Source organism: Ruditapes philippinarum, unplaced genomic scaffold, assembly GCF_026571515.1.
Source record: "Ruditapes philippinarum isolate M1 unplaced genomic scaffold, ASM2657151v2 ctg428_1_1_1_1, whole genome shotgun sequence".
Lineage (NCBI taxonomy): Eukaryota > Metazoa > Mollusca > Bivalvia > Venerida > Veneridae > Ruditapes > Ruditapes philippinarum.
In genome coordinates this window covers 254643-306185 of record NW_026864380.1, presented here as the reverse complement: position 1 = coordinate 306185, position 51543 = coordinate 254643, and the positions used below count along the sequence as shown (strand labels likewise).

At 32.0% G+C, this 51543-nt stretch overlaps 1 protein-coding gene across 1 annotated transcript; it reads right to left on the bottom strand.

Moving 5' to 3' along the window:
• Nucleotides 1-10689: 10689 nt before the first annotated feature.
• Nucleotides 10690-38568, bottom strand: LOC132725390 (uncharacterized). Its single transcript, XM_060710491.1, has 7 exons — nucleotides 38498-38568; nucleotides 20881-21023; nucleotides 16144-16386; nucleotides 15014-15331; nucleotides 14146-14463; nucleotides 12924-13229; nucleotides 10690-10991 (listed from the first exon to the last, which is right to left on the bottom strand). Exons 1-7 carry the CDS (start codon nucleotides 38566-38568, stop codon nucleotides 10690-10692), a joined length of 1701 nt encoding a protein of 566 aa, XP_060566474.1.
• Between the last annotated feature and the right edge of the window lie 12975 nt (nucleotides 38569-51543).

The window sequence follows — 51543 nt, the reverse complement described above, 5'->3', positions numbered from 1 at the left end:
TATTTAGAATCGTCTTCATATAGAGTCATAATAACAGTATAGTATATCATGTCGATCTTTCTTTATATTATGTCAGTCTTTCAGACTTTAAACTGAATTTTGTCATTCATGAAATGTGCATACAACTTTGCAATAGATTGTACTTGGTCTTCAGAAATGAAGCACATTCAAGGTAAATATTCTTGTTGTTGTCATTTAAATTTTTGTTTATAATAGTACGTTTATAATAGTCCTTAAAACATAGACCTTGAAGTGTACTTTCAAATGGTTCATCATTTTACATTATGAGCTTTGTTGTTATATGAATTTTGGCCTACTTTTTTATTGGGCCCATTTAGTGAAAACAAACATGGCTGACAAAGCGGAATCACCTTAATCAATCTTTATCGGTTATAATGTTTATACTTAGCCTCGTCTAATGATGACATTTATCAAATACATTTGTATTTCATCGGTTGTTTTATAAATTAATTTGTCTTTAAATTAAGGTATGACAAAAATAATAGTGAATTATTTTATTTTACATTTCATCTTGATTAAGTGATAAGTTTTCTTAGTTGAGAAGCTTGAGTCAGTTTATACTTAATACTTTGGAAAAATTGGTGACACGAAAATATGAGGCGAACGTAAGTACCTGTGAGCACAGTTTCCTTTTCAAATGAAGGGTGTACTTTGTAATATGAAATGTAATTGTTCGATCATTCTCATATTAATTGTAGGTAAAATAATATTGACGAAACCCACGTAGACTCCAAATATGAAGCCTGAAATCGTAGGTTCGTATTCCATCAAAGGTGAGTTTCAGCGTTGATTATTATAAGAGATAAATTGTAATTAAAGACAGATATATAATCATTTTCTTAGTTTTTACGACAAAAGACATCCTAAAATGATTATATGTTTATTTCAAGAAAACATTGTCTTTTTGAAATAGAATCAATAAATAGTGGTCCCATGTTACATGACAGGAAAGTTACTTTAAGCAAAGGAAAAATAATATAACGATGTGTATTCAGTAAAGTGGCACGTTGGAGTGATTGCCTATTATTCAATACAATATTTCATGATAGTACAATTGCTTAAGAAATGTAAATACTCGCTTTGTAAAGGCCGCATGCCTGCAGATACCAAATATTTCAAGAAAATCAAACTTGAGAAAAGATTCAACATTTGATTCGTAATTTAAATAGAAAAATTTGTAATTTACTTGTTAATTGCGATTAATAAGTGATTTTGCAGTATTTATCACCATATTTCTACTAACTCATTTAAGGCTATGTTGCATATTGTGTACTCTTTTTGGTACACTTATGTACACGTACTTTACGTGGCCTGTAAGCGCCGATTGCAATAAGTAAATTACTTTCTTTGCTCACTTCACGATATTTTACTTTTGAATACTTTTTTTACAGTTTTCATAAACATAAGCATGAATCTGGGACAAACTGCTTTAAGGTATTAAAATGTTTATGCAGAATCCCCTTATTGAAGAGTATTCATATTCAGTAAGGACACTGAGTTTCGATAGGGCGTGGGTTCAAACCCACGTAAATGGTGGCCATTCTGTTAACAACAGTTTAAAAGAATAAGACTCTTATCTTTCAACACCGATCTAGAAATTTCCCTATATTTAAATTAGCAAATCGTTCATGTTATTGATAGATCGCGGAAATATGTTACAAATGATCCGTAACCTATAACAGAAAGTTAATTTAAAAACAATATTTATTCAAATGTAAACTATAAACCTTACTTAATTCATGTCAACTATGAATGAGCTCGTAACATTCAGAGAGTAGCTTATATTTCTGTATGATTTCATACTGTCACAATGTCTGCAAATGTTTGTGTACAAAAATAGTACCCAAACGCTAGTTATCATACGGAAAGATTTTTAAATAACAGACATATATTTTGACATATATTTTATTGCAAATACTGAATTAATGATTAGTTTACTTGCAAAAGTATTTAATAACTTTTAATTTGAGTTACGCAAGTTGGTTACGGAACTGTAGTTTTGAAGTGTATGAATTCAAGGCTAATAACGCATTTCGCAACCAATTCCAGAAAAGCTCGACCAATAAAATTCATAGACTGCTTTCTAGTTACGGTACGGAATTCATACGCGACAACAAGTCTATAAATAGAGGCAAAAAACTTTATTTGACAGTTCTGGTTCGAATAAGCGTAACCAATGTTAATATGGAAATGGTCCACTAGGAAAACTTTGTAAATGTTATTGTCCGTAACTAATTATCATCCCGTAACCAAGGTAAACAAAGTCATCATATATTTACTGTGTGTCTTTATATGCGTAACTGTTACATTCTAGTTACGGGGTAACTTTTTCACTTGATTTTACATTAAACATACGTTACCGCGCATCCGTAACAATTCTCTTTGTGCTATGATATCCTCTATATATTAAACGAAAAGGCACCATTTCCGCGAAAAGACAGTTAACATCTACCAGTTTATCACTTATATGTTAATACTTAGAACAATAAAGATAAAAAAAAAGTTTTGTTGTGTGCAAATATAATTTCTTATTACAGTTATTGTTTAATAAATATACAAATGTTTTAAATGCTGTTGTTATAAAATTATCATTAAAAGGTATTACACCACTAAATTGGACATACCCGGACTGAGCTCAATTAAACAGATAAATAACAACAAGGTGAAGTCTTTTTTTTAATTCCATTATTAGAATAAATCTTAGAACTACGTACGTGCCATTCAAGAATAAACATTTTTAATTATAATACCGAGGACAACACACCACCACGTCCTATACATGAGTTTGAGTGTTACAATATTTCTAATGATGTCATCTTGATTTTTCCCAACCACAGGTGCATAACTAAGCATGCTTACAAACAGTCGTGTAAACTATTATAACTCAAATTCAGATATCTTTGAGCTACGCTTCACGCAATTTGAAAGTTGCAAATTTATACTAAAACAAAGGCGAGAATTAAAACAGAAATGAATTTATTCACACATACATGCAACACAACATGAGAACAGACGCATGGACAATGGCAACCTAAATCCGCCTTCCCTGAATTGGAGGCACAACAACTCAAACAAAACTGAATTAATCCACGCGCAAAATTGCAGGTGCATTACGTTACATACATCCATGTACAATTTGTTGATTCTAGCAGTGCTTCATACTAGATCATGTCAAACTGATATGAAAAGAAACATTTTAAGCCATTATTTGCACACACCTTTGCTTATAAATTAGTTGTTTTTTTTTTGTTATTTCAAGTGGCATCTAAGGATAGGGCCCAAGTGTCTTGACACCAGTTATAACATCAACAAATATTTCCACAATGGAATAAATGCTTTATTTCGTAGATGGGGAGATTGGTTGCGACTGACTTATGCATTACTCTTAAACGATAGACAGTCTGGAGAAATAAAAAATGTAATAACATCTTTTTTGTCATTAATATATGACATTAAAGTATACATGAATCAATTAACATTGTAAATAATTTACAATTACATACTAATGAAACAAAAAAAACTATAAATAGAAAAAAATGTAAACACTTGTACAAATATAAATATATTTTCGTTTTGATAAATACATGTTTTGTCAAGTCCCATTTAATTGTTACAAGCACATGCAGACAGGACGATTAAAACTCTGTCATAAAATATGACTTATAGTTGCCACTACCGTACATGAACAGACTTAATCAAACGGAGCACGCAGCATTTTCAATTTTGCCGTTTTGGGCGTTCTCTAGGGATTCTGTTCTTCTCTATTTTATACATTCTGTTGTAGACTTGTGAAGAATTGTTTTGGCTTTGTTAACCTATACCAATTACAATACAAAATGAGTGCAAGAACTCAAAAATATATTTCTTCCTTGAAGTGCGACAAAAGAAGGTTATAACAAGAGCCGCTGCTATTTCTAAAATCAAACACATCGGAGGAATAATATATTGTAGTTAAGAATAGTTCTTAAATTTTTATGGACAAAATATATCTCAAATTTCAAATCAGACTTTGACGGTCAAGGCCGTTTAAAGTCAAAGGTCACAGTTGCAAAAATCATGTCTGTTTCGTCATACGTGCTCTTTTGTCTAAGATTGAATAAAATCCATGACAATTTTAGCAATTGTCAATGATTTGAACCTTGGATTATACAACATACGGATTGTGTCATATATGTTCCTTTGTCTAAGTATAAATCAAATCCGTAAAAATAAAACAGTTATGATAATATAAGCTATATATAATATTTGAATTTGATGGTCAATGTTATTTATAGATCATGGTCATATTTGAATTACTTATCACATTGGTTGTATGTTATCTTTTGTCAAGTACAAATCGAATTCTTAAATAGATAACAAAGTTGTGGCAAATTGTAGCAAATTTCACTAATTTGACCTTTAGGGTCAAGTTCACTTAGATTTTTATTAATGTTATGTCCCGACGATTGTTTGTGTTCAGATATGAAGACAAACAGTTCATTACTTACAAAGTTATAGCTGGATAAAGTAAATGACTGTATAGATACAATAATTTGACCTTCAAAGACAAGGTCATCCGCGTTTGTTCTCCTTCCAGACATTGTCCTTCAGGTTGTTTTGCCTAATTTTGAAGACATTCCATTCGTAAATTACACAGTAATAGCCAATTACAACAAACATCAAGCAGAATTCAATAATTTGGCCCTAAAGGACATCCATGGTCATTGGTAAGTTGGGGTCAAAATCAATTTTATCTTCTTAAAAGTTTTTTACATTTTAATATTTCTATATTTTACTGAGCATAATAACAAACATATGTTGTATCCAAGTATGAAGACAATTCATATATCAATAAAAATGTAATATTCAATTATAGCAAAACCAAGAAAAGGCCAATAGGCCTAGACAAGTTTTTTTTGCAGAAACATGCCAATATGTTGCCAAGCCAGAGTTATACCCCCGTAACTTGGAGTTTCATGTACCCAATTTCATCATTTTTGTAACCGAAATCAGCAAAGTAAATTACTATGTTCGGTGCGTGTACCTTTCTTGTATACTTTTCCAATTAAATCCCTGCAAAAATAAAGTCAATCAATACAAGGTAATGCTGTCATAGGCTACCTTAGAGCTATAAAAAGTCATAAAGGTGCGTGCGCAGTTGCTCAATTGACTTTACTGAAGGAAAGAAAAAAATATATCTGCATTACCTTGCTATTTAAGGTAATGAGAAACTTCCTAATTCTTTCAGTGCATGAGCCTTTTTCATTTGTCGGACTTGGAACATTGATGTCATTTTTCAGTAATAACAGTTATAACAAATACACATATTTCAACAATATATCGTAACAGAAGGATTTTGTTTTAATTTACTGATTTGCATAGATACTGTCAATTTCTGACGCGTCATTCTCTTCAGCAATGTAAGCCGCTGTCTTGGCAAAATCTATAGCAACGTATTCAGTAGGCGAGTCGCGTCGCTTCACGACAGGTTTTTTCGGCGTCTTTCCATCTGCATTGAATTCGAGGTCAACATACATAAGCTGTCCATCTTCAGAGCGCTGTATGATAATTTTGATGTTAATTAATTAAATAACCAATTTATTTATCATGATATTGTCAGTCACAATGAAGCTATATTTCAAGATTAAATGATATTATGAATTAATAAAAAGTGATACTATAATTCACATGATAGTTATGAAATATTCGTCAAATTCGTTCAAATTTAAAATGGGATAATGTTATTCACTTTTTGGAATAAATATCAAATGACTGTTACTGCTTGTTACTTTATTTTTGTGTTTACTTAGATTTTACTTCAAAGCATGATCGAATGCATTTTATGTTAAATTGATGCATTCAAAACTGGATTGATGCCAGTTCTATATTATTTTCAAAAATATGAATTGGTATGTTTACTTTATATCTATTTATATTATGTTCCAAAATATGAAATTGACGCCAGTATATTTAAAGTACTTTCTTATCTGAATATTATAACCGGAAATTACATATTGCAATACCTTTCCCTCGGTAGCTGAGCATTTTCCTAATTGAGTCCTGTTTGATGTCTTATCTACTTCAGCATATGTTTCATTACACACTGTGGTTACCTTTTTCTTCTTGACTGGTTGAGAACATTTAACATCCAACTGATCGTCTGCTAGGCCGACATCGTTTCCTGGCACAACATGTTCATTTTCTCTAAATTTTCAAATGCAATGATGATGTTAGTGTCTATTTAGTTGCGACATTGGTTCTATCCAATTGTTAAGTATTGAGGTACGAACAAAACATTAACCTGATAGTTACGTACTAAAAATAACATTAAATACTTGACAATTGTCTAAGAATTGAGATTCGGGCTGAAATACATGTGTAAATGCTAGTTATTGAGTTACAGACTAAAATAATTGGTTAACTTCTTAGTATTTATATATACAGACTGAAATACTTGCCTTATTGCTAATTGCTAAGTATTGAGTTACATACTTAAATGCTTGACTTATTACTTAATATTGACATATACAGACTGAAATATTTGTCATACTGCTTATTATTGAGTAACGGACTAAAATACTTGGCTAGTTGCTAAGTATTTGCTAAGTTTAAATGCTAATTATTGACATAATGCAGACAGAACAATTTAACTGTTAAATTGCTTATTAGAGATACAGACTGAAATCCTGGCCACACTGCTAAATTGACACAAAGACTGAAATACTTGTCAAAATTCTAATTTCACAGATACTTGCTTAAATATTTCTCTTATCGCTAATTATTGAGTGGTAAGCTTATTTGAATACTTATCTAATTGCTAATTATAGGCTGAAATACTTGCTTTAATGCTAATTATTGACATATAGGCTGGAATACTTGGCCTCGTTGCTTATTGTTGAGATTAGACTGAACTCCCTACCAATAGATATATGTCGAAATTAACATGTTGTTTCATGTTGTTTCATTAAATACTTTTAAATATTGTGTGAATTTTCTTTATTTATTTACTTGGAAGAAAACATTTAGAGTAATACTAATACTAGGTTTATGTAAAAAGATCAACAAACCGCAGAGGAAGACTGTTTCCTTCTTGACTAGGCTGATCTCTTTTATGCATTGCTGGAAAGAAATTCTATAATTATCTGTAGTTATACTTTTAAATGTTTTAATATCAGAAATGATAAAAATAGAAGAAGAAGATTATATATTTTCTTAATAAATGATAATTTATTTCCATTCATTATTGTTATTGCATTAAACATGACATATATATACATAGTATATCATTTGTATAGGGCTTACATTGTTATAAAAAGGACGCATACAAAATTTTAAAGGGATGATGAACTCATAAATGACTCAGTTTAAAAATCTATACTGTTCTTACAAAAGCTCGCGCGCTTATCATGCTTGTAAACCATAGTGCAAAATTGTCCATAAAATTATGTAATCAGCTGCATACCTAACAAAGTTCGTCAATATGGCACAAGACAACAACACAAAATTAAATAAAAAGCTGTATGTAATTTTATAGGCCAGACATAGACCATATTTTAAAATATAGAGTCAACAATGATCTCGGGGTAAAAGGTCCAACACCCTCGATTTCCATGTTAATGTTACAAAAATTTTACTGTTCTATAAAATAATCAAAATATATTTACTTTTTAAACACAACAATAGTATTACAAGGAAGAAAAACTAGCAACTGATGATTCTTTCAGACTCACATTATTCAAATTGTCTATTTCTACAGAGATCAGAGGTGGGGCTAGCTTAATGACGATGAATATATATGATTAATAGATCAGAAAAGAAACATTGTGCTGTAGATTTTTAAGAATTTACTAACATGTATGATATTTTCACATTGGAAACATTAATAAATGAATTATTATAAAGTAAATTCAATGGTGGATATACTTTGTAGTAGTAGGTCAGTATTTCAAAAAATAGCATAGGTAAAGTCAACCGTCATTTAAGGTTAATCAGACTATAAAAGTATACTATTGCTGCAACAACTAATACTAGATTACCTCGATCATTGTTCCGTTTGTTTCTGATGACAATAACCATGACAGAAACTATTACAATAAGTGCTGAACATATTCCGACGATGATTCCAAAAAGTTTGCCATTTCCGATGTTGAACATTTGTTTTTGTTTCCCTGGTACAAATAGATTAATTAACATTAAATGACAACAAATAAAGAGAACTACTGTATATCTTTTAAATGAAGGCTGGTTTATTTGTGGGATTTCACCTTAGTAAAGGAAAGGTCTTCATTTGACTCGTTTACTCATTTAAATATATATGACATTTTATAATAGTAGAATGAGAAATAGCAATTCTTTCCTATTGCTCCAATAGGTTTCATCGACAGTCACTGAAATATTTTAGTTAGATATTTGAGAAAAAATTAAATGACATACTGATATTTGTAAAAGTCAATAACATACTGATCGACTTATAATTCAATGACATACAGAACGTCGTATATTCCAATGACAAACTAAACGTAGTATAATTCAATGATACACTGAACGTCGTATAATTCAATGACATACTGATCGCCAAAAATAAAAATGGCATACTGATCGACATGCTGATCGATGTATACTTAATTTTATAAGAACGTAAGGGAAAAACATTGCAGGAAATTAAAATATTGGATGCCTAATGCAGAAGCTTCTTTCTGAAGAGTATTCATGTTTACATTTTCAGTAAGGAAACATATTTTGATGGTCTTGGTTAAAACCAAACTGGGTGCAAACTTTTATAAACACTTCTTCTTTTCTGTTTTTTTTTTTCTTTTTGTCTTTTCCGATTTGGCTTTCCGTTTTTCTTTTTCGATATATAATTTAAATATTGACAGATATCTGCAACATTTACATACTTTTTATGTAAAATAAGTAACATGTAGCAGTTTGATAACACGAAATGATTATAATTCGAAAGCGCTTAGTTATTTGCCATATGTTAGTTATTATTGAAGAAAAAGCAAGGACCAAGAAATATGACAAATCAAGCCGGTATTTATTTTGTCAAAATTTGGACACACAAAATAATGCCAAAATAGGCATACCTGTTTTAATTCACACAAACTTTTCTTTACTTTTTAATATTATTTCAAAACTATAGTACTTTCTTATCCTACCCTCTCTGTGGTAAGATAAAGATGAAATAAGTAAATTTACTCTTTATAATTATGTTTACTTAAATCGTTATAATTTCTCTAGCTCTATAAAATTATTATCTATTATTAGGAAGTATCCACCTTCTTCAAATTATTCTCAATTAAGAATGAAACCATAGCATAGGATAATGTTTTAACAAGAGCACCGCAAGGCGGAGCATTATATGCCCGAAAGTGTTGTTTTTTTTTAGTAAGGATGAAGCATTTGTAAGACATTACATAAATTAAATAAAGTATTACCTCCTTCAAATAGCAATCCTCTTTTAAAGTTTGAATATTGTTGGCCAATTGGAACTCAGTTATGCTCTGGAAACTGTTTCCAGTTTTGAGGTAATAGCGACCTTGAACTTTAACCGTGTGACCCCAAAATCAATAGGGGTGTTCTACCCAATATGGACAATTATCCTATGAAGTTTCAACACTATGGGCCATATAGAAATTAAGTTATGTTCTGGAAACTGTTTTCAGTTTTAAAGTAATAGTGACTTAGACCTTTGAATTTGTGACCCCAAAATCAATAGGGGTATTCTACCCAATATGGACAATCATCCTATGAAGTTTGAATATTGTAGGCCAAATAGACCTTAGTTTATGCTCTGGAAACTGTTTTCAGTTTTAAAGTAATAGTGACCTTGACCTTTGACCTTGTGACCCCAAAATCAATAGGGGTCTTCAACCCAATATGGACAATCATCCTTTGAAGTTTGAACACTATGGGCGAAATGGAACTATAGTTATGTTCTGGAAACTGTTCTCAGTTTTAAGGTAATAGTGACCTTGACCTTTGACCTTGTGACCTCAAAATCAATAGGGGTCTTCTACCTAATATGGACAATCATCCTATGAAGTTTGAATATTGTGGGTCACATGGAACTTAAGTTATGCTCCGGAAACTGTTTTCAGTTTTAAAGTAATAATGACCTTGACCTTTGACCTTGAAACCCCAAAATCAAAAGGGTTCCTTTACCCAATATGGACAATCATACTATGAAGTTTGAACACTGTGGGCCAAACGGAACTTAAGTTATGCTCCGGAAACTGTTCTCAGTTTTAAGTTGATAGTGACCTTGACCTTTGACCTTGTGACCCCAAAATCAATAGGGGTCTTCTACCCAATATGGACAATCATCCTATGAAGTTTGAATATTGTGGGCCAAATGGAATTTAAGTTATGCTCCGGAAACCAAATTGCTAACGGACGGACGTTCTTACCAGAGCTACATTGTGGGGTTTTCTTTTGTTATTTCTTTTGTTCTTTTTAACCCCACAATGCAGAAAATAACCCCACAAATGACATCAAAGACATCTATTGTTATGAGAACAATAGACCAAACCCCATAATGTAGCTCTGGTTTGTACGGACAGACGGACGGATATTCTTTCGGGAAATCCTTTTAAGTAGCATCTAAATATCTATATTTATTCTTTGTAATAAGTGTTGTACATGATTAGTGTATTTGTATCCTTATGTAAGCTAAAAAGAAAGGAAAGGTCATACAATATCTTGCTTACTAGATTTGTAGATGTTAACAATCAAAGTTTTATTGTTGCTCAGTTTCAAATAGCGTATCGCACACACAAAGTGTTGTTTAGAGATGGCATCTGCATTAACGTCTAAAACACATTCCTGTTGATAATCACATTGCTTCTTTATTTTGTCTTCTTTATCCGTCAACTCAATCCATGATATATTAGAGGCCGGAACGCTGTCAGCTACACATTTAACATGTGCTCTTTCTCCTTTAGTAATACTTAACATTGGTCGAGAAATATTGAACTTTATAACAGGGCGGTCTGAAATTTACATTCAGTAAAACATCTCGTAAGCAATTAGTATAAAATTAAGCATGCATCGACTCTCCTTCAGATATATTTAATATCAGTCAGGATATATTGAACTTTTTTATTTCGATGATCAGTAGACATGGAAAGGTTCTCAATGTGGCAAAACAGTTTCTAATTAAGGTGTGGTTTTTCGAATTGAAAATATGTTTAGTCCATCTATCAGGTTATCAGTACAATCGATAACAAAATATCACATGTATTCTGCATTGAATAAATTCTTCAATATTTGTTATGGATAAATATAAAACTTGCTGAAATATACGATATGTATATTTTCTATAAAAAAAACATACATGTACTAACCAAGAGAAATACTTGTAAAAAGATTTTCGATACGAAGTTCAGTTTCAGTTTTTATTAAACCAATGCATATAATATGCAAATGGTTATAACAAACAAACAAACAAAAAAATAACAGTCAGAAATCACTAATATCCCATTTAAATAATACAATTATGACTAGCTAAATAAACAAAAAAGGAGATCATATTGTTCATTTCAAGTACTGAATTCATTACATTGTAACAAATGGGAACGGAGAATGAGAAGTATTAATTGTCTAAATTTTAACATAATGTTTTTACAAAATTAAGATAATTTTAGTAGGATATTCTTATTAAACTATTCATTAATCTGTCAAGTTTAAAGATATTGGAATGAATATAAAAATGGAAAGAAGATATTAACGTCTTATGTCATTAAAGTACGAACATTCAAATAAGAAGTGAAATTCATCACCAATAGCTTGATACGGACATAAGGAACAGAGCCTATTATTATGACCAATTGCAAAATGTCTGCCTTTTTCAATTAGTAATAGGTGATTCATTGTTCTTAATTACCAAAAATATTTGCCTATGTCAAATGAAAGTACATCTACATATTTTCAAAACAATGAGTATTTTATATGTACGATACACTAATGTATCAATAGTACAATACCAATCTTGTAAAAATTGATCATGTAGTCTAAGCTCCACAATATTTTTAAAGCGATTAATATTATATACCTTCTGTAAATGAAAATATTCTGACATGCCAAGATTACTAAGTGTATCTTTCACAAAATGTATCGATTTAGAATTAACAATATTCCTAGAGGACAAAAACAACATTGTTTTATAAAGAAGTTTACATATCTTATTTTCCTTAGCATTAATAATTTTACTCCAGAAACACAAAACTTTTGCTTCACCTGTAAGACTAATGGAAATATGCCTAACTCACCATAAACCATACAATTAGATGTAGAAGGAAAATGAAAATACGTAAATGTAATGAAAGACAAGAATATCTGTATGTTGTGATAATAAAGGTTTGTATATTACACGTACACCGTTTGTCTTTTTTGTAATTATTTGATTGTCACTATATGTCTGTCTGTAATAAAATATCAATACGAAATAACAAGTGTAAATCATTTGCATATTGAATAAAAAGAAATGTGCAGATCCGAAATGGCACCATAAACTCAAAATCACATCTACAATTTGGTAATATTTTTTTCTTGCTAAATGGCTGGTACCTTGTTATATTTATTCATAAGTATTATTATATGTTGATATTTAACCTATGTAATTTGATAGTGGTTTTGTATATATATGGTCTAACACGACATCCAAAATCAAATTTATTAAACACACTTAAATCATAAACATAAGTAAGCCTCTGAAAAAGCACACGTAACTGTATAATATCAAGACAAAAAGATAGTTTTTATAGTACATGGAAAAACGCCACTGTCATGTGATAATATACATGTATACTAGCAATTACATGTGAAAAATATATTAAGAATTAAAATGATCTTTTTCGATATTAAAGTGTAAAAGTGGTCAATAAGTAAATAGAAGTTGTATTGATTAATGTGTATTAGCTTACATGGAAGTTGAATTGTTTTTGTGTCTCTAAGTACCAGGCCCTTGAAGTATGCGCAATCGGCAGCACATGTAACATATGTACCATTGTCTTCTTGACTGATATTCAAATTAATGACATACTCTGTTTTCCACGCACCATGCGGGAGACACATGCTACTTGAGTTTTTCTCTGAACCGATGATGTCGTTGCTTGCCGTAAAATTAGCCCTGCAGACCGAATTCGAATTTTTCAAGGTACATACAGCGTACATACGAAGTGGATCTACCGAGTAAAATTTGATTTCAAGTTTGATGTCAGATGGAGGAACTGAAATAAATAATGTTAGAAATATTCCCTAAATTGATTGTTTGTGCAGGTAAATTTAATTGTCAATTTTATGTTTTCAAACTTTTGACCCCAGTGGAGCTCATTTGATATGTTTTCAAAGTATCTGAAGTATCAAATAGCGGAAAATGAAAATAAACACCAGAAATATGTTTATTTTGTGAACAAGACAATGTAAATCGTAAAAAAATATATATAAAAATGTATATTCGGACGGGTTGAAATTTTCTTGATGTCATTGCTAACAATCCTTATTATAAAATGTCCTATGTCGCATGATAATGTTCTTTTAAAATACGTCTTTGTATCGTACACGTGTCTGTCACTGAATAGCGTTAATCATATAAGTGAATACATTGTTACTCTAGTGGATATTGCTATGATAGAACCTAACGTAGCAGGGAAGCACCGAGGTACCATTTAAATGACCTGAAATATATTTTTTACCTCCTCATGTATAAACTATGTATGTGACCGTAACGTAATATTATAATGTCTGCAATATCCAAAATATACTATGTGGTTTCTGCTGGTCGGATGTGTGCATTTAAGACTCATGCAAAGGGGAAGAAACTAAGTATCAAAGTGAAGTCCGTTCCTATCTATCGCTCTACCCCCTTTTCCCAGGCAAATGATATTGTTAAGTAAAAGTCAGTTTCCACATTAAGTTTTTATGCCGAAACATGTAAATTTCACACTCAGTTCTTATCGTTTTATGATGTTATGAAACGGGCACAGGTAGTTTTGGTAAGTTTAAAATTGTGTAAAAGATAAAAAAAATACTTGAAATAATTTGTAAACGTTGTGACCACATTTAAGCTTTATTCATCGTTGGTTTTTAATCGTCGTTACCTGATTTCAGTATTATCATGGCATTGATGCCGATTTTTATATTTACCTTGTACAGCCACTGAAACATTATTCGTAAATCCCGCTTCTTTGCCACAATAAACTCCGTAGTGTCCGTTCATACGGCTGTTGGCAACAGTCAATGTATATATTCCGTTTTCTTTTATGTTTTCAAAGTAAATATCGTCTCCAAGTTTTATATTTATATAAGAAGCAGATCTATTTTTTGATCGAACCCACTGGCGCTCAAAACCTTCAGGGTTTTCCATTACATCTTTAGACGGATAATATTCTAAATATACATTTTCGTACTTCAATACACATTTCGTTCTAAGGTAAACAAACCCACATGGATTATTGTGTCTATCTGGAAAAAGTACACGAGATTACCTTAGAAATATAATATTATAATATACAAGTGATGCTAGTTTGATTTTTTTCTCTTGACAGCAAAAATAGAAAATCAGCATCACATTCCTTCTCCATTATAATATGAATAATTCTTCAAACTAAAAAATATCTTTAAATTGATCTGTCTTAATATCAAGAAACAGAATAAAAAATTTCTATGTTTGATTATCAGCTATTCCTCTAAATACCCAGATATTGTTATAAGGGAGCAGCTAGCTTGACATGCATTTTTATGTAATGTTAATGTTACAAACAGTGTAAATTTGACTTCATATTCCGATTTAAGATATGAATACCCATTACTTATATTTCAGTCTGTGAGCCATTCGCAGATTTTGCGCATGTGTCTGCGCTCTTAGAAGCTAAAAAAATAAGGACGGCGTTTTAAATAGAGTTAATGTCCCATTAAGATAAAAATGCCAGACAAATAAGTTAAACTTTTTGTCAATGATTGGTTAAGTAAGAGGGGCGAGCAGTTTATTTCTTGAGAAGTAAAATTGACATACCATCAAGTTCAAGTTTCCCTGCCTCCATCCAACAGTGCATGCTTTCGTTGAAATAATGTATCCGGTAATATAGCTCATCACCTTTAGGTACACTGTTTGTTAAGACCATGTAGTATGTTCCATTTTCATTATACTGTATGAACTTGTATGTCAAAGGACGGGTATACCATGTATGTCGTTTAGTTTCAGTTGCACGTTGCCATTCCAGAACTGCATCTTGATCATGTGAATCCGGGGTAAAAGTAAACGTTACGTTTCTTCCTACTAAAGCTGGTTGCTCAATTTTCAGATTTCCACATTTGCTTATACCGTTGTTAACTGTTAGTAAATAAGTGACATAAATATATGTAGAACAATGTTTAAATCCTAGGATAGTACCATAAATATAGAAATATAAACACTATAAATACAATTCTATGTAACTAAAACATGAAGTTTTAGTAACACATAACATATTTAAAATGTTTGAAGGATAATTTTTGGAGGTGTCTTTGAAAGTTTTCTTGATAAAAAAAAACAGAAACATTTTTAATGATACAAAGTACATAGTCTTTACTAAACCATTATAATTTCAAATAAATTATTCATGTATATTTTACTCGTCACGACTATAAAATAAAGATGTTTCATACGTACAATTTAAAAAAAAAAACTTCCGCAATCCGGTGTATGGAGTATCCGAGAAATGGAGAGCATTTTGTATATAAATAAAGCAAGGCATGAATTGTAAGGCATGGATAGGAACTTTCAAAATCGTCAGAAGAGGGATCCAGATCAAAGAGAATCCGGATATGGCTGGTTTTACTTACAAGGATATGTTACTAAGTCAAGACTAATTATTTTAAGATAATATTTAGCTTTTTAAGAAAATTATATATATATATATTTGTATAGTAATGTATTTCTTAGCTGATGACTTGTTATCAAAGAATATTAAAAGTATGGATAATTTAGCTATTATTAAATTAACAATTTTAAGAATATATTTGTTTTTACTTACTCCAAATTAAATTACTTAAACTAATATTTTATCAAGGTAGCTACATGTATATCATGATTTATCAATTATAACACATACTAATGTATAAAAAGTTATGAAAATGCTGTATCGGAAATGCTTATTCATTTACCACATTTTTCGATTCCACACTTATCCCAACCGCCACTGTTTGACGTCCAACACCACAGAAAATCCTTTCCTACAGCACGACAAAAATTGGCTGCATCTGATACTGTAACGTCATTGAATTGTTTATTTAAGTAGTCATAATCATCGACCCAATCCCATCTTATGCACGATGTTCCGTTCTTTGTCCTCTGCTGGTGGCCGGTGTAGTCATCTACTGTTGTAGTATAGCAGTCTATCACCAAGCCTGAAAAGATAGTGTCTTTTATATGTAGATATCAATTAATAACAACACTGAGTTTACTGTTACTTCTTTTATGATTGTTTTCCGACTTAAAGGGAAAGACAAGGTTAGAATAAAAACTTGATTTCAGAAAAAGAATACTATAAATAATAAATCTGCAAATTTTCTGCCGCCAAATAATAATATTAAACGAATGATAACAAAATTTAAATCGCTAAATCACCGATTTCTACAAATCAGTAAGCGCGGCCATGTTTGTGTATTGGCAGGTGCGCGTGATGTCATTTCCCCACATCGATAAATCTAGTTGAATCGTAAGGAAATATTAATATAATAAGGTATTGACCAGACAATTTAATTTTCACAGGAGGTGTAGAGGAGATTTTTGTATGGTTCAAAATACGTAACAATATCAAAAAAAATAATAATAAATAATAAAGAAACGTACGGCTAGCCAAAAGTTCTAGCCGAAGGTGAGTCACGAACGACTAACCAGGACGCACTGTATTGTCTAGCCGTACAGCACTTTTCAAAATTATATGGAAGTCGAACGTTATAAAATTGTTGATCTTCATGCTTATCATTTGTTGTTTTATTTGTATAAATTATTAAATCATTTTTGTTAAATTTTAAGCACATGGATCGAATAAAAATGATTGTCGGAGTGGAATAAATAAATAAAAAAGAACATTGAATGAAAAAAAAAAAAAAAAAAAAAAAAAACACGGTGAAATGCAATTATAATAATTATAAAATTTTCAAAACAGTAGATAAATATCGAACTTAAAAGCACAGTCAATCAATTAATTAGCCTTAATAAAAAAACCTATCCAGGGACTGACAATAGAATTTTAGAATGCCTTTCACGGAACATGCAAACTTTCCTTGATGGACAAACTTCTATACAGTACCGTCGGTAATTGTCGCAATTATCAAGAGCCTAACAACAATCATGTTCAGTGTTTGTTTTTTTTTTTTTCATATTAAAGGTGTCGAAAATTAAACTTAATGAAACAAAAAGGATTATTATCAAAATTTTGTAAACTATTTCAATTGGTGTAAATGCAAGCAAAGGCTATTTTTTCTCGACATCTTGCGATGACAAAGATCGGTATATATAGCGATCAAGGCGATTAATCTCTAGAAAGTTAACATCCGAAGACAATTAATGCTGTTTCTTGGTTAAAATCCTCGCTTAAAGTAATAAAATAACATATGCATTTTCGACTTCCATAAAATTTTGAAAAGTGCCGTACGGCTAGCCAATACAGTGTGTCCTTGCTAGTCGTACGTGACTCACGTACGGCTAAAACTTTTGGCTAGCCGTACGGGCCCGTACGCTAGCCACTTCCATTATAAAAACCCTACTAAAACGTGTTCTTAATAGTACATATAATTAAATTTTTGCAGTTTGATTCTGACTTTCAAATTTAAAGGTGTGAACATATGTTATAATTGATGTACACATTTCAAAAATATAAGCAACTCTTTTGAAAAGTAAATTGTTAACATGTCTGTCAACGTATGATGCTGCGCATCGTAATCGTAGCCTAATAGTAACTGCAGGCAAATCATTTTTATTGGCTGCTCAAAAATTTAATTTGCATAATTTATTTACACAATTGCTGGTTCTTACTACTTATGTCTAATACTGCGCATTGTCCATTTTAATTGTTCCTAATTTGCACCAAATGTTCCTGTCACACTGTGTACTGACGATTTTTATTGCTCCTTGTATGCATCTGTGCCGACAGACCTTTTGATCATGCACAATGTTGCCCTGATTGGTTAATCAATATAATGACAATATTACAAGAGATTTTATTCAGCATTAAACATTGTACAAATGTTTATAGCAAGAAATGATGAACAAATCAAATACACATCCCATATATACAAATGGTGAGCATTAGTGCAAAGGCAATAATAAGTCCTCTTTCTTCCTTAACATTAATAAGTGAAATGCATTTTTTAAGTAAGCATTTAAATGTTTTCTGGTATAAAAAAGTGATGAATACATGATTGGTTAATCACCCTTGTCAAATATTTTAATGACGAAATAGACATCTATTTTTTTACGCTTCATCAGTGAACTGAATGACCTTAGGGGGAATTAGGTTCCACACCTGTCAAATTATACTGTAGTAAATTACAGCACGTCATAAAATAGCAACACATTTTTCTCAGTTACCAATAAGCATTTTAAATATTAAGTAGATTTATGATTTTTTGTTTTATTGGATTAAATTTACGGTAGTAGAAATGCGTATCTGTCGGGGAAAGGAATTTGGTAAGTAGATAACGTGGGAAAAAGCTTTAGGGAACTGGATAAACCCGAGAATATGCGTAATTATAGGGGAATGGGCAACCTGTTGCTGTTGGTACCAGTTTTGACTTGGTGCCTAAATAACCTAACGGACAGTTTTGTTTTCATACGATATTAGTCTGGCTGCCGAATTTCCTGCGCCATTCTCATTTTTTGCGTCAATGGCGGAAAATCGCGTCCTCAGCATATTGGATTTAGTTGATATTTTACCGGAAAAAAAGATACATGACCGGCGATGTACCCTAATTGGACAGCTTGTCTTGCGAAAATTAGTACAAAATAAAATAAAATCGTCAATTTGAAGAAGTTTCTCATAGTACCCAAATTAAATTTATGGTTTATCTTTGAAAATTAAGCAGTCATTGCTTAAATCATGTGGTGGGATCATCAGCAAGCTTGAATATCGGACAAATGATAATTAATGTCGCGGCGTCTTCAATTAATTAATTAAAGCAATTCAGTTCCATATGATGTTTTCATAAATAATATATAATGTACGCAATAAAATTAATAAGTTCTTCATCAAGTTGTACCAGCGTGTACACCTATACCGGAAGTGGGTGTAACACGTCACAATCTCGGTCTCGTCTGTCTCGCGAGAATGACAGAACGGCAAAATGGCGGCGCCCATGAACTTATTTCTCAAGTAAAAAATAGTGTCTTAAAACACGAATTTCTCTCTTATAGGGTTGGTGTCAATAGGAAAACTGTCATGGTTCCTCTTTTTAAATGATGAATATTTATATTAGACAGACATCAATCCATCCATTCCTATTCCTTTAAAATGAAAACCAGGTTAGATTAATAGCATGGCTCTAAAACAGCTTGAATTTAATAAACAAGAGGGCCATGATGGCCCTGAGGTCGCTCACGTGTATATAGGCCCCCGTAGCGAGGCAAGTTCAAACCCCAGGGCTTTTATTTGAACAAACTTGGAAGACACCCATTAGAAGATGTTTCATGATGTTAAGTTTTTACTACACACATATAATGAAAAACCCCGGCAGGGCCAATTTTAACCCAAGGGCTTTTATTTTTACAAACTTGGTAGACACCTATAAGAAAATGTTTCATGCTTAACATCTAAGCTCTAGCTCATTGGGTTTTTTAAAAGAAGATTTTTTAAGTTTTTACTATACACATATAGTTAAAAACAATGATACCCCTGGGGCGGGGCCAGTTTTGACCTCAGGGCTTTTATTTGAACAAATTTTGTAGACACTTACTAGAAGATGTTTCGTGCTTAATATCTAAACTGTAGCTATTTGGGTTTTATCAAAGAAGATTTTTAAGTTTTTGCTATACACATATAAGGAAAATAAATGACCCCCGGGGCGGGGCCAAAATTGACGCCAGGGCTTTTATTTGAACAAACTTTGTAGACACTCACTAGAAGATGTTTCATGCTTAATATCTAAACTCTAGCTATTTGAGTTTTTTCAAAGAAGATTTTTTAAAGTTTTTGCTATACACATATAAGGAAAATCAATGACCCCCGGGGCGGGGCCAATATTGACCCCAGGGCTTTTATTTGAACAAACTTGGTAGACACCCATTAGAACATGTTTCATGCTAAATATCTTAGCTCTAGCTCTTTGAGTTCTTTAAAAGAAGATTTTTTTAAGTTTTTACTATATGCATATAGGGAAATCAATGACCCCCTGGGGCGGAGCCAGTTTTGACCCCAGGGCTTTTATTTGAACAAACTTGGTAGACACTCACTTGAAGATGTTTCATGCCAAATATCTAAGCTCTAGCTCTTTGGGGTTTTTAAAAGAAGATATTTAAAGTTTTTTCTTTCGGTTGCCATGGCAACCAGAGTTCTGCATGGAATTAAATTCTTTGAACAATTTTTAAAGGTGACCACCAAAGGAACATTCCTGTGAAGTTTGGATGAAATTGGCTTAGCGGTTTATGAGGAGATGTCATTTTAAAGTAAAAATTTACGGACGGACGACGGAGTACGGACGACGGACGGACACCGGACGAAAAGCGATCACAAAAGCTCACCTTGTCACTTTGTGACAGGTGAGCTAAAAAGATAAAGATTCTTGCATGATATTATCATCGTCAACAGCACTATCATCTGTAAAACTTAAATCATTACTATAGTCATCGTAGACGTAATCATTATCTAACAACCAACACAATCACCATTGTTAAATCGCTACCGTCAACATCACAATCATCATAAATGTTGTCATTGCTAAAATCTCCCCAATCACTATGACCATTTGAGATCATTATCATATTATCACAATCACCGTTTTCAACACCATTGTCGTCATCATCAAAATCTTCGCATAGCCATGAACTTTGTTAGAATCATCTTTATGCTCATCATCATCTTCATAATCATCATCATCACTGTCGTCAAATCATTATAATCTTAATATCTTTGTCGAATTATCATTTTCTTCATCATTATCGTCACCATTATCAATATCATCAAGACCGTAAAGATCATCATATTAGTGACAAAAGTTTAAATTCATGAAAAAACATGCAATTTACCTACCAGTTCCCGTGACAACACATGTAACTAAAATGACTGAAAGAAATTCAAAATGGAAACAAGTATTACTATTCATTGTAAGCAAACGGTAACTAAATACAGATTCTAAAAATATTTAAACAGTGCAAGTGAAAAATTGATTTGAAGGAAAGTGAGAACTTATACATGTATCTATAAAATCTGCGCTTCATATAATATTTCATTATGAAAAAACTAAATGATTAATCAAGGAGGATGTTAATAAAATTTCCGGATTTACAGTTTTCTTTATGTTATCCAATTGTTAATTTCTGTTTTATCCATTTAAACAATGATTTAAAAGGAAAAATATTTATTATCACTACAATATAACAAGACAGTCAACTATAGCTAGTATTGCTTGCACCATAACGCTTACATTTCGTGAAATAAAATGAAAACAAATAATAAAGTTTAAGCGTAATATGTCTAAAAATATTCGAGGATAAGAATTGAAATGAAACTAAATGCCTAGATCAATTGATTCATGAAAAATTCTGCTCAAAACACGAATGTAGTTTTGAATTGACTAACAGACGATCCGTGTCTGTGTAAAGTGTATTTTTAATTGCCTCCTTGTCCACTAAAACTTCCGCTTGCGAGCGAGCAAAACGCGAAAAATCGCCGATTTTGTACTGAAAATTGATAAATTAGTCCAATAAAGACCAATCACGGAGAAATTGTTACTTTATAACTAGGAGTTTCATAAAAGTTATTATTTCTTCCCGCAGCCATACGGAAAAACATGTATTTTCCGTACAAATACGATTTCTAACGCCGATTCTTAAAAAGAATGTCACAAGTATTGACTTCGGACACCGATTTCAAGCTTTATATATAATATACGAGCAAATCCTCTTGATACTTTGAAGACTTATCATGTGAGCTTAAGAAAATTAAACAATATCTGGTGTGCACACGGTGGTTTAGGAAAAAATGGTGTTATTTCCTAACTGTACGGTTACTTGCTAACTCATTGTACGGTTGCTTGGGAGAGCAAGCTATTAAAACTGTGTACAGTTGCTTGAGAGCCAGCTATTTTAAAATATTATGATAATTTATTTATTTCAGCTATTGTTAATGAATTTAAAATCTAAAATTACATATAAACGGCGTATTTACGAGTCAATGTTTTGGATATGGGGAAAATCCATTATTGTACAGCTAATTGATGTAATGATTTGCATTAAAGAACTTCACATTTGTTTATGGAATGTCTTTACATTTTTTAATTATACCTTTATGACATACAAAAATTTCACATACATTCATTTCACATAAATACATAATAATGTCAGATTATATCGTAATTTGTTTATATTGAATGTTTTATCTAATTTAAATTTTACTTAGTAGGTCATAATGTTTTAATCTTTCATTAAAAAAAATGTCGGAAGTTGAAAATAAATAAAAAGAGGGTTGAGGTTTGAAAAGAGAGAACATACCCATGTATCGTATTAACACGTATTTAAAGATGCCATTTTTTTATTGGATGTTAATGTTTTAATGTTAGTGATAAATAGTACATACTATTATTTTAAAAGGGACCATTTTTTAAGATGGTACTCAACCGTGGTTTGAATAATTGCAATTCCTTTTTCAATAGTATTTCTGAGTTTTAGATATGACAGAAAATGATCGAAAAATGGTAACTTTTTTCTTATATGCATCAATTCAAAGTGTGTGTTTTGTTTCTTTGTTTGCTGTTTTTGTTTTTGTTTTTTTGTTTGTTGTTTTGTTGTTGTTGTTGTTGTTGTTGTTCTTGTTGTTCTTGTTGTTGTTGTTGTTGTTGTTGTTGTTGTTGTTGTTGTTGTTGTTGTTGTTGTTTTGACTGCTCTCAATATTTACATACATGTAATGTGCTGTAAAAAAACGTCGTTCGTGCATATAGTTAAATGATCGGACTGAAGATATATTTTTTTTGAACGATAACCTGTGTATTCTGTTTTCTTTTTATATGAGACATATATAATAATTATGTCACTGAATGTTTATTCCAAAAAGTAGGTTAATGCAACTGACATTTATCAAATTAATATGAAAGTGTGTCTTATTGACCCCTAAAATTGAATGTTGACACAATGTAAGTGAGTTTATTTGTAAAAAAAAATAATTGATTGATTGATTGATTTATGTCTTATCAATGTACACACTTTACTGTGCGTTTAGGATAATTATTAAGTGACGCGGTGGTCAAGTCCACTAAAACCTTTTTAAACAGTTATCATATTGTGTTTAGCAGGCTTGCCATATTAATGAAATATCGACAAATTTACCAACTGTCGGCGTAACGCAGTAGGTAAAGTTGTCTGGTAAATTTATAGTTACGTATCAATGCAAAACAGCCAGGTTCGGTCCCCAAAAAATCTGAATAATTATCAATCGAGTAAGAATATCTTCCTTTTTTCTTGTAAAGATTATATGTGCTGCGTTATTTTCTATTACCTTCTTAACTCACTTTTGTTTTTAAATGTTGCCATATTTAGCAAGTTGATGCATACATGTACATAAATTGATCCGGGGTACGGCATACCGCAGTGATCATTAAACATAAAGGTGAAGTACTTGGTTGTGACCCATTTGACAAAGCACGTGAAACATTTGAAAACTATTTAAAGCCACAGTTAAAAGAGACATTGACGTTACAAATGTCTGATGTTTTATTAAATTTGGTTTAAATACTTCGAAACCAGTTTTGTCATGCTTTTAACGTTTAAGTATGTTATGTTTTGAAAACGAAACCAGTGTCTCGTATTTCAGCAGTACTTTACACTTTTGCAAGCACCACAAACGTTGGAATGATATAATACTGCAAGATATTATACACATAATAGGAATTACATGTTAATTATGTCATAGTTTATTACATTTAATGTTGACATTCAATAATCATGTACACAACATGGCGGCAGACAGGTGGATTAAAGTTGTTTAACCATATTTCAAGACTGTCTGTACGGAATACTTTGGAATTTTGGGCTAAACGAAAATATGAGGCGAGCGTACATACATGTATCTGTGGGCACAGTTTAAATTTCAAATGGGTGGTGTATTGTGTAATATTATTAAATGCAAATGTTTGCTAATGCCCATAAAACTAAAAGATGGTGGAAAAGTGGTGTGGGAGTAAATGATCTAGACTCCAAATATAGAGCCTGAGGTCGTAGGTTCGTGTCCCATTGAAGGCGAGTTTCGGCTTGCTAAATTCACACTGGTGCAATATTACTCAATATACAGGAAGCAGTCAATTTTGTTTGGCGTAAGTGATTTAAAAAACCTATGTCTCAAAGAGGTTTGACTTTAAAGGGAAATAAATAAACATGATGTATTATGGTTATATGCAGTAAAACACATAGCACAAACAAATAATAGAACACAAACTGGTACTGACGAAAAGCTACAATGAATGCATTATCTTTCCTTCTTTAAAAATACATGTTCAGCAAGACAGGAGGTGATATCTCCTGTAATTCTTTAATTATTTAAAATAATCAGAAACCATAAATCATGCTGTTATTGACGATAACACGAAAACGTACAATTATGTGTTGAACGAAATGAAATTTACTGATCAATCACAGCGTATACAGCCATATATCTTTCTTGACCAACTACTACGTACAGAACATGAATAACATTATATCATACCGGTTATTTTCTATTTCGAAGCAAATATAGACGAAAGTTGAGCCAAAATGTACAAACGGCAGCTATTTTATTTCCGTTTTTTTTTTAATTTAACCCATCTCCTACACATTGGCTAAAATATTAATCATTTACACTGGTTATATTTAACATTTGTACCATCGGTTAACCATAGTTTAACCGGGATGTTAACTTACCATTGATTTAACCAAGTTATTCACTTTAAACAACATTTATACAAGTGTGTGCTGTAGCAATTCGCCCAAACGCATTTTCCGGTGTCGATTATACGGTAGCACAAAGGTGCTATGTGTGTGTTTTTATTTATCTCGTGCGCACGAGATACTTTGTCGTGGCCACGAGCTACTAAGTCGTTGCCCCGAGCTACTACAATATGTACACGAGATAAACAAGTCGTTGGAACGAGAAACTAAGTCGCGGTCACAAGAAAATTAAGTCGTGAGAACGAGATTATATGAATATATATACAGTGTACACTGATTTTTAAGTTATGTCGTGCTTACGACTTAGTTATCTCGTTCCCACGACTTAGTTACACATGGCCACGACTTAGTAACTCGTGACCACGTCCTAGTAACTCTTGGCCACGACATAGTATCCCGTTCCCACGACTTAATTATTTCGTGCCCACGACTTAGTAACTCGTTGCTACGACATAGTATCTCGTTCCAACGATTTAGTTATCTCGTGCCCACGAGTTAGTCAATTATGGCCACGACATAGTATCTCGTTAGCACAAGATAAATAAAAACGCACAAATGTCACCTTTGTGCCACCGTACCGTACGATTATGATATGCAGTAAATCGTTATTTATAATAGATATGTAATTATATTTTTCTAAAATTTTACCTAAAAAAACTAATAAAAGATTATTCTATTTTATTTATTTTTCTTTCCTGAAACAGGAACAGAAATAAATAGTTGGCGTCATGATGCATGAATAGACAGGAAAGTTAATTTAAGCAGAAAAACAATATATGTCGATGTCAATTCAGTAATATGACACCTTGGAATTATAACATATAATATCATTTTTCATGATAGAACAATCTCTGAAAAAATAAAAGTACCAACACGTTATTTTAGAGCTGCTTTGTCTACAGAAGAGCCAAATATTTCAAGAAAATCAAACTTGAGAAAAACGCAATCAGATTTAGAGAAAATTAAAAAGATTCAAGACTCAATCAAGCACACAAATGTAATAATTAACTTGTTAAGTGCGACTTATGGGTGTTTTTATTATTTCTTCTGCGTTACTAACCTATAAGGGCTATCGGTGCATATTTTGTCCTCTTTTTGCACTGTAAAGTAAATGTCTTGGTCACTTCACAATATTTTACTTTTGAATACATTTTCAAAGTTTGAATGAAAATTAGCATGAATCTTGGGCATACTGCTTTAAGCATTGTGGCCAAGAAAGTCGTGAGGGAATGGAAGTCGTTTTCGTGTTTTTAAACACATAATTGTTTTTTTAAATAGCAAACAAGTTGACATGCATAATGATAAAAAAACAATAAGTTAAACACAAAAGGACTACTATAATCTCACATAATGTTTTATTTAAAGAAATGCCACGTTTGCTTTTTTACTTTATCTCCTTCTACATGTGTTATATGAATAGTTTATAACGGCTCGCTGCTATTGAAATTAAGGGCGTGACTGAGCAACAGTTGCTGCTACCACATCAGATGTGAATACTTATCGAATGCATCAATAATACATTAATGAAAGATCAAGGAGCCAAACACAGTCAAACATACAACATAATAAAATAACAATCATACGAATAACACAATATTAATCCCATAGAATAAATTTTATGAAGACATATACTAGCAAAAGAAAAAGTGGTACCAATAATTTGCTTGCCTAACACGAAGTCTTTTTTTTTTTGGAGCTTATGATTAGACGTCCGTTAAAGAAGAACATAATAGGCAAAAGTAATTGCGTGTGTTCAATGACAACGTTAACTGCTATTATGATACCTTAACCACCCTATGGCGCACTTGCTCATCTTACCGCACGCACGCACACGCACGCACACGCACACGCACACACACACACAAACATACTTTTAGTAGAAATAACATATAAAAACGAAATTCTCTGAATGTAATTTTTTGGTCTTTGTAATTTGATATATTTCTTAAAAATGTAATCTGTAAAAAACGAGTGGCATTTTATCTTGTAAAAAATAAAGTCAAATTTCTATTACTAAATGTCTTAATGGAAAGTATGACGATTAAAGCGAAAATTCTATCAAAACAATGAAAAATAATCTACAAAAACAATTGATAAAAATAATTCAGTCATAAACTATACTCGGTTTTAACTATCCTGTTCGTGATAAAAACAAGGAGTTCAACAATACCCAGAATAAATCTCACTCTTAAAGATTTTCACTCGCTCACAGATGTAGTGTCATTTTCTCTTACAAGGAAGAAATGTCGGTTTGAAATATAAAGTCTATTTCTTATGCATTTGATCCTAACGTAATATATATTAATGGAAATTCACTTTTAGCACATATTTTATCAACTTTAACGTATACAATTGTAGGATTTGTACTTTCATTTCATGAAAACAAAACATGAAATCATAACGAATTGATCTTTTTTCTAATATGAATCTTTTTCTGTTTGTTTTTTTCCCCATTTTTTAATGTGACATGTCAGTTGTTATTCAAGTCGATAAATATAAACAATTTGCCAGTAACTACAAAAATAACATCATAGTGTCAATTTGCCTACAATTGCTTGTTGTATACTTTGTCAGTGATATGAATTGCAAAATCTTATAAAAAATTGCATTTTGACACATATATTGGTATTATAATTTAAACTGTCGAAACTTTCAGTACATTATAATACTATTCAAAATCAACTTATTTTCTATTTTTTTCGTCAAACAGTATTTCTGCAACATTGCTCGTGTTTAGAAAACTTTCGGATGATTAAGTGTCCCTTGCTGTAAATAATGTTCATAAACAAGTGTTTTATTCTGCATATTGCATATTGTCTGTTATTGCGCATAGCCTTGATTCATTGAATTGAATTAACATTATTGAGCACTGTCATGATCCTACCAGGTGGCCATATTAAAAGAGACAATCACATTACGTCAATTCCTAAAACAAATGACTAATAGTTGTTGTAAGTAAAATGAAATGCTTTTATTCTCGATATTCTTTTAAATTTGATTAAAATGGTGTAGTTTCTGATAACAATATTGTAAAATCATTAGCTTCAATCGTTTGATGCCAAAGATAAACAGTTTTAAACATCATGTATCACAAACAATTCTTAAAAAAGAAAAAAAATGTAAATCTCTAACCGAGATAAAAAAAATATTCAGTTTGTGTTGTAATAAGGGAAATTATGCTTTATCATATAATTCATACCCTTGAGTCATGTTAATAAGACTTGTAATTGATACATCTGTCAACCACAAGCGCGGGAAATAAGAGTAATACGTACATGTATATGTTATTAGTAACCTGTCACTAAGCGGTCATTTTGGTCAAGGCAATTCATATTTTATTACATTTAACGTCGGTGGTTTATGTTGTAAATACTCAGCAAACTGATATGTTTCAGTGTCGTTTGTGATACTAGTTGGCACTTAGTTAGGTTTGGTACGCAGTTAAAGAAACTTTTCTTAAATGTGTTGACTTCGAACGTTTGATTAAAACAAACTTAGAACTTATTCATAAATGAAAATATTAAGAAAAGGACAAATAAACTGAATGGAATTTTAGTTGATATTGTATTGACGTCTTGTATTTGAGTATATTCAGATAGCCAGAGTACAATACAAGCGGTGTTTTTAATGCTATAGTGATCTCAGGATTCGTATTGACAGACCAGGGGTTCTTCGTGGATAGCTATACAGACATACGAGTAAACTATCAAGCGATTGACGGTTAAAGCAGCGGAACCAGACAGAGGGGCAGTGAGTCTATTTCTCTTCGTTTTCGTGCTTCATATTGACTTCAGTTATGGCGGACGAAGAAGTTGCTAAAGGTTTTGAAAGTTTTGGAAGAGAATTAAGTTATCTATCTGCAGTAATGAGGACTCTTAGCGTTTCTAAAATCGTTCCACCTTTTAATGGCGAACCCTCCCAGTTTAAAATATGGATAAAGAATGTCGAAAAGTATGGGGTAACAACAGGATTAACAGGGGAAAAAATAAAACTAGTTGCATATCAGTCAAGTAGAAATTCGGTTAGTGATTTTATCGGTAGGTATTTAAAAGATAAACCTGAAGGCACTTGGGACGAATTAAAAGCAGAGTTAGGTTTAAGATTTGCCTGCTGATGCACAATATAATCTCTTTGAGATTTATAAACATTTAAAAAGTTCAAACATGTTTTAAAACGATCGCTTGCTCATTCAAATACATATCTCTATTTCGGAATTAAACAAAAAATATGATGTTTTTCGTATATTCTATATTAAAACTGCTTATATACCTAGCAATAATTCAGATGAAAAGGTCATTGCTAGATACCAATTAAAATATGACGGATTAATTTGCAATTAAGAAGAAAAAAGTTCTGTTTAAACACCTTCTGAATTAGATGCTTGTAAAAATAACTTTTTAAAAATATTTTGATATTGCTGCTCAAATTTATCAACACAGTGTTTCTAAAAACGTATAAATCTTCGTGATTTCTTAAAGATAAAAAAGCTTTAAGATAATGATTTAAACCAATTTTGGATGCACGCTGATTTATTAGCACGACGCAGGATTTAAAATTTGTTCTTGTGTTTCGTCCAGTTCGCACAAAAAGCAAGAAATAATTGCAAAAGCACCAATCTCTATAATTTATTTAAAACCAAGCTGTAAAGCTTTCAAAAAAACATTAAATCCTTACCCCTATTTTTTAGAAAAAAATCTTCTGCTAGAGTCCTAAATGATAATTTGTATAACATTCTCTCTATGTTAACGTCACTTCAAACAAACCAATTGTGGCCAGAACTTCGTGTCAATTTTGAAAATGTTACAAGTACTAATATCCTAAATGAATTTCAATTTTTTACGAACATACCGATGGATGAATTAGTACCTAGACTTAATTATCTTATACATTTTACGTTAGAACAAAAAATATCATTTTGCTATGGGCAATTTCCCTGGTTATATTTTGGGCTTTAGTAATTGTTATCGCATCTATGATAGACCTGTACTTTTTTTCGAAAACATATACTAAAACAAAAGCAACTGTCGAGAATCTGTCATGACTGAAGGTCACAACTGAACATGAAAGATGAGAATAAGACTCTATACAAACTCGTCTCCAACCTGTCAGAGATACGCCAGGATGAGAGTGAGAAGACAAGTCTCGTGATAGTATTCTGTCAGCCTTATATCGGAAACTATAAAGTACAAAAAGTCATCAACGGTCAACGGGTACAATAATTACTGCTGTCACATCAACAATAATGTCAACATTTATCTAAATCTATGCTTAAAAATATCTTATGTCAACATACGTTTAAGTGCCGACATATGAATCTTTCAAACAAACATGTAAAACAAAAACTTTACTGTCAAAGGATGATGAAAAATATCTTCTTATATTAGACTAATTCAGTTCGAATAAACTAGTATATATGCCGCTACAAACCCTATTCAAATATCAATAAAACTACCATTGTGTCTTAGCTGCCAATTAAGTGTTGCTTATTACATTACAGTGTTTTGTCGGATTTTTCCATGTTTACATTCGTAAGAAAGTTCAACATAGGAATGCTGTTTAGAGCATTTGTATTCGGATACATCCTTGGACAAAAATTCAATCTGTTTTGGACATTTATAACACCTGACTTTGTGCCAGGACTCATTAGACTTTTGCCAAAATGACGTCCGGCATATCAACGTCATCTCTCAACGGCGTATGACACATCAGTTCTGAACATTTCGTACCAGCAATCAACCCACTTGTTCCTAAGACGGGCAGAAATTCACATTCAGAAGACATTTATTCTTTAAACTTGTTATTTCTTTGATTTACCATTTAACTATATATGCAAATTTAATGTTTCATGTACAGATTTTTATATTTAATACATAATATGATTTGATTTAACATGAAACATTGTTTTGAAGTACAAATTTTCAATAAAAAAATCAATTGTTATATTGTTAAAGGAACTGCGTATCCTTCATATCTTGAGTCTTTGTCTTATTTACTTTTCATTATCAGATACTATTCATTTCGAATGATCACACAATCCTAATTTTAAATTTTTGATTTAGCATTTTTATTTTAAACTTTCTGTAAACATTTTTATAATTACCAGAGGTAATGCGTTGTAATAGGGGAAATTCTACTTTATCTGTATAATTAAAACGGTCATGTCAGGCATGTCATTAAGAGATGTGCAAATGATAGGTTGATAGTATATCCGGTAATTAATGACTAAGTGTCATGTAAACAATAGTTTACGAAATGACTAAATTAATTATGATATCTATATTTAGCAGTACTTCATTAATTTAGTAGTTGAATACCGTACTGTATGTTAATTAAATACAAATGTACTTGTAATTAATGCATCTGTCAACTATTAACGCGGAAACATAAAATGATACGTATATGTTTAAGTTACCGTCTAAGCGGACACTTTGGTCAAAATATTTATTACATTAAACATAGGTGTTTTTTTTTCTTTGAATCAGCGGATAAATTATTTTTCAGTGTCGTTTTTGTTTTTAGTCGGCACTCGGTTAGGTTTGGTACGCAGTTATAGCATATTTTCTAATATTTGTTCACTTAGAACTTTTAATTAAATACAAAACTTAGAACTTATTGTAGATGAAAATTCTAAGTGAAGAGCAATAAAACTGAATGACAATTTCGAATTGCTGTTGTGTTGACTTGATGTATTTGAGTTTATTCCGATATCCAGAGTACAATATTATTTTCGCAAATTTTATCTTAATTGACATTTAATTTTCGTTGGATGTAAAAGTCAACTGTTGAGTGGGTGAGTGAACGAGTCAGTGAACGAGTGAGTCAGTGAGTCAGTGAGTGAGTATCCTATTATCTTGAAGTGTGCATTTCTATTACAATAGTAAGAAACAGAATCCCTAAAGAATATCAATTTGAGTCAATTTGAAATTTACAGATATACTGGTGCTTTTTCTTTAAAATTCTAGCTTAAAATGTTGATCAGTGTTTGAAACTATTTCTTCCGTCTCGCAAATGATTTGAAACATTGAACTTTAAAACTATTTTCTAAATTTAGCTACGGTTTTAGCAACTACAATGTACTTATGTATATAAAACATGAACATTTTTTTTCTGCCATGTTTTCATCGATATATAAACCTTTTTTAAATTCATCGAATAATTAAACCTGAACGAATACTTTAATTTTACAATTCATCTTTTAAAACTTTCATTGCGAAAATATACCTGATAGTTTGTTTGTTTTATTCTTTTATTTTATTTTATCGTCATATATATATAAACTATACAAGTATATCAATACACCACGCAAAATCAGTGTCGTTTGCGGTGCTATGCTAGTCTAACAAAAGAATGTATTATTGTGAAAACATGTATTAATCGGACTTTTTTTGTTTCACAAGACAAAATAAAAAAAGCAGGTACTACACAATTTAGCACAAAAGGGAGATAATATTATTTGAACCTTGAATCTCTATTTAGGCTATTTACCCCCCTTAGTCCGTTGATACTTGACGCACGTAGAATGAAAACAGTTGTATTATTCATGTTTATATGAAACTATGATTTGCATATTAGTATGAATGATCCTACTTAAACATATATACTACATAACTAGCAAATTAAAAAGATACAGATGTGTAATGTTGTGAGATGTTATTTGTTTATGTTAAGGGGATACTTTACATAATAACACGAGCCATCTGCTTTCAATATAACAAATTTGATCCAACACAAATCGTTGCCATTATAAAATCACTGATTAAACTTTTATATTAAGTCAGATATAGTTACATAAATTACGAATTCCATGAAGTTTGATAGCAATTAAGAGAATCCGTATAATACATAAAATGCTAGAGACTACGGATTTCTTTCATTAAATGATTATGAGAAACTGTTATAGAATTCCATTAACTACTCTTATCAATTACTAGTTACAAATGGTCACCATCATGACACGGTGTGCAGAATGCAATATCATGGTCGCTAACCAAACTTACACGTTTACAGTTACATTTCATATCTGCTTCATAAATTATTATCCATTAGGAAGGTTTTAGAATTATTTCACAAAAATAACCACCACCATGTCATAATGTACACAGCGCAACTCTTTATGTCAAGTAACTTTGACAGGTCAGATGTTAGAAGGTCCACATTACGTGTCCGGTACATAATTATTAAAGGTCCATCATGTCTCTGAAATGCTTTTTTGTTTATCTAAATTTTGATATACTTTTATAGAATCCAAAACGTTCCTCATTGGCCATTAACCTAAATCATCTACATTATCTATCGCTTTTTGAAATAAGTAAAGTAATTTATATTTTGTTAGGAAGTGAAACTACTACTTTGTTTACATTTTGCTACTTTTAAGACAAATTATTTCTTATTTATCCTTACTTTCTTGAGATAACAAGTATCTAACAGTCTAAAAAAAACTTTATTTAAACATTATAAAATTCTAAAGAAATTAAAATGTGTTTCTGAGTCATAAGGTTTTTAATTAACTTAGAAAGACATATAACTGTAGCACCACGTATTAGCATAATTTGGGTGTCACATATTATTACACCAGATGTCGCGTCGTATTAAGCTTGCTGCATTCGGCTTTCGGCTATGCGTCATTCAACCTTATGACATTCGTCATTGAAGCTGAGTCAATAGACGCAAATACAAACAGTTGCAGTTAAGAGAAAGCAACATGCAATTTTTGCGTTAATACTCTTCCATTCAGTACACCTGGCTGTAAACTGAAATGTCCTTTCAACGAGATCCAAACGTATTCTAATGATTAGTGTATATACGTATGTCACGGTTCAGAACTGTTCAGTATTTAGTGGAGATGATGTGTAAGCGGCCGGAAAGCCGCGGTACGGTATTCCGCGATAACCAGGGTTTGAGTCCCGGTCAGGATGCACATTTGTTCTCACCCTGTGACACGTATATAAAATATAAAACGTTGCTAACCAAGCACTGACTAAACTTATTTGTCTGGTATAACTGCTAATTAGATAAAAACGCATGTACAAAATGCACAGCATATACGGACATATACCTAATTTTGTATTAAAAATACAATTGACCTATCCAAGTGTCTACCGAAATGTTCTTTTAAGGACGAACCATTCAATTTATTAAGTGTTTGGTTTCATGGGAGGGGTTTAGTTTCCGAATATTAATTAGGTCTTTCCGACACTGCCATGATGTTAAGACGTGGTGATTTTTTCCAAAAAGCAGAGATATAACAAGGCTTGTCGATATGAAAAAGGTTGACATATCTTTTCGAAATTCCCATAAACTTCATTACTATGGAAGCTTGAATTGACCCCTCAGATGCCGTGTTCGTGATTACTCATGTGCCGTCATGTCGACTTATATTTACGCGACATGACGTCTTCTATCATTATTTGGTGGGATAATAAAGACGTATTGACAACGTTTGTTTAAAGGCATGTCGGCAATTTTTTTGTCAGTAATGGAGTTGCTGAGAATCGATTAAAGCTATGTCAACGTATTTCATCTTGACAAGCCTTGTTATATCTGCTTCTTGGAAAATATCACCGCGACATGCCATGCGAACGATAAATCATATAAGGCACACTTTAACAGAATCCATCGTGTAATTTTCGGTGTACAAAAGTATGTTGGGAATAAAAGAAAGTCGATTATGAATGATTTCTACAAACAGGTATTACAAAAAGAAACAAGTTAAATGTTGATGCTGCATATCATAGACGCCGCCAAATGATGCTAACAGTCACAGGTAATGTACAAAATCTGAATTGAAAATCGTTCTCTATTACAGTTGAATATCCGGAGCACTAATCATTTTTTTCTCCATGTTCTTGTTATGTGTCTGAAAGTCTGAAATGTTTGTCTGTTGCGACAATGATTGAAACGTCTGGTCGAAGCAAAATAAATTGGATAACAAGAAAAATTGAAATGACTGGTAAACTTAAAATGAATTCAAGACAATATGTGCCGAGAATAATGTTCGAATGAATTTGAGGACGAACTATATCTTATTTTACAAATAGCAAACATATGTCTGTAATATCAAATAATAGTTATGAATAAATTGATATATACAGTTATGAATAAATATATAATCAATAAAGATTGCATATTCGCCTAGAATCTAGGTATAGGACCACTAAATTTAGTAAAAATCAAGGTGAAAGAGAACAATCGTCAGTCACAGAATCCTTCAAAATAACCTATTGCAAACATTTGTGATACATTTTAAAATAAACGTACTTTTTCAATCAGTTGATCTGTTTTATAACTTAAATGTTAATTATTTTCATGAATTACACTTTCTGCTTGTTTTGCTAAAAATATTTCCGCTGTGTCCGTTTCGCCAATAAAATCTCCGTTGCGTATTTTAATGATACCTCTTGTTCCCTGCCCGAATTTGGTTCCCGTCAATAGACTAGAACGATCGACTATAGACTAACTCATTGGCACGTTATTTATTAGGTAGATAAAATTAGATAATTATAAAAAGAATATGATATTCAAACATGGCACTATCACTTCAGTTAAACGTTTATTTTAATCCCTAAAAGTTCTGTGACATGTTGTACATCAGAAATGTTATTTTATTAGAAAATTTGAAAACAATGTGATTTTGTTTAACCAAGAAAAAAATGCACAAAATCAAGTCTAAAATTTTCCCCATTGCTTTATGAACAAATGCATATCTACTAGACGGCGCCGTCTAATAAACCGTAACTAGTTTGTATAGAGCATGAAAAAGGTAGCTTTCAGATAAAGGTATATATGACGTTAAGATTTTAATATTTCAAACAGTACGATAAATGGCTTGTGCAAGTTCAATAGTTATCACTCAATCCACGCACGTTTGAATTGAATAATGCAAAATGGAATCAAGCATAACGCAAAGTTTAAATATCATAAAGCAAGATGGAATAAAGCATAATGCAAGTTCCAATGACATCAAGCAAGATAGAATAAATGCGTTAAAATTCTGTTCTAATCAGGTGCACAAGAGCTGCGATTGAATGTGAGTACAGAGGGATCTTTCCTCCTGTTGGTGAATTGACGAAACAACGAAAATGGGCCTCGCGCGCGGAGCTCTTACGGTCGATCCACTGGGGCTAGGGCTTCGAGCTTTACATATCTGTCAAGAGGATCCTTCACTCTTGTAGAAAATTGCATTCGCAACGGAATCAGGGGATAGTGTTGAAGCAGCGGCTGTGGGGGCGATGTGTTTTTACATACAATTACATGTTAAAGTACGAATCAACGAAAATGGGCATCGCGCGCGGGGCCCCCACAGTCACTGCTTCGACACTTTTCGTCTGATTCCGTTGCAAACGCAATTTTCTACATGTGTGAAGGATCTACATCTGTGAAGGATCCCCTTGACAGAAATGTAAGTGCAAAAGATAGACCTCATAACGGATTTTCTTTTGTGTAAACTGGTCTATCCAAAAAATATAGACCTGTCACAAACAATAGAGGAGGTGTGTAATTATTAGTTGAAGTTTATAAGTCTTGAAGTCTGTGTAATCCTGATGAAAAAACATGTACGAATATTAACACAACTAATGATGTCACACTATCTGTGCACCAGACATGACAATCTTGAAAACAAAGAAAATTCCTGCTTATTTATTAATATCTTTAGAATGTTGCTTGAAGGAATGCTTACTGAGAACAAATTATGGCGTTATAACTTAAAATTCGATTTCAAGTTGCTTTGTATAATTTTTTTCGCATCATTCCCCTTTGTTGCTAAGGAGTTGTCTTAAATGATTGAGTCATCATAATTGAAGCCACTTCTTATCAATGTGTGATCGTCAGAGGCGACCAAATAGGATTGTATAACTTGGGTCTATGCATCGCCTAGCTCCAGCAGGTTGGGTGTTTTGATCCCTGGTGTTTCTGAGAGATCATATTTTCTGTTTAGGCACCATATGACTTATATTGTGTTGTTGCGACGTAACACCAAACAAACGAACAACAACATCTCGAATCATTTATTTTCCAAAGTTACTTAATGTGACATTACGCTCAATTTTTCATTGTCAAATTCATTTCTATATATAGAACTATATATTTCAAAAGATTGACTGTTATAATGACCAACAGTTGATACATTACAGGTAAATTCCAATGGTCATCAATAGAAATTACATTAGGCAATGTGAGGTATTTATTGTTCATTAAAAATGGTTTGAAAGGATTTTTATTTACTTCACCTGTTCATTTACCGTTGGAGGGGCATACTATGAGTGTCAAATCGTCCATAATGGGAACTATTACAAATTATTTCAAATGCCCTGAATAATTTAGTACATGAATTAAGTTTATATGCAATATTAAAGTCTCAATCTGCATGATAACGAAACATATAAGACATACATTTCCATTTTAAGGTATGATGCAAACCATTGTACGATGAAAAAAATGAATGACCACCCTGGACTTATCTATAACTTTTCATGTTACATGTATATTAACTGTTATCAAATCTCCTTTAATTAAACATTCTATGTAAATGAAAGAAGTACACGATTTACACATTATATACACTTGACGCTAGTAGTCAGTATCGATTCCTTGTAAACAAACTGATTAATTTATTAATTTTATATATCATAAAATACAGTGTTACCTTTATCCTATTACTGCGGTATTATAATGAACATGCCCTGCTTCAAATTTTGAACTGAACTTCCTATTGTCATTTTGAGATATTTTAGTATTCTTTATAATTTACAAGTCACAACATAATTTTGCAGTTTTTTTTTTGGGAAGAAAAGTTAAGTAAGTAGCAGCAGTCAGTCAAAATTAATGTGTATATCTTTTAAACATCTACAAGAAAAAACAAAATTTTCCCCACCCAACGCCCGACCCCAATGGATTTACAACTGAATTTCCCCCCAAAAATCATATACATTGTCATAATATTGCTAATCATTATGTATTTACACATTTATTATGGTTTGTTTACAAATATTGCTTTTCTTTTCTCGTTGTTATGTTCTCACATTTGAATAAAGTTATCCCAGAATTTCGATTTATTGTGAAAATGAAATTCGATGTTAAAATATCAAATTACCCTGTGAATGTCAATTTACTGTGTTAATTTTATATATTTATATAAATATCTAATTAAATCGTAAACCTAGACCTCAAACATGTATATTTCCTGTACTTGTTCGACTAGATTCATTTCATTACATAGCTTTAGATTTTAATTTCTTAATTATAAAAAGATATAAGTAGCTTAGTAAGAAATAAAACAAATTATCATTTTCTTTTTGCAGCGGAATTGAATGCAAAAAAAAAGTTAAAGCAACTTCTATCTGTCAGCTAATCAATGTTCATCATGTAACTTCTGGTGTTTAGTTGTACCTGGTAGCACTGAGCCGACCTGTAGGCAAGAGGATGGTTATTGCAATCATGGTTGTAAACCAGGACGTCATGGTTTCATGTGTGGATTACGATGCAGTTCAACGTGTAATGATGATTGTAATAGAGAAACTGGTAATTCTTGTGTTTTTATTATTATTATATGATCTAAATATAGCTGCAATCTCATTGGTCCAAACAGTAGTCAACAGAACTTTTTATTTCACGGCGTCTCAACGCCGTGATATTGTGATGGGTAGTTTTCGGTAGCATGGGCAAAAGTCACGTGACAAAATTCCTTTCGATTTCTACAGCCGACATTTTATTGGCTTTTTACGCAATCATTGTACAGCCCATTTCCGTGAAAAGTTACATAGAAACATTTTCCTTTCAAATCATATACATTACAGTATTTTTATCAACACGTGAAATATCAGCGTGATATATTTACACAATTTCGCAAATCCTTTCGACACACTTGAGAAGTTTGAATACTAAAACCCGGATTTCGAATATCGTTGTGGTCTACATTGATGCCGTACATGTATCCATTCGTTCATTCATTTATATTTTCAAAATTTTCCTACAAGAAGAAAGTTCACCTGCCAATTAGTATAAGGATAGGTAATGGACTGTTATAAACGATTATCCTATTAATTTTATATATTACGTTTATCTGTTGCACAGAATGGTTGTTTTTACAAGGTGTACCAGTATCCGGATGTTGAAAGCTATCCGATTTTCTGCAAAAACTGCTGTAACATGGCCATCTATTTTTTTTATGAATACTTTACCATGAATTTGCATGGCTTAATAAAACTGAGCCTGCAACATTTCTTAATTTTGATGTTTGGGGTGTTCTTTTGGGTTTCAGATTTTCTCTATTTTAAGGGGAAGTAACTCATGTTAACTAAATTATCTGTTCTTTTCTGTCTATCTTAGGTTGAAGTTAGGTATTACTTACTATTTTTGTTTCATAAATTTACCAGCTGTAAGGTATTAATAAAAAGCATAGAGGCCATGATGAGTGAATATTGATATATATTTTTTTACTGGCTTTATATACCTTAGACCAGATTTTTCTAGTTTGTTCATTTAGCACATATACTATAGGTATTCTGCTAGAGGAATATTCTAATCAATATGTGAAATTATTATTTTCTATGTGTTTGTATGTAAATTGCTCATAAAATAACCTTTGGTAAAAATGAAAAGGTAGAATATTTAAGCTATACATATGGGTGCTTACATTTTAAACACTTGATATATATACAGTTAGTTTTATAGTAAAGTCTAATGAGGGACAGTATTTGTTACTGTAAGAGATATGCATTTAATGTTTAGAAACTCACACAACTAATAATCTTTATTATATAATTTTTATTGAGATTTTTTTTTACTTTTATACTATACAATATCATGTACATTATAGTTTTCTTTCTACAATATTATGAATTCCACCCAAACACCAATGTTAATAGGATGTTATATTTATTTTTAATGGAACCTGAGAATTATTTATGTAATGTTCATACAAGTGTATCATAGTATATGGATATAATGTGTATTTCTGTATTTAAAGACTTACAGTTATGATGGATGAGACTTGCATTTAAATTTATGAATGATAATACATGATCAGTCTACAGGTTAAAGATGTTTATACCCAGTGTTAGCTGGCTAATAATAGTATCTATAACAGAGTTTATATATTATAGTTTTCTTTCTACTAGATTTTGAATTCCATCCATTAGTACCAATGTTAATGTTAGGATTTCATATTTATTTAATAGAAACTGGGAATTATTAATGTTATGTGCATACATGTATATCTTAGTATATTGATATGATGAGATTTATAATATTTCTGAATTTAAAGAGTTACAGTTATGTCATTATTATTAAAGGGATGAGACTTTCATTTAAAGTTATAAATGATAATACATGCATTGTTTGAAAATGTCCTGAATCTTGGATCCAGCAATATAATTGATAAAGTCTCAAAACAAATCATATTCTGAATAGTTACATTCTATTTTTTTTTCTAACATGTGCATAGTTTGAAATGGACAGCTTCTGCCTTATCTATTTGTAATGGAGGGACATCGGTCTCAATCTCCAGGTCTCCTGAGTCAACCCGACAACATACTTTTCATAGAGTAGATTGTTACTTGCCCTTGAATAAATTTGTACACTAAATTTATAGTGGGTGATTTAATGTGCCACATGAAAACCAACAAAGTACATAAAGTAACCAGACGCCAGATGAAAACATGAAAATACAATCTACCACGAAGTGGTTCGTTGGTTGCATAATTTTCATGTTTTCGCCCGGTGCCCTCAATGATGCAAAATACAAATCAGTCTTCATAAAATTTCTTATCATAGAAAAAAGGTTAGTTTTTTATCTGTACAAAAAATAGATATTGTACATGAATTAGCACAGTTATGTTCACTTTTAAATTGACCTGTTATAAATAATGGCACAACCAATAACTGTCTAAGCCCTTTTTAGTAAAAATAATTATACAATGGTATATAAATTGTTATCTTAATTAAGACTATATGAGTCAATAATAATGTAAGGGTTTTTTTTTCTTATTTATTAATTAAGAATTATTTATCTGTTAATTTGAAAATCTAAATATCTGTCATGGTTTAGAACTGTTCACTATTTAGGGGAGAAAATGTGTAAGTGGCCAGATAGCTCAGTACATTATTCTGTGGGTCACAGGTTTGAGTTATGGTGAAGCTGAAAGTTTTTATCATCCTGTGACTGCAATTAACCATGAGTTTAATTCACTATGCTCTGTTAACATCAGAAATTCAAGGACATTAATCAATATAGTGGAGAAATATGTTGTGGTTTAGAACTGTTTCATTATTTAAGAGAAAATGTGTAGCCGGCCAGATAGCTCAGTTGGTCTTCTGAAAGTCATGTGTTCGAGTCATGGTCAGGCAGTTTCAGTCAGGGTTTAGAAGTGGGTTTGCGACTGGCACATGTTTTATTCATTTAATAAAGTGCATTTAATTTGAAATGGACAAAGGCAGTAATTTGCATGATACTGTTAGATCTACAAAAGCATTTGATACAGTTGATCACACTATACTGCACGTGAAGAAGTTCTTTTTCTTCTTCTTAATGGAAACTTCAAGCATCTGCCATATGTAATGACATTCTTACATGGTTCAAGTTTTTATCTCTGATAGCAGCTGGTTGATGTGGCTGGTACTCCTTCTACTTCTGCTCTGAGTACCTTATGGTGTCCCCCTGATGTTCATTTTTAGGTCCTCTTTTATGTCTAAAATATGTCAATGACATGTCTGCAACCCTAAGCATACTAAGCTTTATTATATGCACAGGTACAAGTATCAGACCTGGGAAGAAAAAATATGATAAGATTTTTCTTCCCAGGTTCGATACTCATGCATGTGATTATATGATGATGACTCAGCTTGGTATCCTTGTATCTGGTAAAATGAATCTTAAGGATTGGTTAATTGGACTAAAAAAATTGTCTTTGCATCTTGCGCAAGACAGTGTCTATTATTTTTGGTTTAAGTTTCAACTTAAACTGGGCCTAGCCTCCAGGTCACATGAAATGGTACAGCTATAAAGTACACATCTTTTTTTTAAGTATTTAGGTCAAATTCTTTTGGCGTCGCCCTTTGATGCTTTGCATCAATGCTTTTCTTGTTGTCTTTTTTTTTGAATAATTTCATTTTCTTGCGCAATAAAACATTTTTCCCTAAAATGAGACTTCGTTTTCCATATGCGTTTCACAGTAAGCATTTACCATACCAGGTTTGTACAATAACTTAATTTGGTCCGTAAATCAGTCTTTTAACAAAGTCTTCTGAACTTCATTCAGAATTCATGTCTCATTATTGTGAGCAAAATTCTGAGTTTCCTTTAGCTATAAGCTGGAAAAATGTTTAATTATCCCCCCGCCGAAAAGGCGGTTGGGGATATAAAATTAGTCTCTGTCCGTCCGCCGTATCCTTCCTTCAGTCTGTCCTTCCGTCCTCATTTTAGTTCCGGACCATATCTTAAAAAGTATTTGAGGTATCAACTTTTGAAACTTCATAGGTGGATAAAATCATATTTAGGAGAAGTGCAGTGCACAACAATGATGATTCTACCCTACATAATTTTTCAGTTTATTGCCCTTTGTTATTTTTCAAACTCAATTTTTTGTCCAGAGCATAACTCAAAAAGCCTTTAAGATGGATAGATCTCACTCAGGAGGTGTGCAGTGCAAAAAAGTGATAACTCTAACCCTTCATAGTTTTGAGTAATTGCCCTTTGTAATTTTGCATTACTTTATTTTCCACCTGAGTGGAGCATAACTAAAAAAAAATCTTTGAGATGTCAACCCATGAACTTCATCGGTGGATTGATCTTATTGAGGAGGAATGTTGTGCGAAAGAATGATAACAACTGTACTGATTATAATTTTTTAGTTATTGAACATTTGTTATTTTTTTCATACTTTTTTGTCCGGAGCATATCTCAAAATGTGTAGAGGTAGATCTCACTCAGGAGGTGATAACTCTACCCTTCATACATGTATTTTTTGAGCTATTGCCCTTTGTTATTTTTCATACTAAATTTTTCACCTGAGTGGAGCATATCTCATAAAGTGTTAGAAGTAACACCTTGAAACTTCATAGGTGGATAGACCTCATTGAGGAGGAGTGCTGCACACAAGAGTGATAACCCGAGCGTGCATTATTTTCAGTTATTGCCCTTTGTCATTTTTCATACTAAATTTTTGTCCAGAGTATAACTACAAAAGCCTTTGAGATATCAACATGAAACTTCATATATATAGATAGATCTCACTCAGGAGGTGTTCAGTGCATAAGGGTGATAACTCTACCCTTCATAATTTTTGAGTTATTGCCCTTTTTTTATTTTTCACACTAAATTTTTTCACCTGAGTTGGAGCATATCTCTAAAAAAAGCTTTTGAAAATGTCAATATGAAACTTCATAGGTGGATATATCTTATTAAGGAGGAATGTTGTGCACAAGAATGTTAACTCTACCTTTATAATTTTTGAGTTTTGACATTTGTTATTTTTCATACTTTTGTCCGGAGCTTATCTCAAAAGTGTAAGAGGGAATAACTTGAAACTTCATAGGTGGATAGATCTCATTGAGGAGGATTGGCAGCACGCAAGAATGATAACCTACCGTGCATTGTTTTTTTCAGTTATTGCCCTTTGTTATTTTTCATACTTAATTTTTGTACCAGAGTATAACTACAAAGGCCTTTGAGATATAAACATGAACCATCATAGGTGGATAGATCTTACTCAGGAGGTGATAACTCTACCCTTCATATTTTTTGAATTATAGCCCTTTGTTATTTTTCATACTAAATTTTTCACCTGAGTGGAGCATATTTCTAAAAAAAAGCTTGTGAAATGTCAACATGAAACTTCATAGGTGGATAAATCTTATTAAGGAGGAATGTTGTGCACAAAAATGATAACTTTACCCATTATAATTTTTTGAGTTATAGCCCCTCTGTTATGATAACTTTACCCATTATAATTTTTGAGTTTATAGCCCTCTGTTATTTTTTCATACTTTTTGTCCGGAGCTTATTTTTCAAAAATTGTTAGAGGTTACAACTTCATAACTACAAAAGCCATTGAAATATCAACATGAAACTTCATAGGTAGATAGATCTCACTCAGGAGGTGTGCAGTGCAAAAGAGTGATGACTCTATCCTTCATAGTTTTTGAGTAATTGCCCTTTGTACTTTTTTACTTAATTTTTCACCTGAGTGGAGGATAACTCAAAAAAAGGTCTTTGAGATGTCAACATGAAACTTCATTGGTGGATTGATCTTATTTGAGGAGGAATGTTGTGCGCAAGAATGATACCCTTTATAATTTTTGAGTTATTGCCCCTTTGTTATTTTTTCAAACTTTTTGTCCGGAGCTTATCTCAAACAGTGTTAGAGGTATTAACGTTGTGAACTTCATAGGTGGATAAATCTCATTGAGGAGGAGTGCGGCACACATCTACCGTGCATTATTTTACAGGTATTGCCCTTTGTTACTTTTCAACCTAAATTTTGTCCAGAGCATAACTACAAAAGCCTTTGAGATATCAAAACATGAAACTTCATATGTGGATAGATCTCACTCAAGAGGTATGCAGTACACAAGAATGATAACTTATTCTGCTGCTCTACTACATATGCATGGCTCTTGTAACAAGTTACATTACAATACTTAAAAACCTTCTTAACAAGTTAACCTGTCAATTAAAATCTCAATGCTATTTGGAGATACCTTAACATTATACTTATAACTGTTTTTTTTTGTATTTTTTCTTTTTTTTTCGCCGTGACAATCACATTGCTGCATTTCCCAGCAATTTTTTACTTGTAAAATCATATTTACTGGGTGTAGTATCATATTCACTGGCTGAATTGGATTTTCCCAGTCTAAAAATAGATTGAGACTCATATTCAATGATCATACACCGTAGACTGTTAATTACGCGTGTTAATTAAAATAATTGTTGCTTTTTTTCTTTATGGCATATTTCTCGATTAAAATATCAATACTTTACTATCATACTTAAGCGTTACAACCGAAATAATGAGTATAAACTTGAATTATTTTTGTATGCGCAGCGTTCGCATAGTCGTTGCACGCCTAACACGTGCGTCTTTCTTCCCGCGCTTCAACGAGGCAAAAATTTGTACATGTAATAATTATAAGGTTGCACTTTTGTGATTTTTTTAATTTCTTAGCCTATTCAATATAATAAAACAATTATTGACTAGTGAACCATTGAATATGATGTGATATTCACCGGCAGAAAGTCATATTGACCTCGGCTATCGCCTCAGTCAATATGTCATCCGCCGATGAATATCACATCATATTCAATGGCTCACTAGTCAATAATTGTATAATAACAGTTGCAGCAAATTGTTTTATTACGAGGATTAAAAGTGATGTTAAAGAAAATATTTTTGATATCAAATTTGAAGTAGATATTAAAGCAGCATCTATCGTTTTAATTCCTTTCAACTGAGAAATGTAAATCATTTTCAAAAAGTAAACTGTTCCAAAAAAGTTAAACAATCGGCAGTATTGTCATATGTGTAATTTGTATTTGGAGTTTAGCACATCTGTTGGAATCGATCAAGTAACTGCGCTATTTTGATATTTGAATAATGTTTGCAATAACACTGTTCAGGGTTTAGCTGTTTTAACTTGAAACAAGTAGAACTGCATAGCCTCTTACACCGGTAAAATTTAACTCAGAACTTTTATTATCAAGAAGAAACGATTGGTTTTAAACAAATGTTTTGTGTTCCATGTCTTCAAATTGGAAGTATTGTATTGCTGCATTAAAAGTTCTTTTACATTTGAATATCTTTAAAAATTACAAAATATCACCAACACAATGCCCATTCAGGCGTAAATTGCACGGTTATTTACAAAAAGGATAGACAAATTACGCATTAATTAATCTAATATGAAAAATAAGTACACTAGAACGATTCAAGTTTCTTACATAATATGCAATATAGAAATAATGTTGTATATAAAAGATAATTTTCTGTATGCTATTATTGTTCTTAAACAATTCAAATCTATATAGTATCTAATGTTTTAAAGAAACATGTTCTGGATGTGAATATCCAGGCTATAGCGGATCAACTTGCGAAATACAATGTCAAAATGGATGTTTATTACAACAATGTAATCAAACTTGTCAATGTGTGAATGGTTGCTCTGCTACATACTGAGAAAACTGTAACAGCCATGCAACACAAACTGTATGAAACCATCAGATAATACACGCCGTGTTTGTAATAAAAATAATGGGACATGCGTGTATGGTTGTCATGGCAACAGATATTGGGCAAGTAAATGCACAGAAGCTTGTTCATATGGATGAATAAACGGAACTTGTGTTCAAGAATCTGGGATATGTACAGCGGGAGTACTACTACAACAGTTTATGGTCAGCGTTGTGATAAACCTTGTCCAAGTGAGTGTTTAAATAGCACATGTGAACAAGAATCTGGAAACTGTACCGAGGGATGTAAAAACTTCAACAGTATATGGTCAGCGTTGTGATGAACTTGTCCAAGTGGGTGTTTCAATGACACATGTGATCAAGAATCTGGAAACTGAACCGAAAAGGATGTAAAACTTCAACAGTATATGGTCAGCGTTGTGATGAACTTTGTGCAAGTGTGTGTTTAAATTGCACATGTGATCAAGAATCTTGAAACTGTACCGAGGGATGTAAAACTTCAACAGTATATGGCCAGCGTTGTGATGAACCTTGTCCAAGTGGGTGTTTCAATGGCACATGTGATAAAATTTCTGGAAACTGTACAGATGGGTGCATAACAACAGCGGTGTATGGTCAGCATTGTGATGAACATGCACCTTGCCCAAGCGGGTGTAATAATGCCGCAGGCTTGAAAGTAGTCCTACATTTTTCTGCTTTTTCCTACTTTTTCATACTTTTTTCTACTTTTTTGCCATACTTTTCTACTTTTTTCCTACTTTTTAGACAATATTCCTACAATAACTACTTTTTGAATAAAATTGAAACTGGAAAAGTGTCTATATCAACGTGTTTTTAGTCTTTTTCTGGGAAGGGCTTCATCTAATGTCGTAAGAACTTTTTGCCCAACCCATTTGCATTTTGATATATACTCATTATTTGTATAATATGTTTGTAAACATGTGTTCAATGCAATAAAATATTTTTAACTAAAGTCTTTTGCAAAAACGAAATGTGCTACATGATATAAAGACTTATAGCATATACTGTTATACTATTGTTAAGGTTTTTTAAGAATCCTTGAACATGCTCCTTTTGACATCATAGATAAGCTGTAACCTTTCTTAACTTGTGTGAACTGCTGCATGTTCTTGCCTAACAGGCAAGTTGGAGTCAAAAACATTTTGAACTTGTATTGCCTTTTATGTGAATGATGTGCGCGCAGTAGAAATTCCTTATACCCAAATGATGTGCACTCTGGGGTGGACTTATGCACCTATCAATAGGTCATAGTAGGGATACAATGATTAGTATACCTTTATTTGAAATATTTGAAAATTTCTTATGAAATGTTATATATGTCTTTGTACAGAATTTACTTTTTTTAATAAGAAATAACGACACATGTGTAGGATTTTAGATTTTCTTTCTGCTGAATGTTTTTGATTATCCATGTTTGTATTGATAGGTGCATAATGAGTGAAGAGAAACACTTATATACTAAAACCTCAGTTATGAGTAAAAGTAATTATTCTCATTCAGAAAAACACTGATTACCACATTTGAAAAGATATTTCGTAAAATGATCATAATAGCAATTATGGATATGTTTAATTTGCTGTGTCTTTTTATGGATCCTGAAACTCAATTTTCATGGCTTTATATTATAAATATAATGCTCAAATGAAGATTTATCAATATTTGTAAATTCCAAAATAGCATTATTTGTAAAGATATTACCGAAATAACATTTTATGTTAATAAAGGGAGATTATTAGAAATTTATTTTCTATAATGTCTAAGTCATTTTTTTCAATAAGAAATGAATACATATATTTTAATGATTACATATAATGTGAACAAATATTTGCCGTACATATTTTACATATTTTTGATGTTTGAAAATTGTAAGACTAGAATTCGTTGCAGCAGTGTTGTTTTGCCTGCACCTTGTCTCTTAGCAGATGATATTTTAGAATTCTACGGTTTTCACATGCAAATGAAACTGAAAAATAACTTAGTTTTAATAAAACTCTTCTACAGTGCGCATCATTGTATTCCAGTGATTCTGATCTTTGCCAGTTGCTTTTTTTTCTTTAAATATATAATAATGCCACTCCAAAACCAGTGTATACCAAACAGCTTTGTGTATTTGCTTATGAAATCAGTCATTCTTTTGGTGCTTTTATACATCTGTCAGTAGTTTTTGTGTATTTGCACATGTAAGCATTTTTTCTTGTGGTTATTTACCTATCTGGCAGTAGTTTTGCTTGTTATTCAAGTTGTATGCAACATTTAATAAATGTCTCTCCAGTGAAACTCCAACTAACATATAATCAATATCTTTTTGTGTATTTGCACATGAGAGCATTTATGCTTGGGTTGCCTGTACTGGCAGAAGTTTTGCTTGTAAATCTAGGTGCACAGTTTTAATCGAGCATGCGTAAGCAGTTCCCGAGAAAGACACTGAACTGCTTGGTGTCCAATGACTGGCTGAAGTCTAAAATTGAAGTTTTGCCTGCATTTTGTTCTATTTTTCCTGACAGGCCACAATTACTTTTCACGTGCACTACAAACATAGCCTGTTAATTTTAGAAAAGAAGTTTTACCACCTTAAGAACATCCCCATCTCTATCTCTTGAACAGCACTGTAATGTACTTTCACTGTATTTAATAGTTTGTTTGGAATGTTCAATTGTATTTATAAATTGAAAAAAATCAGTTTGACAGCAGCATGTACAAAAGATTTTAGAGCTTCCTGAATTAGACGGCCGTTATATCAAGTGACTGCCGTTTACTGAAATATTCTGCACTGCTAAAGTGAGTTAATTTACACGCGATTTGTTGGTATGTTTCTCAAATTCATTCCTACCTTTTGTAATCAAATTCCTACTTTTTTCTTGAACTCGTTCCTATTTTTTCCTACGTTTTCACGAAAAGCCAGTTTTAAGCTTGTAATGGCTTATATGATCAAGAATCTGGAAATTGTACCAACGGATGAACAACTTCAACAGTATATAGTCAGCGTTGTAATGAACCTTGTCCAAGTAGGTGTTTCAATGGCACATGCGACCAAGAATGTGGAAACTGTACCGAGGGATGTACAACTTCAACAGTATATGGTCAGTGTTGTGATGAACCTTGTCCAAGTAGTTGTTTCAATGGCACATGTGACCAAGAATGTGGAAACTGTACCGAGGGATGTAAAACTTCAACAGTATATGGTCAGCATTGTGATGAACATGCACCTTGTCCTAGTGGAAGTAATAATGGCTTATGTGATCAAGACTCTGGAAATTGTACTGAGGGATGCACAAGTACAACGGTATATGGTTCTCGTAATATTTCATGTAATGAAGGTTGTGAGGGAGGGACATGCAACAGAGATACCGGATATTTTGATAAAGGATGTAAGATAGGAACATACGGACATAAATGTGGCATACTGTGCAGCAAAAGTTGCATGGGTGGCGCGTGTGGAAGAGAAAATGGGGTTTGTACCTTTGGTTGAGTACTTGGGAGGTATGGAGACCAATGTGAACTTATGTGCAATGACAAATGTTTGAACTTAAAATGCGAAAGAATCAGCGGAAATTGCACCTACTGGTGTATTTCATACTTTCTAGGATCTGATTGTAGCATCACTGCATTACAAACGAAAAACAAAGGTAAGAACTTGGAATGTTTTGATGTTTTATACATTAGGAATAATAATAACAAAATTGACGTTTTAATTTTCTCCCAAAACTAATGCGACCCTGTTTGTATAAAGATTTAAAAAAAGAAATCATACCGGTTGCATTCATTTGAAACGATTTGATCTATCGGAAAACACATTTCATATCTGCTCTTATAAATCGCTATCAAAGCTTAAATCGTAGTTTCAAATGTGAGGACAACAATTATACAAATCTTTTACTGAATCGGTAGCCAGAGACAGCGCTATGCTTTGGGTTGCTATATGCGGATGGTCTTTATTTGTTATGCTGATGGTTTCTGTAGCTGCCGTTATTGTAAGAAGAATTGTAAAACGTAAAAGTAATAATTTTACTTTTTTTAAATTGTTCATATTGGCATGATACACAAGAATATAGATGTCAAAAACAGTGCTTCGCATGTAATACTTTTCATTATATATCACATAAGTTCCTTAATGAACAGATAATGAGACATAAAATCGTTAATTTATAAAAATAATTCTTTTAAAGAAAAGGTGCACATCAGCTGAATGTTTTGTTTGTTTGATTGGGTTTTACCTAAGTATAAGTATTTCACTATATATGCATATTCGATATTCTTTGTATATGTTAAAATGCCTTGCTTATTTAGTCATTAATTATGTTGTGTGATGAAGTTTGAAAAACATTTTCTTAATTTATCAGTACAAGCTGATTTTTACATTTAGAAATCTTCACATGCATATACATGTATCGACTCTATACAGTGCAACGACTCTAGAATGTGATTTTTATACTTCACAACAACAGGTGTCAAGTGCTGAGTGGCAGCTTAAAAGGTTGTCCCGTACTTCACTTCAGTGTTGTTATATTTTGCTTGATTTTCGGGATCAGTGACTAGCACTATCAAGTGTTGAGAATTGAGTTCCGCTGAAGCCGGTGCTAGGGGCGCGAGGGATGTTGCACTTATTCATTATCCCTCATGTACAGACTCAATCAAACCAATTCTGTATTTTTCATGTAATTTTGTTGTGATTAATGCTTCCGAGGGATCACTTTGTTTCCAGATTTTTTTTACAGTAGGGTCTTTAAACCCCTCATATTTCCGACCCTTTTAACATAACAGATGCGACTTTCAAGTCAACAACTGCACAAAAGGCAAAAACCCGAGGATTCGACAAGGCAAATTCACAATAAAGTCACTTTGTCATCTTTTCGTGTTATTACCTGGTGCCCTGCAGATCAAATTATGACAAATGAGCATCAGAAATGTGTCGTCACGCCATGGATGCCCCTGCATGCAGCCAAAATTTTAAATGTTATAATATTTAGTTCCAAAAAAATGTTTGCACAATCTATTTCTTTTCAAAGCCCTTAAACTATTCAATGTTAACATAAACCATTTTTATACAAAGTTCAAGGCACTGAAACTATTCAGTGTTAACCTGTAAATTGCTAGTCAAGATAATGACTTCATACATTTCAACAAAATCATGAGTGCTGAATTTGAAAATTTCCTAACATTCAAGAGAGATATCTTTGTCCAAAATCATTCAAACACGACCAAATTCAAACCTGAACTGTTTTTTCCC

Coding starts and splice junctions, on each gene's coding strand:
- LOC132725390 (XM_060710491.1), bottom strand. CDS start 38,568: ATGACGTCCTGGTTTACAACCATGATTGCAATAACCATCCTCTTGCCT. Junction 15,332..16,143: donor GTGTGGAATCGAAAAATGTG/GTAAATGAATAA, acceptor ATTTACTAACAG/TTAACAACGGTATAAGCAAA. Junction 14,464..15,013: donor AGGGAAACTTGAACTTGATG/GTATGTCAATTT, acceptor TACTTTTTCCAG/ATAGACACAATAATCCATGT.